Source organism: Xylocopa sonorina, unplaced genomic scaffold, assembly GCF_050948175.1.
Source record: "Xylocopa sonorina isolate GNS202 unplaced genomic scaffold, iyXylSono1_principal scaffold0131, whole genome shotgun sequence".
Taxonomy (NCBI): Eukaryota; Metazoa; Arthropoda; class Insecta; order Hymenoptera; family Apidae; genus Xylocopa; species Xylocopa sonorina.
This window is the reverse complement of record NW_027490202.1, coordinates 500241-572329: the sequence shown is the minus strand read 5'-3', so window position 1 is coordinate 572329 and position 72089 is coordinate 500241. Positions and strand designations below refer to the sequence as shown.

General features: G+C 40.1%; 1 protein-coding gene across 1 annotated transcript; it reads right to left on the bottom strand.

Moving 5' to 3' along the window:
* Positions 1-44879: 44879 nt before the first annotated feature.
* LOC143432392 (histone-lysine N-methyltransferase SETMAR-like) lies at positions 44880-45899 on the bottom strand. Its single transcript, XM_076909083.1, has one exon. The coding sequence runs from the start codon at positions 45897-45899 to the stop codon at positions 44880-44882; it is 1020 nt and encodes a 339-aa protein (XP_076765198.1).
* Positions 45900-72089: the final 26190 nt, after the last annotated feature.

Below are 72089 nucleotides of genomic sequence, written 5' to 3'. Positions count from 1 at the left end.
TGCATCTCATATCTATGTTTCCTGATAAGATATAATATTCATTACTACGTGTTATGCATTCCTCGTCTACGATTCAAATGAATGTAAATGCGACACTTCCTTGCAAGGAAATAGCGCTTGCAGATGTCTACGTCTCGTAGCAATAGAGTTCTTATGATTCTTAAAACGCGATATTGTCACGTCCCGAGGTGCGTTTGCGCTCGATCCGATGGCACGATTCGTAGCCTTTCCCGAAAAACCTACGCGAATTGCGCTGGGGCCGGGTTCGTTGGCGGTCGGAACTCGATCTAACCAAAATTACGCCTAACACTTACCTTTCGACGTCTTCTTAATACTGTTTCGCCTCTCGTTCCAGGTATCTGTGGCGCCGTGGATCCGTGACCGGAATAGCAGCGGCGTACGGCTGGATCGGCGGAGCGTCGACGGGAATGAGTCTCCAGGCAGGCGAGCTACGGCTGGAGGAAACTGGCGCTGGAACCGGGCGATCCTGGATTCGAATTGGACGTACGGCTGCGAAGACCTCCTTCGCAGGAACGGAAACAGCGTTGCAGACGTATGGATGTCCGGAAGTACAACTCGCGTATTCGCGAATGAGACGGCGTAGATATTCTTTCCTACCCGCGCGTCGTGTACGCCTTTTCGGAGGCTCGGGATTCATCAAAGGCGCTTGCACTAGGACGGAATACGGCTCGGCCAAGCGATGGTGCGCTCTGGCTTACCGAGGTCGATCCTTATTCAAGATACCTTGGATACGATAGGAATGCAGCGAGAGCAGTCGAGCGTTGGTGCGCTCAAAGACTGTCCAGCGTACAGAGCTGTCGCAGATGAATCGTGTGAATTGAATATGAATCGCGAGCGTACACGTGGAATAGAATTTAAGGAACTTGTATTCGAATAAAGAGACTTGGATTTGGTAAAACAAGAGTATATTCTATAATATAACTATCCTACTACACTTTACTAAGTCTAAGTTATCAACTAACGATATAATATGAAATGGAAATAGTTATAAGTTATAATAAGGACTCCGCTAAGGGAGATGCGATAGAGTCGGCTGCATGAGAGCTGATAGCTCGTGGCAGGGGAGCGTATTGCTCGGAGGTTGAGATTAGAACCGTCTCGGAGATCGGACTCGAAGGAACTCCTCTCTCGGTCGCGCGTCCGCGACCTCCTCGGGTTGCGTGGCGCGCGAGTCGCTGGGCCCCGTGAGTGGGGCGTACGATCGGAGTGGGGCGGCCACTCGGAGTGGGGTGCGGCTCGCGTTCAGCGTGAGCCGCGAGCGTCGAGTGCGCGCGGGCGCGCATCGCAGCTTATATTCTATACGACTTAGAAATTATGATTGTACAAATATCTGCTTATATTTAGGTGTGTGTTGGGTTGTGTATGTACATGATTCGTGTAGAGTGCTTAATCTAGAATCGCGTGTATGAAAAGTAAGCGTACGGTTGTGTGATCGCAGGTGATCGGGATTCGTACGCGGGGAGGTATTCCTCATCCTCGTAGCGTTGTCTCCTCGTCTCGGGGCGTCGAATCGTCGTGCGGCCCGTGTACGGGGGATGCTGATACAGGTGCTGGCGGGAGAGCGGTGTCCCGGTTGCGGATGCTGCGGATGCTGGTTGGCGCCAGAGGGTGGCAGGCGGTGCGCCTGACGTCACACCACCCCCCTTGGAAAAAGAATCTCGGCAATGCCGAGATCTCTTGTCTGTGGAGCGTGTGTCGGACTGCTGGGCCCGTTTCGTGGTTCCCCTGGTTGACTGTCGCAGGGGTTGGAGGCTCTCTCCTGATTCATCCCGGCGAGGGTGGATGACCGCTGGACCGCGGTTGATGCTTCTCGTTGACTTGTTCATTCCACTTTGTTCACTTTCGCTTTCAGCGTCTTTTACACTATATTCACTGACTACAGTTCCAGTTTTTCTTATTTTTAACTCATTCGCATTCACACTGTGCATACCTTGCATTCGTTTACATAGCTTAATTTTGTTCGTGTGTACGATTTTATGTCGACCCTTTACATTTAACTTTACGTTGCAGTTGCCTAAAATTTCGAGTATTCGGTAGGGTCCTGAATACTGAGCTTGGAATTTATGCTTATTTGGTTCCTTTAAAAGGTACACCCACTGTCCTACCTCGAAATTTTTGACATTGACTTTGCGGTCGTAATAGAATTTCGATCTGCGTTTGGCGTTATCTAAATTATCTTTGGCGAGCTCCTGCGATCTGGAAATTCTTTCGTTGAGTTGAATGAGATAGTCGCTGTATGTCTCATTTTCGGTGTTGTCTTGAAAAGGAGTGGCTGATGGCGTTCTAGCTATTCTACCGAACACTAGTTCGTGAGGGGTGTATAACGTACCCTCGTGTACGCTGGTGTTGTATGCGAACATCGCGTACGGTAACCATTTCTCCCATTCGTTACTCGACTCGATATAGTGTTTCAGATACTCGGCCAAGACGTGGTGAGATCTTTCGACGGACCCGTTCGTTTGCGGATGGAATGCGGTGGACTTGTACTGCTTGATTCTGAATTTGATAGCGATGGCTTTTATCAGGCTATTTATAAAATTGGAGCCCTGATCTGTCAGTATGCCCTTGGGGCATCCGCACTTACAGATAAACTCTCGAATCAATGCATCCGCAATGTCTACGGCCGTGGTGGTTTTAAGGGGAATTGCGACGGAGAATTTTGTTAGTAGGTCTTGGATTGTTAATATGTTTGTGAAACCATCTGGTGTTTCGGGAAGAGGACCCATAACGTCCATCGAGATTTTGTCAAAAGCCCTGCCGGGGGTATCGGTTAGAGTGAGAGGTTGTCTCGTTTTTACTCTGACCAGTTTTTCCGTTTGGCAGCTTTTGCATTTGCCGATGTATTCTTGGATTTGCAACTTCATATTGGGCCAAAAGTATTGTTGCCTAATACGAGTGTATGTTTTATTCACACCCTTGTGGCCTCCCACAGGTGTGTCGTGGTTCTCCTGTATTATTTTCAGTCTATCTTGGACTGGCGGAGTTCGAATCAGCCCCTGACAGACCGTTATTTGAACGTTCGACTCGTAAAATAGGTCCTCGAGGATTTTTCGGATTCGGGACCATGGAATAGAATCAAGGGAGATCTGTGCGATACTGAATGTTGTTAACTGGAGTTCGTTTACGACGTCATATAGTGATCGAAATGCTTCGACCGTGGTTTGGAAATCGACTGATCGGCTTGGATGTTCCACGATCGGAAGCTGGATTTGGTACTCGTTTTCTATTTTCACAACTTTGGATCTGGAAAGGACGATGTTTTCGCTGGGAAGGAATTGTCCGGTTTTTTCGAGTTCTTGGGCACCCGCGTCGTAAGGGTGTCCTGACTGCGTGACGAAAATGACAATATTGTCTCGTCTGGTTGACAGTGAGTCGCGACTGTATTTAAACAAAGGCTCTCGCCTGATGTATTCATTCGGTGCAGGGACATAGATTTCGGGATTATCGGTTGTGTGCGGAGTTGACGAGGTGTCGGTAAGTGAGGGAGCGTCGGGCGTCGGTACGTCGGTTCGCGACGTTACCGGTGTAGGAGGAGGAGCTGGAGTGGTGTATTTCCTTCGAACTTCCGGGGAGACATCGAAGATGTCATCCTCCGAATCAAGTGCGTGGGAAAGCGGGAAAACTCGGGCGGGATTCCGCGATAGTGCGTCCGCATTGAGGTTGGTTTTGCCGCTTTTGTATACCATCTCATAATCAAATTCAGCAAGCTTAAGCCTCCAACGAACGAGTCTACTGGATGGATCTTTGACCGAGTTCATCCACACTAACGGCCGATGGTCGGTAACGAGTTTGAACTGGTTACCGTAGATGTATGGCCGGAAATAGTGGACGGCGTAGACGATCGCCAGACACTCCTTCTCGATCGTAGAATAATTTCGCTCCGCAGTATTGAGTAATCGCGACGTGTACGCGATCGGCAGATCGCGACCTATCGGGCCTTGACTGAGAATAGCGCCGATCGCTTCGGCAGATGCGTCGGTGGTTATAACGAACGGCTGCTTAAAGTTCGGATATTGGAGTATAGGAGCCTCGCACAGGCAATCGCGAAGTTGTACAAATGAGTTTTCTTGATCGTTGCGCCACACGAAAGGCGCGTCCTTTTTTAACAGATTGGTCAGAGGTTTAGCGATACGCGAGAAATTAGCAATGAAACGCCTGTAATATCCCGCAAGACCGAGGAATTGTTTAATTTGTTTGGCGTTCTGTGGACGTGGAAAATTTTTCACCGCGCTTATTTTCGCGGGGTCCGGTTTTACCCCGTGCTCGCTGATAATGTGGCCTAAATAGCTAACCTCTCTTCGCAGGAATTCGCACTTATCAGGTTGCAAAACTAGGTTGGCTTCCTTGAGCCTTTTTGTTAATTTTTCAAATTTTACTCGGTGCTCCTGCAGAGAGCTGGCGTAGACCACGATATCATCGAGGTAGACGAATACCTCGTTCCCCTGGAGGCCGGAGAGGACGTTGTCCATCAGCCTCTGGAACGTCGCGGGCGCGTTTTTCAACCCGAAGGGCATTCTTTTGAACTCATAGTGCCCGTGAGGCGTAGAAAAAGCGGTTTTCGGAGCGTCGGCGGGTTCCATAGGGATCTGATGGAACCCGCTCGCGAGATCGAAAGTACTGAAGTATTTCGCGCTACCGAGCTGATCGAGAATCTCCGTGATGCAAGGGAGGGGGTACGCGTCGGCGACAGACTTCTCGTTCAGAGCTCGGTAGTCGATAACGACGCGCCACTGTTTATTGCCCAAGGAATCAGGCTTCTTGGGCACTACCCACAGTGGTGAATTATAAGGCGATTTGGACGGAGAGATGACATCGTTTTGTAAAAAGTGTTCGACTTGACGGCGAATTTCCTCCTTATGTGCCGGGGGAAAACGATATTGCTTCACGTTGACGGGTCGGTCGTCAACGGTTGGTATTTTATGCGTGGTGGCCGAAGTGTGTCCTAATTTGTCGCCTTGGATATGGAAGAGATGCTGCGAGCTTTCGACGAGGCGGATGACATGTTCTTTTTCCTCTTTATTGAGGTGATCGAGACGAAGGAGACTGAGTATACGGTCCACGCGAGATTGCGGAGAGTCGGCGGTTTGCGGTGATAGCGGAGATTTCGATTTTGCATCTCGCTTTACATTGGCTTTTACCGCTTGCGCGTAGGAAATTCGGTGCTTGTTTATTACTTTGCACCGAGAAGGAGGAAGCTCGCGTGTCGAATACGATGTCCGAATTGAAATAGGAGTAGAAATTTCCCTTTTGTGGGAAGAGCCGATCGGTGCGGCGGATACAGCGTATTTTTTTGAGTTTGAAAAAATTGGAAACAGAGAGGGGCTGCCCTCCTCGTGGAGGGGAGTCATAATTTGAGCCGGTTCGAGTTTTACGTCTGGCAATGCGATTTTGATCGTGCGATCTGATGAATTTATTATTCTTGTAATCGCCTTGCCATGGACCACTCTGACTAGGGCGTTCCCGAAAAATATTCCCGGTGCTAAATTAATTCTCGGAATTATTCCTTCTGGGATATCGGAGTTTATCACGCGAACCTTTATTCCGACATTTGATCGCGGAGGAATCGAGATCTGATCTCTTTGCTTCGAAGAAACGGCCTTCTTATCCGTTCTGGGTTTAGGTTTCGCCGGTGCATCGCGTTTCGGAGGGGGCGATGATTGCGGCGGCGTCGGAGGAGAAATAGATTTAGTGCGCGACGTTTGTTTATTTTTCGCTGGTAAGTGAGGAGCGGTCTCCGGGCGCGACGACGGTTCTTCGGTTGGCTCGACATCCTCTACGAAAGGGATTTTCTGCCCGTTCCATTTAATAAATTTCTTAAGGAAGGAAATTTCCGCGTCCTTACAAAAGCCCGAGCCGAGGATTCCGTTAGGCTTTAAGGGAAAATTGTCCTCGACTACATTGAAGGGGACGACGCGGTCGAAGATTACCAGGTTCACCGTCCCTAAGGTGGCTGTTTTGCCGTCGGTTACACCCGTTATAATCACTATTTCCGAAGAGTCGATTCGCGCGGAGGATTTTAATGCCGATCGTTTGATAATGTTTATCTCTGCCCCGGTGTCTATCATAAATCGGGTTGGACAGATTAAATGATCGGATTTAATTATCACGGTAGGCGTGCTTGCTTTCCCGGTGATATTTATTGCGGCGTTTCTCCTACTTCCTCGTCGGAATTGTTCGCTGCGAGAGTTCGTATTTGCGGTAGGGCCTCGCGACCTGTCTCGCGGCGGGTACGGAGGCCACCGTCGTTTCCCGAGTCCCTGTTCAAATTGTTATTATATCTTCTCTTACGGCATTCGTCTATGCTGTGCCCCGGGTTTTTACAATATTTGCAAAATTTTTGCGCGTCCCTGTCTAAAATTTGTCGCGGCTGTTCGTAGGACGGGCGTTGAGCGGGAAGCGGTGCGTCCCTGGGACGCAGGTATGGGTCTCGATATTCCCGTGATCGGTATTGAGGTACGGTTCTGAGCCGACATTCGGTCGCGTAATGTCCCGTGTTGTTGCATTTACTGCAGATAATGTCTACGAGTTCTTCGCGAGATTCCGCGCGTGGTCGCGTTTTGCCTAGACGTTGTAAGTCGCGTTCGTGAATTTGAAAGAGTTCGCGTGCTCTTGTGAAAATTTGCTGCAGGGTGTTGTACGGATCTATCGGCATCTGAATTCTTATTTCGGGAATAAGTCCGTCCCTGAAGCACTGTGACGCGAGTTTGTTTACGCTTTCTAAGGACTCTTGGGGATCGCGACGCGCGAGTCTGTCGCAGTCAATTATGGCTGTCTTCAGGTCCTTTACCCGTCCAATATAATCTAAAATGTGCTCGTTGGCACGCATGTATATATTGGTGAGTTCGCCCCTGTAGTGATCGGCGGATTTCACGGGTCCGAACGAACATCGAAGAATATCAGTTAATTCCAGAATCGTCTGGCACGGCTCGTCCTCTAACGCGGCATAAGCGCGGCCCTTCAATTTGCCCTTCAGAAGGCGCGTAAACGTGCGCTCGCACCCGTTCGGAATTAGTTCGTAAGCCCGTTTGCAAGCCCGCGTAAATTGGAGTACCGGAATATTTTGTCCGTCGAACGTCGGTACGGCTTCAAGCGCTTGCTTGAGCGAAAGCTCGTCATGTTGCGGGTTGGTTACGGCGGATATTTGACTCGAACCTTGTGCGGAAATCGGGTCTATACGCGGAATTTCCAACGGCACTGTATCGTCGCGTGCTAGATCTGGAGTTCGGCGGATAGCTTTAATTTCGCGACGGAGCATTTCAACTTGTTGAAGCAAGGTCACCGTAGTTGGATCGGTCGATTCTACGTTTTTCGCCGATGTGCCTGCTTGCGCGGTATCTTGAGTAAGCTCGCCGAGAGCGTCTTGAAAATCTAATGCCCTATTTGTGCGTTTATCGCGATCAGTTTCGTGCATCGCGGCGGCCCGTTGCGCTTGCTGGCGCGTTTTGGTCGGTGGAGTTCTCGTTGCCATGGCTTGTTTCGCGGTCTCGGACGGCAGAATTTCCGTGGTGAACGCGTGGCTATCCCACCGCTGTCACCAAAAATATCTTTCGTGTCACGTCCCGAGGTGCGTTTGCGCTCGATCCGATGGCACGATTCGTTGCCTTTCCCGAAAAACCTACGCGAATTGCGCTGGGGCCGGGTTCGTTGGCGGTCGGAACTCGATCTAACCAAAATTACGCCTAACACTTACCTTTCGACGTCTTCTTAATACTGTTTCGCCTCTCGTTCCAGGTATCTGTGGCGCCGTTGATCCGTGACCGGAATAGCAGCGGCGTACGGCTGGATCGGCGGAGCGTCGACGGGAATGAGTCTCCAGGCAGGCGAGCTACGGCTGGAGGAAACTGGCGCTGGAACCGGGCGATCCTGGATTCGAATTGGACGTACGGCTGCGAAGACCTCCTTCGCAGGAACGGAAACAGCGTTGCAGACGTATGGATGTCCGGAAGTACAACTCGCGTATTCGCGAATGAGACGGCGTAGATATTCTTTCCTACCCGCGCGTCGTGTACGCCTTTTCGGAGGCTCGGGATTCATCAAAGGCGCTTGCACTAGGACGGAATACGGCTCGGCCAAGCGATGGTGCGCTCTGGCTTACCGAGGTCGATCCTTGTTCAAGATACCTTGGATACGATAGGAATGCAGCGAGAGCAGTCGAGCGTTGGTGCGCTCAAAGACTGTCCAGCGTACAGAGCTGTCGCAGATGAATCGTGTGAATTGAATAAGAATCGCGAGCGTACACGTGGAATAGAATTTAAGGAACTTGTATTCGAATAAAGAGACTTGGATTTGGTAAAACAAGAGTATATTCTATAATATAACTATCCTACTACACTTTACTAAGTCTAAGTTATCAACTAACGATATAATATGAAATGGAAATAGTAATAAGTTATAATAAGGACTCCGCTAAGGGAGATGCGATAGAGTCGGCTGCATGAGAGCTGATAGCTCGTGGCAGGGGAGCGTATTGCTCGGAGGTTGAGATTAGAACCGTCTCGGAGATCGGACTCGAAGGAACTGGCCTCTCGGTCGCGCGTCCGCGACCTCCTCGGGTTGCGTGGCGCGCGAGTCGCTGGGCCCCGTGAGTGGGGCGTACGATCGGAGTGGGGCGGCCACTCGGAGTGGGGTGCGGCTCGCGTTCAGCGTGAGCCGCGAGCGTCGAGTGCGCGCGGGCGCGCATCGCAGCTTATATTCTATACGACTTAGAAATTATGATTGTACAAATATCTGCTTATATTTAGGTGTGTGTTGGGTTGTGTATGTACATGATTCGTGTAGAGTGCTTAATCTAGAATCGCGTGTATGAAAGGTAAGCGTACGGTTGTGTGATCGCAGGTGATCGGGATTCGTACGCGGGGAGGTATTCCTCATCCTCGTAGCGTTGTCTCCTCGTCTCGGGGCGTCGAATCGTCGTGCGGCCCGTGTACGGGGGATGCTGATACAGGTGCTGGCGGGAGAGCGGTGTCCCGGTTGCGGATGCTGCGGATGCTGGTTGGCGCCAGAGGGTGGCAGGCGGTGCGCCTGACGTCACATTATGTATTCCTCGTCTACACTTCAAATGAATGTAAATGCGACACTTCCTTGCAAAGAAATAGCGTTTTCAGAAGTCTACGTATCGTAGCAATAGATTTCTAATGCTTCTTAAAACGTGATATCGCATCTCATTTCTATGTTTCATGGTAAGATATAATATGATTTGCGAAGTGTCATGTATTCCTCGCCTACACTTCAAATGAATGTAAATGCGACACTTCCTTGCTAGGAAATAGCGTCTGCAGATGTCTAGGTATCGTAGCAATAGAGTTCAAATGCTTCTTAAAACGAGATATTGCACCTCATTTCTATGTTTCATGGTAAGATATAATCTGATTGGCGAAGTGTTATGTATTCCTCGTCTACACTTCATATGAATGTAAATGCGACACTTCCTTGGTAGGAAATAGCGTTTGCAGATGTCTACGTATCGTAGCAATAGTGTTCTTATGATTCTTACAACGCGAAATCGTATCTCATTTCTATGTTTCATGGTAAGATATAATATGATTTGCGAAGTGTTATGTACTCTTCGTCTACACTTCAAATGAATGTAAATGCGACACTTCCTTGCTAGGAAATAGCGTCTGCAGATGTCTAGGTATCGTAGCGATAGAGTTCTAATGCTACTTAAAACGCGATATCGCACCTCATTCCTATGTTTCTTGGTAAGATACAATATGATTCGCGAAGTGTCATGTATTCCTCGTCTACGCTTCAAATGAATGTAAATGCGACACTTCCTAGCAAGGAGATAGCGTTTGCAGATGTCTACGTATCGTAGCAATAGATTTCTAATGCTTCATAAAACGCGATATCGCATCTCATTTCTATGTTTCATGGTAAGATACAATATGATTCGCGAAGTGTCATGTATTCCTCGTCTACACTTCAAATGAATGTAAATGCGACACTTCCTAGCAAGGAGATAGCGTTTGCAGATGTCTACGTATCGTAGCAAAAGATTTCTAATGCTTCTTAAAACGCGATGTCGCATCTCATTCCTATGTTTCATGGTAAGATATAATATGATTTGCGAAGTGTTATGTATTCCTCGTCTACACTTCAAATGAATGTAAATGCGACACTTCCTTGCTAGGAAATAGCGTCTGCAGATGTCTAGGTATCGCAGCGATGGAGTTCTAATGCTACTTAAAACGCGATATCGCATCTCATTTCTATGTTTCATGGTAAGATATAATATGATTTGCGAAGTGTTATGTATTCCTCGCCTACACTTCAAATGAATGTAAATGCGACACTTCCTTGCAAGGAAATAGCGTCTGCAGATGTCTACGTATCGTAGCAATAGAGTTCTAATTCTTCTTAAAACGCGATATCGCATCTCATTTCTATGTTTCATGGTAAGATATAATATGATTTGCGAAGTGTTATGTATTCCTCGTCTACACTTCATATGAATGTAAAAGCGACACTTCCTTGCAAGGAAATAGCGTTTGCAAATGTCTACCTATCGTAGCAATAGAGTTCTTATGATTCTTAAAACGCGATATCGCAACTCATTTCTATGTTTCATGGTAAGATATAATATGATTTGCGAAGTGTTATGTATTCCTCGTCTACACTTCAAATGAATGTTAATGCGACACTTCCTTGCAAGGAAAGAGCGTTTGCAGATGTCTACGTATCGTAGCAATAGAGTTCTTATGATTCTTAAAACAGCGATATCGCATCTCATTTCTATGTTTCATGGTAAGATATAATATGATTTGCGAAGTGTTATGTACTCCTCGTCTACACTTCAAATGAATGTAAATGCGACACTTCCTTGCAAAGAAATAGCGTTTGCAGATGTCTACGTATCGTAGCAATAGAGTTCTAATGCTTCCTAAAACGCGATATCGCGTCTCACTTCCATGTTTCATGGTAAGATATAATATGATTTGCGAAGTGTTATGTATTCCTCGTCTACACTTCATATGAATGTTAATGCGACACTTCCTTGCAAGGAAATAGCGTTTGCAAATGTCTACCTATCGTAGCCATAGGGTTCTAATGCTTCTTAAAACGCGATATCGCATTTCATTTCTATGTTTCATGGTAAGATAGAATATGATTTGCGAAGTGTTATGTATTATTCGTCTACACTTCAAATGAATGTAAATGCGACACTTCCTTGCAAAGAAATAGCGTTTTCAGAAGTCTACGTATCGTAGCAATAGATTTCTAATGCTTCTTAAAACGCGATATCGCATCTCATTTCTATGTTTCATGGTAAGATATAATCTGATTTGCGAAGTGTCATGTATTCCTCGCCTACACTTCAAATGAATGTAAATGCGACACTTCCTTGCTAGGAAATAGCGTCTGCAGATGTCTAGGTATCGTAGCAATAGAGTTTTTATGATTCTTAGAGCGCGATATCGCATCTCATTTCTATGCTTCATGGTAAGATATAATATGATTTGCGAAGTGTTATGTATTCCTCGTCTACACTTCAAATGAATGTGAATGCTACACTTCCTTGCAAGGAAATAGCGTTTGCAGATGTCTACGTATCGTAGCAAAGGGGTTCTTGTGATTCTTAAAACGCGATATCGATTTCAATTCTATGTTTCATGATAAGATATAATATGATTTGCGAAGTGTTATGTATTCCTCGTCTACACTTCAAATGAATGTAAATGCGACACTTCCTTGCAAAGAGATAGCGTTTTCAGAAGTCTACGTATCGTAGCAATAGATTTCTAATGCTTCTTAAAACGCGATATCGCATCTCATTTCCATGTTTCATGGTAAGATACAATATGATTCGCGAAGTGTCATGTATTCCTCGTCTACACTTCAAATGAATGTAAATGCGACACTTCCTAGCAAGGAGATAGCGTTTGCAGATGTCTACGTATCGTAGCAAAAGATTTCTAATGCTTCTTAAAACGCGATGTCGCATCTCATTCCTATGTTTCATGGTAAGATATAATATGATTTGCGAAGTGTTATGTATTCCTCGTCTACACTTCAAATGAATGTAAATGCGACACTTCCTTGCTAGGAAATAGCGTCTGCAGATGTCTAGGTATCGTAGCGATGGAGTTCTAATGCTACTTAAAACGCGATATCGCATCTCATTTCTATGTTTCATGGTAAGATATAATATGATTTGCGAAGTGTTATGTATTCCTCGCCTACACTTCAAATGAATGTAAATGCGACACTTCCTTGCTAGGAAATAGCGTCTGCAGATGTCCAGGTATCGTAGCAATAGAGTTCAAATGCTTCTTAAAACGAGATATTGCATCTCATATCTATGTTTCGTGATAAGATATAATATTCATTGCGAAGTGTTATGCATTCCTCGTCTACGATTCAAATGAAAGTAAATGCGACTCTTCCTTGCAAGGAAATAGCGTTTGCAGATGTCTACGTATCGTAGAAATAGAGTTCTTATGATTCTTAAAACGCGATATAGCATCTCATTTCTATGTTTCATGGTAAGATATAATATGATTTGCGAAGTGTCATGTATTCCTCGCCTACACTTCAAATGAATGTAAATGCGACACTTCCTTGCTAGGAAATAGCGTCTGCAGATGTCTAGGTATCGTAGCAATGGAGTTTTTATGATTCTTAGAGCGCGATATCGCATCTCATTTCTATGTTTCATGGTAAGATATAATATGATTTGCGAAGTGTTATGTATTCCTCGTCTACACTTCAAATGAATGTGAATGCGACACTTCCTTGCAAAGAAATAGCGTTTGCAGATGTCTACGTATCGTAGCAATAAAGTTCTAATGCTTCTTAAAATGCGATATCGCACCTCATTTCTATGTTTCATGGTAAGATATAATATGATTTGCGAAGTGTTATGTACTCCTCGTCTACACTTCAAATGAATGTAAATGCGACACTTCCTTGAAATGAAATAGCGTCTGCAGATGGCTAGGTATCGTAGCGATAGGGTTCTAATGTTTCTCAAAACACAATATCGCATCTCATTTCTATGTTTCATGGTAAGATATATTATGATTTGCGAAGTGTTATGTACTCCTAGTCTACACTTCAAATGAATGTAAATGCGACACTTCCTTGCTAGGAAATAGCGTCTGCAGATGTCCAGGTATCGTAGCAGTAGAGTTCTAATGCTTATTAAAACGCGATATCGCATTTCATTTCTATGTTTCATGGTAAGATATAATATGATTTGCGAAGTGTGTGTATTCCACGTCTACACTTCAAATGAATGTAAATGCGTTACTTCCTAGCAAGGAAATAGCGTTTGCAGATGTCTAAGTATAGTAGCAATAGAGTTCTTATGATTGTTAAAACGCGAAATCGCATCTCATTTCTATGTTTCATGGTAAGATATAATATGATTTGCAAAGTATTATGTACTCCTCGTCTATACTTCAAATGAATGTAAATGCGACACTTCCTAGCAAGGAAATAGCGTTTGCAGATGTCTACCTATCGTAGCAATAGGGTTCTAATGCTTCTTAAAACGCGATATCGCACCTCATTTCTATGTTTCATGGTAAGATATAATATGATTTGCGAAGTGTTATGTATTCCTCTTCACACTTCATATGAATGTAAATGCGGCACTTCCTTGGTAGGAAATAGCGTTTGCAGATGTCTACGTATCGTAGCAATAGTGTTCTTATGATTCTTACAACGCGAAATCGTATCTCATTTCTATGTTTCATGGTAAGATATAATATGATTTGCGAAGTGTTATGTACTCTTCGTCTACACTTCAAATGAATGTAAATGCGACACTTCCTTGCTAGGAAATAGCGTCTGCAGATGTCTAGGTATCGTAGCGATAGAGTTCTAATGCTACTTAAAACGCGATATCGCACCTCATTCCTATGTTTCTTGGTAAGATACAATTTGATTCGCGAAGTGTCATGTATTCCTCGTCTACACTTCAAATGAATGTAAATGCGACACTTCCTAGCAAGGAGATAGCGTTTGCAGATGTCTACGTATCGTAGCAATAGATTTCTAATGCTTCTTAAAACGCGATATCGCATCTCATTTCTATGTTTCATGGTAAGATACAATATGATTCGCGAAGTGTTATGTATTCCTCGTCTACACTTCAAATGAATGTTACTGCGACACTTCCTTGGTAGGAAATAGCGTTTGCAGATGTCTACGTATCGTAGCAATAGTGTTCTTATGATTCTTAAAACGCGATATCGCATCTCATTTCTATGTTTCATGGTAAGATATAATATGATTTGCGAAGTGTTATGTATTCCTCGTCTACACTTCAAATGAATGTAAATGCGACACTTCCATGCTGGGGAATAGCGTCTGCAGATGTCTAGGTATCGTAGCAATAGGGTTCAAATGCTTCTTAAAACGAGATATTGCATTTCATATTTTTGTTTCATGAGAAGATATAATATTCATTGCGAAGTGTTATGCATTCCTCGTCTACGATTCAAATGAACGTAAATGCGACACTTCCTTGCAAGCAAATAGCGTTTGCAGATGTCTACGTATCGTAGCAATGGAGTTCTTATGATACTTAAAAGGCGATATCGCATCTCATTTCTATGTTTCATGGTAAGATATAATATGATTTGCGAGGTATCATGTATTCCTCGTCTACACTTCAAACGAATGTAAATGCGACACTTCCTTGCTGGGAAATAGCGTCTGCAGATGTCTAGGTATCGTAGCAATAGAGTTCACATGCTCCTTAAAACGAGATATTGCATCTCATATCTATCTTTCATGATAAGATATAATATTCATTGCGAAGTGTTATGCATTCCTCGTATACGATTCAAATGAATGTAAATGCGACACTTCCTTGCAAGGAAATAGCGTTTGCAGATGTCAACGTATCGTAGCAATAGAGTTCTTATGTTTCTTAAAACGCGATATCGCATCTCATTTCTATGTTTCATGGTAAGATATAATATGATTTGCGAAGTGTTATGTATTCCTCGTCTACACTTCAAATGAATGCAAATGCGACACTTCCTTGCAAGGAAATAGCGTTTGCAGATGTCTAGGTATCGTAGTGATAGTGTTCTAATGCTTCTTAAAACGCGACATCGCATCTCATTTCAATGTTTCATGGTAGGATATAATTTGATTTGCGAAGTGTTATGTATTCCTCGTCTGCACTTCAAATTAATGTAAATGCGACACCTCCTTACTAGGAAATAGCGTCTGCAGATGTCTAGGTATCGTAGCAATAGAGTTCTTATGATTCTCAAAAAGCAATACCGCATCTCATTTCTATGTTTCATGGTAAGATATAATATGATTTGCGAAGTGTCATGTATTCCTCGTCTACACTTCAAATGAATGTAAATGCGACACTACCTTGCAAGGAAATAGCGTTTGCAGATGTCTACCTATCGCAGCAATTGGGTTCTAATGCTTCTTAAAACGCGATATCGCATCTCATTTCTATGTTTCATAGTAAGATATAATATGATTTGCGAAGTGTTATGTATTCCTCGTCTACACTTCAAATGAATGTAAATGCGACACTTCCTTGCAAGGAAATAGCGTTTGCAGATGTCTACTTATCGTAGCAATAGAGTTCTAATGCTTCTTAAAACGCGATATCGCATCTCATTTCTATGTTTCATGGTAAGATATAATATGATTTGCGAAGTGTTATGCATTCCTCGTATACGATTCAAATGAATGTAAATGCGACACTTCCTTGCATGGAAATAGCGTTTGCAGATGTCTACGCATCGTAGCAATAGAGTTCTTATGATTCTTAAAACGCAATACCGCATCTCATTTCTATGTTTCATGGTAAGATATAATATGATTTGCGAAGTGTCATGTATTCCACGTCTACACTTCAAATGAATGTAAATGCGTCACTTCTTTGCTAGGAAATAGCGTCTGCAGATGTCTAGGTATCGTAGCAATAGAGTTCAAATGCTTCTTAAAACGAGATATTGCACCTCATATCTATGTTTCATGATAAGATATAATATTCATTGCGAAGTGTTATGCATTCCTCGTATACGATTCAAATGAATGTAAATGCGACACTTCCTTGCAAGGAAATAGCGGTTGCAGATGTCTACGTATCGTAGCAATAGGGTTCTTATGTTTCTTAAAACGCGATATCGCATCTCATTTCTATGTTTCATGGTAAGATATAATATGATTTGCGAAGTGTTATGTATTCCTCGTCTACACCTCAAATGATTGTGAATGCGACACTTCCTCGCTAGGAAATAGCGTTTGCAGATGTCTAGGTATCGTAGCAATAGAGTTCTTATGATTCTTAAAACGCAATACCGCATCTCATTTCTATGTTTCATGGTAAGATATAATATGATTTGCGAAGTGTTATGTATTCCTCGTCTACACTTCAAATGAATGTAATTGCGACACTTCGTTGCAAAGAAATAGCGTTTGCAGATGTCTACGTATCGTAGCAATAGATTTCTAATGCTTCTTAAAACGCGATATCGCACCTCATTTCTATGTTTCATGGTAAGATATAATATGATTTGCGAAGTGTCATGTATTCCTCGTCTACTCTTCAAATGAATGTAATTGCGACACTTCCTTGCTAGGAAATAGCGTCTGCAGACGTCTAGGTATCGTAGCAATAGAGTTCAAATGCTTCTTAAAGCGAGATATAGCATCTCATATCTATGTTTCATGATAAGATATAATATTCATTGCGAAGTGTTATGCATTCCTCGTATACGATTCAGATGAATGTAAATGCGACACTTCCTTGCAAGGAAATAAAGTTTGCAGATGTCTACGTATCATAGCAATAGAGTTCTTATGATTCTTAAAACGCGATATCGCATCTCATTTCTATGTTTCATGGTAAGATATAATATGATTTGCGAAGTGTTATGTATTCCTCGTCTACACTTCAAATGAATGTAAATGCGACATTTCCTTGCATAGAAATAGCGTTTGCAGATGTCTAGGTATCGTAGCAATAGAGTTCTTATGATTCTTAAAACGCAATACCGCATCTCATTTCTATGTTTCATGGTAAGATATAATATGATTTGCGAAGTGTCATGTATTCCTCGTCTACACTTCAAATGAATGTAAATGCGACACATCTTTGCTAGGAAATAGCGTCTGCAGATGTCTAGGTATCGTAGCAATAGAGTTCAAATGCTTCTTAAAACGAGATATTGCATCTCATATCTATGTTTCATGATAAGATATAATATTCATTGCGAAGTGTTATGCATTCCTCGTATACGATTCAAATGAATGTAAATGCGACACTTCCTTGCAAGGAAATAGCGTTTGCAGATGTCTACGCATCGTAGCAATAGAGTTCTTATGATTCTTAAAACGCAATACCGCATCTCATTTCTATGTTTCATGGTAAGATATAATATGATTTGCGAAGTGTCATGTATTCCACGTCTACACTTCAAATGAATGTAAATGCGTCACTTCTTTGCTAGGAAATAGCGTCTGCAGATGTCTAGGTATCGTAGAAATAGAGTTCAAATGCTTCTTAAAACGAGATATTGCATCTCATATCTATGTTTCATGATAAGATATAATATTCATTGCGAAGTGTTATGCATTCCTCGTATACGATTCAAATGAATGTAAATGCGACACTTCCTTGCAAGGAAATAGCGTTTGCAGATGTCTAGGTATCGTAGCAATAGAGTTCTTATGATTCTTAAAACGCAATACCGCATCTCATTTCTATGTTTCATGGTAAGATATAATATGATTTGCGAAGTGTCATGTATTCCTCGTCTACACTTCAAATGAATGTAAATGCGACACTTCTTTGCTAGGAAATAGCGTCTGCAGATGTCTAGGTATCGTAGCAATAGAGTTCAAATGCTTCTTAAAGCGAGATATAGCATCTCATATCTATGTTTCATGATAAGATATAATATTCATTGCGAAGTGTTATGCATTCTTCGTATACGATTCAGATGAATGTAAATGCGACACTTCCTTGCAAGGAAATAGCGTTTGCAGATGTCTACGTATCATAGCAATAGAGTTCTTATGATTCTTAAAACGCGATATCGCATCTCATTTCTATGTTTCATGGTAAGATATAATATGATTTGCGAAGTGTTATGTATTCCTCGTCTACACTTCAAATGAATGTAAATGCGACACTTCCTTGCATAGAAATAGCGTTTGCAGATGTCTAGGTATCGTAGCAGTAGAGTTCTTATGATTCGTAAAACGCAATACCGCATCTCATTTCTATGTTTCATGGTAAGATATAATATGATTTGCGAAGTGTCATGTATTCCTCGTCTACACTTCAAATGAATGTAAATGCGACACTTCTTTGCTAGGAAATAGCGTCTGCAGATGTCTAGGTATCGTAGCAATAGAGTTCAGGTGCTTCTTAAAACGAGATATTGCATCTCATATCTATGTTTCATGATAAGATATAATATTCATTGCGAAGTGTTATGCATTCCTTGTATACGATTCAAATGAATGTAAATGCGACACTTCCTTGCAAGGAAATAGCGTTTGCAGATGTCTAGGTATCGTAGCAATAGAGTTCTTATGATTCTTAAAACGCAATACCGCATCTCATTTCTATGTTTCATGGTAAGATATAATTTGATTTGCGAAGTGTTATGTATTCCTCGTCTGCACTTCAAATTAATGTAAATGCGACACCTCCTTACTAGGAAATAGCGTCTGCAGATGTCTAGGTATCGTAGCAATAGAGTTCTTATGATTCTCAAAAAGCAATACCGCATCTCATTTCTATGTTTCATGGTAAGATATAATATGATTTGCGAAGTGTCATGTATTCCTCGTCTACACTTCAAATGAATGTAAATGCGACACTACCTTGCAAGGAAATAGCGTTTGCAGATGTCTACCTATCGCAGCAATTGGGTTCTAATGCTTCTTAAAACGCGATATCGCATCTCATTTCTATGTTTCATGGTAAGATATAATATGATTTGCGAAGTGTTATGTATTCCTCGTCTACACTTCAAATGAATGTAAATGCGACACTTCCTTGCAAGGAAATAGCGTTTGCAGATGTCTACTTATCGTAGCAATAGAGTTCTAATGCTTCTTAAAACGCGATATCGCATCTCATTTCTATGTTTCATGGTAAGATATAATATGATTTGCGAAGTGTTATGCATTCCTCGTATACGATTCAAATGAATGTAAATGCGACACTTCCTTGCAAGGAAATAGCGTTTGCAGATGTCTACGCATCGTAGCAATAGAGTTCTTATGATTCTTAAAACGCAATACCGCATCTCATTTCTATGTTTCATGGTAAGATATAATATGATTTGCGAAGTGTCATGTATTCCACGTCTACACTTCAAATGAATGTAAATGCGTCACTTCTTTGCTAGGAAATAGCGTCTGCAGATGTCTAGGTATCGTAGCAATAGAGTTCAAATGCTTCTTAAAACGAGATATTGCATCTCATATCTATGTTTCATGATAAGATATAATATTCATTGCGAAGTGTTATGCATTCCTCGTATACGATTCAAATGAATGTAAATGCGACACTTCCTTGCAAGGAAATAGCGTTTGCAGATGTCTAGGTATCGTAGCAATAGAGTTCTTATGATTCTTAAAACGCAATACCGCATCTCATTTCTATGTTTCATGGTAAGATATAATATGATTTGCGAAGTGTCATGTATTCCTCGTCTACACTTCAAATGAATGTAAATGCGACACTTCTTTGCTAGGAAATAGCGTCTGCAGATGTCTAGGTATCGTAGCAATAGAGTTCAGATGCTTCTTAAAACGAGATATTGCATCTCATATCTATGTTTCATGATAAGATATAATATTCATTGCGAAGTGTTATGCATTCCTTGTATACGATTCAAATGAATGTAAATGCGACACTTCCTTCCAAGGAAATAGCGTTTGCAGATGTCTAGGTATCGTAGCAATAGAGTTCTTATGATTCTTAAAACGCAATACCGCATCTCATTTCTATGTTTCATGGTAAGATATAATATGATTTGCGAAGTGTCATGTATTCCTCGTCTACATTTCAAATGAATGTAAATGCGACACTTCCTTGCAAGGAAATAGCGTTTGCAGATGTCTACCTATCGTAGCAATAGGGTTCTAATGCTTCTTAAATCGCGACATCGCATCTCATTTCTATGTTTCATGGTAAGATATAATATGATTTTCGAAGTGTTATGTATTCCAAGTCTACACTTCAAATGAATGTAAATGCGACACTTCCTTGCTAGGAAATAGCGTCTGCAGATGTCTAGGTATCGTAGTGATAGTGTTCTAATGCTTCTTAAAACGCGATATCGCATCTCATTTCAATGTTTCATGGTAAGATATAATTTGATTTGCGAAGTGTTATGTATTCCTCGTCTGCACTTCAAATTAATGTAAATGCGACACCTCCTTACTAGGAAATAGCGTCTGCAGATGTCTAGGTATCGTAGCAATAGAGTTCTTATGATTCTCAAAAAGCAATACCGCATCTCATTTCTATGTTTCATGGTAAGATATAATATGATTTGCGAAGTGTCATGTATTCCTCGTCTACACTTCAAATGAATGTAAATGCGACACTACCTTGCAAGGAAATAGCGTTTGCAGATGTCTACCTATTGCAGCAATTGGGTTCTAATGCTTCTTAAAACGCGATATCGCATCTCATTTCTATGTTTCATGGTAAGATATAATATGATTTGCGAAGTGTTATGTATTCCTCGTCTACACCTCAAATGATTGTGAATGCGACACTTCCTCGCTAGGAAATAGCGTTTGCAGATGTCTAGGTATCGTAGCAATAGAGTTCTTATGATTCTTAAAACGCAATACCGCATCTCATTTCTATGTTTCATGGTAAGATATAATATGATTTGCGAAGTGTTATGTATTCCTCGTCTACACTTCAAATGAATGTAAATGCGACACTTCGTTGCAAAGAAATAGCGTTTGCAGATGTCTACGTATCGTAGCAATAGATTTCTAATGCTTCTTAAAACGCGATATCGCACCTCATTTCTATGTTTCATGGTAGGATATAATATGATTTGCGAAGTGTCATGTATTCCTCGTCTACTCTTCAAATGAATGTAATTGCGACACTTCCTTGCTAGGAAATAGCGTCTGCAGATGTCTAGGTATCGTAGCAATAGAGTTCAAATGCTTCTTAAAGCGAGATATAGCATCTCATATCTATGTTTCATGATAAGATATAATATTCATTGCGAAGTGTTATGCATTCCTCGTATACGATTCAGATGAATGTAAATGCGACACTTCCTTGCAAGGAAATAGCGTTTGCAGATGTCTACGTATCATAGCAATAGAGTTCTTATGATTCTTAAAACGCGATATAGCATCTCATTTCTATGTTTCATGGTAAGATATAATATGATTTGCGAAGTGTTATGTATTCCTCGTCTACACTTCAAATGAATGTAAATGCGACACTTCCTTGCAAGGAAATAGCGTTTGCAGATGTCTACGCATCGTAGCAATAGAGTTCTTATGATTCTTAAAACGCAATACCGCATCTCATTTCTATGTTTCATGGTAAGATATAATATGATTTGCGAAGTGTCATGTATTCCACGTCTACACTTCAAGTGAATGTAAATGCGTCACTTCTTTGCTAGGAAATAGCGTCTGCAGATGTCTAGGTATCGTAGCAATAGAGTTCAAATGCTTCTTAAAACGAGATATTGCATCTCATATCTATGTTTCATGATAAGATATAATATTCATTGCAAAGTGTTATGCATTCCTCGTATACGATTCAAATGAATGTAAATGCGACACTTCCTTGCAAGGAAATAGCGGTTGCAGATGTCTACGTATCGTAGCAATAGGGTTCTTATATTTCTTAAAACGCGATATCGCATCTCATTTCTATGTTTCATGGTAAGATATAATATGATTTGCGAAGTGTTATGTATTCCTCGTCTACACCTCAAATGATTGTGAATGCGACACTTCCTCGCTAGGAAATAGCGTTTGCAGATGTCTAGGTATCGTAGCAATAGAGTTCTTATGATTCTTAAAACGCAATACCGCATCTCATTTCTATGTTTCATGGTAAGATATAATATGATTTGCGAAGTGTCATGTATTCCTCGTCTACATTTCAAATGAATGTAAATGCGACACTTCCTTGCAAGGAAATAGCGTTTGCAGATGTCTACCTATCGTAGCAATAGGGTTCTAATGCTTCTTAAATCGCGACATCGCATCTCATTTCTATGTTTCATGGTAAGATATAATATGATTTTCGAAGTGTTATGTATTCCAAGTCTACACTTCAAATGAATGTAAATGCGACACTTCCTTGCTAGGAAATAGCGTCTGCAGATGTCTAGGTATCGTAGTGATAGTGTTCTAATGCTTCTTAAAACGCGATATCGCATCTCATTTCAATGTTTCATGGTAAGATATAATTTGATTTGCGAAGTGTTATGTATTCCTCGTCTGCACTTCAAATTAATGTAAATGCGACACCTCCTTACTAGGAAATAGCGTCTGCAGATGTCTAGGTATCGTAGCAATAGAGTTCTTATGATTCTCAAAAAGCAATACCGCATCTCATTTCTATGTTTCATGGTAATATATAATATGATTTGCGAAGTGTCATGTATTCCTCGTCTACACTTCAAATGAATGTAAATGCGACACTACCTTGCAAGGAAATAGCGTTTGCAGATGTCTACCTATTGCAGCAATTGGGTTCTAATGCTTCTTAAAACGCGATATCGCATCTCATTTCTATGTTTCATGGTAAGATATAATATGATTTGCGAAGTGTTATGTATTCCTCGTCTACACCTCAAATGATTGTGAATGCGACACTTCCTCGCTAGGAAATAGCGTTTGCAGATGTCTAGGTATCGTAGCAATAGAGTTCTTATGATTCTTAAAACGCAATACCGCATCTCATTTCTATGTTTCATGGTAAGATATAATATGATTTGCGAAGTGTTATGTATTCCTCGTCTACACTTCAAATGAATGTAAATGCGACACTTCGTTGCAAAGAAATAGCGTTTGCAGATGCCTACGTATCGTAGCAATAGATTTCTAATGCTTCTTAAAACGCGATATCGCACCTCATTTCTATGTTTCATGGTAAGATATAATATGATTTGCGAAGTGTCATGTATTCCTCGTCTACTCTTCAAATGAATGTAATTGCGACACTTCCTTGCTAGGAAATAGCGTCTGCAGATGTCTAGGTATCGTAGCAATAGAGTTCAAATGCTTCTTAAAGCGAGATATAGCATCTCATATCTATGTTTCATGATAAGATATAATATTCATTGCGAAGTGTTATGCATTCCTCGTATACGATTCAGATGAATGTAAATGCGACACTTCCTTGCAAGGAAATAGCGTTTGCAGATGTCTACGTATCATAGCAATAGAGTTCTTATGATTCTTAAAACGCGATATAGCATCTCATTTCTATGTTTCATGGTAAGATATAATATGATTTGCGAAGTGTTATGTATTCCTCGTCTACACTTCAAATGAATGTAAATGCGACACTTCCTTGCAAAGAAATAGCGTTTGCAGATGTCTAGGTATCGTAGCAATAGAGTTCTTATGATTCTTAAAACGCAATACCGCATCTCATTTCTTTGTTTCATGGTAAGATATAATATGATTTGCGAAGTGTCATGTATTCCTCGTCTACACTTCAAATGAATGTAAATGCGACACATCTTTGCTAGGAAATAGCGTCTGCAGATGTCTAGGTATCGTAGCAATAGAGTTCAAATGCTTCTTAAAACGAGATATTGCATCTCATATCTATGTTTCATGATAAGATATAATATTCATTGCGAAGTGTTATGCATTCCTCGTATACGATTCAAATGAATGTAAATGCGACACTTCGTTGCAAAGAAATAGCATTTGCAGATGTCTACGTATCGTAGCAATAGATTTCTAATGCTTCTTAAAACGCGATATCGCACCTCATTTCTATGTTTCATGGTAAGATATAATATGATTTGCGAAGTGTCATGTATTCCTCGTCTACTCTTCAAATGAATGTAATTGCGACACTTCCTAGCTAGGAAATAGCGTCTGCAGATGTCTAGGTATCGTAGCAATAGAGTTCAAATGCTTCTTAAAGCGAGATATAGCATCTCATATCTATGTTTCATGATAAGATATAATATTCATTGCGAAGTGTTATGCATTCCTCGTACACGATTCAGATGAATGTAAATGCGACACTTCGTTGCAAAGAAATAGCATTTGCAGATGTCTACGTATCGTAGCAATAGATTTCTAATGCTTCTTAAAACGCGATATCGCACCTCATTTCTATGTTTCATGGTAAGATATAATATGATTTGCGAAGTGTCATGTATTCCTCGTCTACTCTTCAAATGAATGTAATTGCGACACTTCCTAGCTAGGAAATAGCGTCTGCAGATGTCTAGGTATCGTAGCAATAGAGTTCAAATGCTTCTTAAAGCGAGATATAGCATCTCATATCTATGTTTCATGATAAGATATAATATTCATTGCGAAGTGTTATGCATTCCTCGTACACGATTCAGATGAATGTAAATGCGACACTTCCTTGCAAGGAAATTGCGTTTGCAGATGTCTACGTATCATAGCAATAGAGTTCTTATGATTCTTAAAACGCGATATCGCATCTCATTTCTATGTTTCATGGTAAGATATAATATGATTTGCGAAGTGTCATGTATTCCTCGTCTACTCTTCAAATGAATGTAATTGCGACACTTCCTTGCTAGGAAATAGCGTCTGCAGATGTCTAGGTATCGTAGCAATAGAGTTCAAATGCTTCTTAAAGCGAGATATAGCATCTCATATCTATGTTTCATGATAAGATATAATATTCATTGCGAAGTGTTATGCATTCCTCGTATACGATTCAGATGAATGTAAATGCGACACTTCCTTGCAAGGAAATAGCGTTTGCAGATGTCTACGTATCATAGCAATAGAGTTCTTATGATTCTTAAAACGCGATATAGCATCTCATTTCTATGTTTCATGGTAAGATATAATATGATTTGCGAAGTGTTATGTATTCCTCGTCTACACTTCAAATGAATGTAAATGCGACACTTCCTTGCAAAGAAATAGCGTTTGCAGATGTCTAGGTATCGTAGCAATAGAGTTCTTATGATTCTTAAAACGCAATACCGCATCTCATTTCTTTGTTTCATGGTAAGATATAATATGATTTGCGAAGTGTCATGTATTCCTCGTCTACACTTCAAATGAATGTAAATGCGACACATCTTTGCTAGGAAATAGCGTCTGCAGATGTCTAGGTATCGTAGCAATAGAGTTCAAATGCTTCTTAAAACGAGATATTGCATCTCATATCTATGTTTCATGATAAGATATAATATTCATTGCGAAGTGTTATGCATTCCTCGTATACGATTCAAATGAATGTAAATGCGACACTTCCTTGCAAGGAAATAGCGTTTGCAGATGTCTACGCATCGTAGCAATAGAGTTCTTATGATTCTTAAAACGCAATACCGCATCTCATTTCTATGTTTCATGGTAAGATATAATATGATTTGCGAAGTGTCATGTATTCCACGTCTACACTTCAAGTGAATGTAAATGCGTCACTTCTTTGCTAGGAAATAGCGTCTGCAGATGTCTAGGTATCGTAGCAATAGAGTTCAAATGCTTCTTAAAACGAGATATTGCATCTCATATCTATGTTTCATGATAAGATATAATATTCATTGCAAAGTGTTATGCATTCCTCGTATACGATTCAAATGAATGTAAATGCGACACTTCCTTGCAAGGAAATAGCGGTTGCAGATGTCTACGTATCGTAGCAATAGGGTTCTTATATTTCTTAAAACGCGATATCGCATCTCATTTCTATGTTTCATGGTAAGATATAATATGATTTGCGAAGTGTTATGTATTCCTCGTCTACACCTCAAATGATTGTGAATGCGACACTTCCTCGCTAGGAAATAGCGTTTGCAGATGTCTAGGTATCGTAGCAATAGAGTTCTTATGATTCTTAAAACGCAATACCGCATCTCATTTCTATGTTTCATGGTAAGATATAATATGATTTGCGAAGTGTTATGTATTCCTCGTCTACACTTCAAATGAATGTAAATGCGACACTTCGTTGCAAAGAAATAGCATTTGCAGATGTCTACGTATCGTAGCAATAGATTTCTAATGCTTCTTAAAACGTGATATCGCACCTCATTTCTATGTTTCATGGTAAGATATAATATGATTTGCGAAGTGTCATGTATTCCTCGTCTACTCTTCAAATGAATGTAATTGCGACACTTCCTAGCTAGGAAATAGCGTCTGCAGATGTCTAGGTATCGTAGCAATAGAGTTCAAATGCTTCTTAAAGCGAGATATAGCATCTCATATCTATGTTTCATGATAAGATATAATATTCATTGCGAAGTGTTATGCATTCCTCGTACACTATTCAGATGAATGTAAATGCGACACTTCCTTGCAAGGAAATTGCGTTTGCAGATGTCTACGTATCATAGCAATAGAGTTCTTATGATTCTTAAAACGCGATATCGCATCTCATTTCTATGTTTCATGGTAAGATATAATATGATTTGCGAAGTGTCATGTATTCCACGTCTACACTTCAAGTGAATGTAAATGCGTCACTTCTTTGCTAGGAAATAGCGTCTGCAGATGTCTAGGTATCGTAGCAATAGAGTTCAAATGCTTCTTAAAACGAGATATTGCATCTCATATCTATGTTTCATGATAAGATATAATATTCATTGCAAAGTGTTATGCATTCCTCGTATACGATTCAAATGAATGTAAATGCGACACTTCCTTGCAAGGAAATAGCGGTTGCAGATGTCTACGTATCGTAGCAATAGGGTTCTTATATTTCTTAAAACGCGATATCGCATCTCATTTCTATGTTTCATGGTAAGATATAATATGATTTGCGAAGTGTTATGTATTCCTCGTCTACACCTCAAATGATTGTGAATGCGACACTTCCTCGCTAGGAAATAGCGTTTGCAGATGTCTAGGTATCGTAGCAATAGAGTTCTTATGATTCTTAAAACGCAATACCGCATCTCATTTCTATGTTTCATGGTAAGATATAATATGATTTGCGAAGTGTTATGTATTCCTCGTCTACACTTCAAATGAATGTAAATGCGACACTTCGTTGCAAAGAAATAGCATTTGCAGATGTCTACGTATCGTAGCAATAGATTTCTAATGCTTCTTAAAACGCGATATCGCACCTCATTTCTATGTTTCATGGTAAGATATAATATGATTTGCGAAGTGTCATGTATTCCTCGTCTACTCTTCAAATGAATGTAATTGCGACACTTCCTAGCTAGGAAATAGCGTCTGCAGATGTCTAGGTATCGTAGCAATAGAGTTCAAATGCTTCTTAAAGCGAGATATAGCATCTCATATCTATGTTTCATGATAAGATATAATATTCATTGCGAAGTGTTATGCATTCCTCGTACACGATTCAGATGAATGTAAATGCGACACTTCCTTGCAAGGAAATTGCGTTTGCAGATGTCTACGTATCATAGCAATAGAGTTCTTATGATTCTTAAAACGCGATATCGCATCTCATTTCTATGTTTCATGGTAAGATGTAATATGATTTGCGAAGTGTTATGTATTCCTCGTCTACACTTCAAATGAATGTAAATGCGACACTTCCTTGCATAGAAATAGCGTTTGCAGATGTCTAGGTATCGAAGCAATAGAGTTCTTATGATTCGTAAAACGCAATACCGCATCTCATTTCTATGTTTCATGGTAAGATATAATGTAACGTCCGCCGAGCCTCACGGCACCTCCCACACCCCCCGGCAGAGCCACACGCACCGCCTGCCGCCATTGCAGAGACGAGAACACGAACGCACGATAACACAAACTGATCGCCGAGCTAAGGCAGCCACCCTCGCACCCAGGAGTTGGACCACATCACCGCGTCACGACGCGTACCCGTCAAACACCTGGAGCACGAGCGAGCCACAGCCTCCGTACGAGGATCATTCCACATATTACGAAGAGTCGTCCGCCGTTACGCACCCATATGCGTACTTCACATATTGTTATAATTAAGATTAAGCAAGTCCTAGTCTCTAAAAACACTACACTCTATGTACATACACGACACAACACACACAAGTTAGCATAAGACATCGCGTGTGTAATTCTAATTTTAAAACGTATTTAATAGAAATAGAGGATAAGCAAAGCGCGCAAGCGAGCGCCCGACGCGCGTGACTCACGCTGAACGCGCGCGCCCCACCTCGACCGTCCATCCCACTCCGCGGTCCGAGCGTCCACCCCACTCTGGCGCCCCGCGACTCGCGCGCCTCGCGATCCGAGGAGGTCGCGTGCTCGCGAGTTGAGAGTCAGTTCGAGCCATCCGCTCCAAGCGAGCGGACCTCTCTCAATTCGAATCACTAATCCAAACTCTAATTCTACTATTCCAACTCAAACTCAAATTCAACTTAAAATCCAAACTCTAACTCTAATTATATTCTAAATCATCGAATTCTAGAACTTAGTTATCTTTAGCATAGGGAAGTAACAGTGTAAGCTTAGTTTTATTTTAGAATATACTTTATTTTTACCAATACTTACAATTCTCGTTATTCGAAGCATTCCTTTCTTTTGTTATCGTTATAAATCCATTTATTCCGAAGTTTTCCACGAGTTCTCGCGTCTTCGTGATCATTCGCTCTGACCTTTAGTCAAACTTGGTAATCGACCAGTTAGAGCGGACCGCCGCTTAGCTGTATCGACCCACGGCGAGACTAAAGCAAGGATCTCTGTCGATTTTCCATATTTCTGGACAGGCAAACTAGAGCGGACCGCCGCTTAGTGGACCCGTATCTGGACATTTGGAATCCGACTCGAATGCCTCGTTCCGGTACACACAAACGAACTCGTCGCGCGGGAAGGAAAAACTTCATACGTTCATTGGTGCGCGAATACATTGGTGCAACAGTCACCTCGTACATACATCTCTGCACCGTCTCTCCTTCCGCTGCACACCGGCCGCACAGCCGTCCAGCATCGCCGCATCCATCGCCGATCCGCACTCGAGAGCAGCCTACCTGGGTACTCGTTCCGCTGACGATTCCGCCTCGCAGTCCGTACGCTGGTTCCATACCCCAGGACGATCCGCGCCGACGACGATACCTGGAAGAAGGGTATTAAGTATTAGCAATAATCAAGAATTGAAAGGTAAGGGAACATTTTCTTATCCGCGTTCGTGGCTTCCTCGATCCGTGTTCCGCGAGTCAAAAAGAACCCGGTCTTCGACGCAATTGTGCGAGCCGAAACCGTTCGAGGCTGCGTGTCGCTCCGGCCAACGGTTAGTTTTCCGCGACCCGAGACGTGACAATATCTTACCATGAAACATAGAAATGAGATGCGATATCGCGTTTTAATAATCATAAGAATCCTATTGCTTCGATACGTAGACATCTGCAATCGCTACTTCCTTGCAAGGAAGTGTCGCATTTACATTCATTTGAAGTGTAGACGAGGAATACATAACACTTCGCAAATCATATTACATCTTACCATGAAACATAGAAATGAGATGCGATATCGCGTTATAAGAAGCATTAGAACTCTATTGCTACGATACCTAGACATCTGCAGACGCTATTTCCTAGCAAGGAAGTGTCGCATTTACATTCATTTGAAGTGTAGACGAGGAATACATGACACTTCGCAAATCATATTATATCTTACCATGAAACATAGAAATGAGATGCGATATCGCGTTTTAAGAAGCATTACATATCTATTGCTACGATACGTAGACATCTGCAAACGCTATTTCTTTGCAAGGAAGTGTCGCATTTACATTCATTTGAAGTGTAGACGAGGAATACATAACACTTCACAAATCATATTATATCTTACCATGAAACATAGAAATGAGATGCGATATCGCGTTTTAAGAAGCATTAGAAATCTATAGCTACGATACGTAGACATCTGCAAACGCTATTTCCTTGCTAGGAAGTGTCGCATTTACACTCATTTGAATAGTAGACGAGGAATACATGACACTTCGCAAATCATATTATATCTTACCATGAAACGTAGAAATGAGATGCGATATCGCGTTTTAAGAAGCATTACATATTTATTGCTACTATACGTAGACATCTGCAAACGCTATTTCTTTGCAAGGAAGTGTCGCATTTACATTCATTTGAAGTGTAGACGAGGAATACATAACACTTCACAAATCATATTATATCTTACCATGAAACATAGAAATGAGATGCGATATCGCGTTATGAGAAGCATTAGAACACCATTGCTACGATACCTAGACATCTGCAGACGCTATTTCCTAGCAAGGAAGTGTCGCATTTACATTCATTTGAAGTGTAGACGAGGAATACATGACACATCGCAAATCATATTATATCTTACCATGAAACATAGAAATGAGATGCGATATCGCGTTTTAAGAAGCACTAGAAATCTATTGCTACGATACGTAGACATCTGCAAACACTATTTCATTGCAAGGAAGTGTCGCATTTACATTCATTTGACGTGTAGACGAGGAATACATAACACTTCGCAAGTCATATTATGTCTTACCAAGAAACATAGAAATGAGGTGCGATATCGCGTTTTAAGAAGAATTAGAACTCTATCGCTACGATACCTAGACATCTGCAGACGCTATTTCCTAGCAAGGAAGTGTCGCATTTACATTCATTTGAAGTGTAGACGAGGAATACATGACACTTCGCAAATCATATTATATCTTACCATGAAACATAGAAATGAGATGCGATATCGCGTTTTAAGAAGCATTAGAACTCTATTGCTACGATAGGTAGACATCTGCAAACGCTATTTCCTTGCAAGGAAGTGTCGCATTTACATTCATTTGAAGTGTAGACGAGGAATACATGACACTTCGTAAATCATATTATATCTTACCATGAAACATAGAAATGAGATGCGATATCGCGTTTTAAGAAGCATTAGAAATCTATAGCTACGATACGTAGACATCTGCAAACGCTATTTCCTTGCTAGGAAGTGTCGCATTTACACTCATTTGAAGTGTTGACGAGGAATAAATAACACTTCGCAAATCATATTATATCTTACCATGAAACATAGAAATGAGATGCGATATCGCGTTTTAAGAAGCATTAGAACTCTATTGCTACGATAGGTAGACATCTGCAAACGCTATTTCCTTGCAAGGAAGTGTCGCATTTACATTCATTTGAAGTGTAGACGAGGAATACATGACACTTCGTAAACCATATTATATCTTACCATGAAACATAGAAATGAGATGCGATATCGCGTTTTAAGAAGCATTAGAAATCTATAGCTACGATACGTAGACATCTGCAAACGCTATTTCCTTGCTAGGAAGTGTCGCATTTACACTCATTTGAATAGTAGACGGGGAATACATGACACTTCGCAAATCATATTATTGTCACGTCTCGGGTCGCGGAAAACTAACCGTTGGCCGGAGCGACACGCAGCCTCGAACGGTTTCGGCTCGCACAATTGCGTCGAAGACCGGGTTCTTTTTGACTCGCGGAACACGGATCGAGGAAGCCACGGACGCGGATAAGAAAATGTTCACTTACCTTTGAATTCTGGATGGTTGCTAATGTTTAATACCCTTCTTCCAGGTATCGTCATCGGCGCGGATCGTCCTGGGGTATGGAACCAGCGTACGGACTGCGAGGCGGAATCGTCAGCGGAACGAGTACCCAGGTAGGCTGCTCTCGAGTGCGGATCGGCGATGGATGCGGCGATGCTGGACGGCTGTGCGGCCGGTGTGCAGCGGAAGGAGAGACGGTGCAGAGATGTATGTACGAGGTGACTGTTGCACCAATGTATTCGCGCACCAATGAACGTATGAAGTTTTTCCTTCCCGCGCGACGAGTTCGTTTGTGTGTACCGGAACGAGGCATTCGAGTCGGATTCCAAATGTCCAGATACGGGTCCACTAAGCGGCGGTCCGCTCTAGTTTGCCTGTCCAGAAATATGGAAAATCGACAGAGATCCTTGCTTTAGTCTCGCCGTGGGTCGATACAGCTAAGCGGCGGTCCGCTCTAACTGGTCGATTACCAAGTTTGACTAAAGGTCAGAGCGAATGATCACGAAGACGCGAGAACTCGTGGAAAACTTCGGAATAAATGGATTTATAACGATAACAAAAGAAAGGAATGCTTCGAATAACGAGAATTGTAAGTATTGGTAAAAATAAAGTATATTCTAAAATAAAACTAAGCTTACACTGTTACTTCCCTATGCTAAAGATAACTAAGTTCTAGAATTCGATGATTTAGAATATAATTAGAGTTAGAGTTTGGATTTTAAGTTGAATTTGAGTTTGAGTTGGAATAGTAGAATTAGAGTTTGGATTAGTGATTCGAATTGAGAGAGGTCCGCTCGCTTGGAGCGGATGGCTCGAACTGACTCTCAACTCGCGAGCACGCGACCTCCTCGGATCGCGAGGCGCGCGAGTCGCGGGGCGCCAGAGTGGGGTGGACGCTCGGCCCGCGGAGTGGGATGGACGGTCGAGGTGGGGCGCGCGCGTTCAGCGTGAGTCACGCGCGTCGGGCGCTCGCTTGCGCGCTTTGCTTATCCTCTATTTCTATTAAATACGTTTTAAAATTAGAATTACACACGCGATGTCTTATGCTAACTTGTGTGTGTTGTGTCGTGTATGTACATAGAGTGTAGTGTTTTTAGAGACTAGGACTTGCTTAATCTTAATTATAACAATATGTGAAGTACGCATATGGGTGCGTAACGGCGGACGACTCTTCGTAATATGTGGAACGGTCCTCGTACGGAGGCTGTGGCTCGCTCGTGCTCCAGGTGTTTGACGGGTACGCGTGGTGACGCGTTGATGTGGTCCAACTCCTGGGTGCGAGGGTGGCTGCCTTAGCTCGGCGATCATTCTGTGTTACCGTGCGTTCGTGTTCTCGTCTCTGCAATGGCGGCAGGCGGTGCGTGTGGCTCTGCCGGGGGGTGTGGGAGGTGCCGTGAGGCTCGGCGGACGTTACACCTCCCCCCTTGGAAAAGGAATCTTGGCGATGCCAAGATCTCCTGTCTGAGAGTTGCGTGGATGATGACGAGTCGAACGTGGTGATTCTGCCGGTTGGCGGCTTGCCTTCGGAGATGTCCTCGCCGGATGAACTGCGGCGGGCACGTTTCGTGGTTACGGAGTGACCTGGGTTGATTGACCTGGCACTTGAGGCACTAATTCCACTATTATTATCGTCTTTAGGATTCGTCGCACTCACTTTTGATTCTATCGTACTTTTCACTGTCTTTTCAGTCTTTGATTCTCTCGTTTCAACCATACTCATTCTTTTACATAGCTTTAGTTTATTCGCGTGTACAATTTTGTAGCGGCCCTTAATTGATATTTTTACATTGTTATCGTTCAGGACTTCGACGATTCGGTATGGGCCTACGTATTGGGAGTGAAATTTATGTTTACTTGGTTCTCTAAGCAAAAAGACCCATTGACCTTTTTCGAATTTCTGAACGTTTAGTTTCTTATCGTAGTAAAATTTCGCTTTTCGCTTCGCGTTGTCGAGATTTTCCCTAGCTATCTTTTGTGACGTTGTTATTTTCTCGTTTAAGTGTATCAGGTAATCAGAATATGTTTCATTTTCTGTATTATCTGGGAACGGAGTATCGGACGGTGCTCTGGCTATTCGCCCGAAGACTAGCTCATGCGGAGTGTACAATGTTCCTTCGTGGACGCTAGTGTTGTAGGAAAACATGGCGTACGGGAGCCATTTTTCCCAGTCGTCAATGTCGCTGATAAAATGTTTAAGATATTCGGCTAAAACGTGGTGCGAACGTTCGACCGATCCATTCGTCTGTGGATGAAAGGCTGTTGATTTGTACTGCTTGATTCTAAACTTTATTGCGATTGTTTTAATTAGACTATTAATAAAATTAGCACCTTGGTCTGTCAGAATACCCTTGGGGCATCCAAATTTGCAAATAAAACCTGTTATCAATGCTTCGGCGATATCTACGGCTGTTGTGTGTTTTAATGGAATGGCTACGGAATATTTAGTGAGAAGGTCTTGTATGGTCAGGATGTTGGTGAAACCGTCAGGAGTCGTTGGGAGAGGACCCATGACGTCCATAGAAATTTTATCGAACGCGCATCCCGGTGTGTCGGTTAATGTCAATGGTTGTCTAGTTTTTACGCGTACTAATTTTTCTGATTGGCAACTTCTGCATTTTCCGATATAGTCCTGGATTTGATGTTTCATGTTTGGCCAATAATATCTCTCCCTAATTCGCGAGTATGTTTTGTTCACGCCCTTGTGTCCTCCTGTCGGAGTGTCGTGACATTCTTGTATGATTTTTAGTCTCTTATCTTCCGGAGGAATATGAATTAACCCTTGACATACGGTTATTTGCACCGGGGTTTCGTACAATAAATCCTGCAATGCGCGTTGGATTTGTGCCCATCGTATAGTGTCTAAGGTAACTTGCGCGATACTGAGTGTTTTCAATTGTAGTTCGTTGACTACGTCGTATAAAGATCTTAAGGATTCGATGACCATGTTGTAATCAATGGCTCTAGATTCGTGTTCGATAATGGGTAATTGAATTTGGTGATATTGATCTATTTTAGTGACTCGAGCCCTGGTTAAGGTTATATCGTTTTTATTGAAGAAAAATTTTCCCGCTTTTTGAATTTCGCATGCTCCCGCGTCGTACGGTTGTCCCGATTGTGTTATAAATATAACAATGTTATCGCGCCTAGTCGCGATCGTGTCCCTTGTAAATTTGAAGAGGGGCTCGTATCTAACGTGTTCCCCTGGCCTCGGTTCGTATATTTCTGCGTTACCGGCTGTCGTTCGTGGCGTCGGTATGGCAGGAAGATTTCGAGGGAGTGTATCGGGTGCTGGTTGGTTATCATCGGAAACTGGCGACGGTGGAGCCGGAGGTGGAGCTTTGGTCCTTTTTACTTTAGGTGGAAGAGGCGATGGATCGAAAATATCTTCGTCGGAGGATGAAGGTTGCGTAATAGGTAGAACTTTCACAGGATTCCTTGATAGAGCATCCGCATTGGAGTTTGATTTGCCTGCTTTGTATACCATATCGTAGTCGTATTCAGCAAGTTTTAACCTCCATCGCACGAGGCGACTGGACGGATCTTTAACCGAATTCATCCAGACGAGTGGACGATGGTCGGTGACGAGCGTGAATCGGTTTCCGTAAATGTACGGTCGAAAATGATGCACGGCGTAAACGATGGCTAGGCACTCTTTCTCTATGGTGGAATAATTCCTTTCGGCGGAATTTAATAATCTCGACGTGTAGGCTATTGGCAAATCGCGACCTATACGCCCCTGACTAATTACAGCGCCTATTGCATCCGCTGATGCGTCTGTGGTTATGATGAATGGCTCTTTAAAATTCGGAAACTGAAGTATCGGCGCCTCGCATAGCGCGTCGCGTAATTTTACGAAGGCGTTTTCTTGTTCGTTTCGCCAAACGAACTGCGCGTCCTTCTTCAACAAATTAGTGAGTGGCTTTGTTATATTCGAGAAATTTGAAATAAATCTTCTATAATAACCAGCGAGACCTAGAAACTGTTTAATTTGTTTTTGATTGCTAGGCCTGGGAAAGTCTCGTACTGCGCTTACTTTCGAGGGATCGGGTTTCACTCCGTCCTCACCGATAATGTGCCCGAGGTAACTGACTTCCCGTCGGAGAAATTCACACTTATCTGGTTGGAGGACCAGATTAGCCTCTCTTAAGCGTTGCGTCAATTTCTCGTATTTATTTTCGTGCTCTTGGAGCGAACTAGCGTAAACGACTATGTCGTCCAAATATACGAAGAGCTCATTTCCTTGGAGTCCCGCAAGCACATTATCCATTAATCTTTGGAAGGTAGCCGGCGCGTTCTTCAACCCGAAAGGCATGCGTGTAAATTCAAAGTGGCCGTGAGGAGTTGAGAAAGCTGTCTTATGCGCGTCAGCGGGTTCCATCGGGATCTGATGGAATCCGCTGGCGAGGTCGAAAGTGCTGAAATATTTGGCACTTCCTAATTGATCCAATATTTCAGTTATTGATGGAAGCGGATATGCATCTGCGATCGATTTTTCATTTAATGCGCGGTAATCGATGACCACGCGCCATCGTTTCTTTCCCGAGGAGTCGGGTTTTTTAGGGACAACCCAAAGAGGCGAATTGTACGGCGACTTAGAATTTCGGATAACGTCGTTTTTTAATAGTTTCTCTACCTGATCGCGGATCTCCTCTTTGTGCACCGGAGGAAACCTGTACTGTTTGACGTTTATCGGTCTATCGTCGACGGTGGGTATCTTATGAGTGGCCGCAGTCGTACAACCTAATTTGTCTCCGTCTACGTAAAATAGATCTTGCGTCTTTTCGATCAGACGGATTACGTGTGCCCTCTCTTCTTCGTTGAGGTGGCTTAATCGTAGTAAATCTACAACCTGCTCTAAGCGAGGTTTCGATGGTCGCTTGTTTTCGGGCGACGTTACTTTCGCAGAGGATTTCGTGATTTCCGCGTATGTTAAGCTTCGCACACTGGCGCGAGTCGTGGAAAGAGGAGTTCCGGATTTCGGAGACGATGCAGTACGCGGAGATTGATTTGAAAAGTCCCTTTTTCGGGCTGAGCCATTCGGTGTGGCTGAGATTGAAATTGAATTCGTTGAACTTCGTTTTGGTTTAGAGTTAGAGTGTGAACTTGTAAATACCGGGAAAAGCGCGGAGTTATTTTCCCGTGATATAACTGGCACTGGCTCCAGTTGCAAGGGTGGCAGGGCCAACGTGACTACCTCATCCGTCGAGTTAATTACTCGCGTGATGGCCGTGCCCTCCCGTACCTTCACCAGCGCATTCCCGAAGAATACGCCCGGTGCAATATCTATCCGAGGGATTAGTCCTTCCCGGATACCTGAATTGAGTACGCGAATTTTTATTCCCACGTTCATTCGCGGGGGTATGGAGATTCTGTCGAGTGTCTCCGGCTTTATTTTCAGCGGTACCGAAGAAAGTTCGTTCTCGATGCTACCAATTTCGCATTTGAATGGAATCGTTTTCCCGTTCCATCTAACGTGGCTCTTAGGAAAAGAAATTTCCGCATCGGCGCAGAAACCGGATCCGAGGATGCCGTCTGGGCCGAGGGGGAAATCGTCGTTCACTACATTGAACGGTACTACGCGATCAAATAAAACAATATTTACCGTCCCTACGGTCTTTGTTTTTCCGTTTGTGACCCCGGTGATAATGACCGTCTCTGAGCTATCTATGCGGGCGGTGGACGATAAAGCGGAGCGCTTAATAACGTTTATCTCGGCGCCCGTGTCAATCATAAATTCGGTCGGTTTATTCAGCGCGTCCGCGGTCAAGACAACGCTTGGCGTATTCGTCTTGCCGGTATAATTTACTGCTGCGTAACGATGTTTTCCTCGGATACCTGGTCGTTCATAGCGAGAGTTCCGACTTTCGAAGGGGCCTCGCGTCCGGTCTCGCGGCGCGGCGGGAGGCCGTTCCCGTTTCCCGAGTACCTGAGGTTATTATTGAATTGACGTTTCCTGCACTCGGTGATTTCGTGCCCAGGGATCTTACAGTAATTGCAAAATTTGGCTTCCCGCGGCGAAGGTTGTCGCCCTGAATCTAACAAAGGCCTCATTGTCGAAAGGTAATTATCTCTAGGATTAGCTGCGCTATTGTAATATTCCTGGCGGGCGGCCGGTGATTGTCGCGGCGGATAAGCTTTAGAGCGACAATCCCTTGCAAAATGTCCCGGATTATTACAAAGGGAACACATTGTTTCCGGGCGTCTTTCCCGGGTTTCGACGCGGGGACGCGGATTCCGCAACCTTTCGCAGTCTAACTCGTGTCTTTTAAATAATTCGCGGGCACGCGAGAATGCTTCTTGCGGGCTTCTGAATGCGTTCGCGGAAATTTGAACGCGAATTTCCGGTATCAGGCCGTCCGTGAAGCAACGGAGAGTGAGATCGTCGACGTTGGATGAGAAACCTTGCGTCGTGTACGGACTCAAACGTTCGCAATCTATAATAGCGGTGCGTAGATCCTTCACGCGGCTTATATAATCTAAAATATACTCGTTCTGCTTCATGTAAATATTTGTCATTTCACCGCGATAATGGTCGGCGGAGCGTACGGCGCCGAAAGAGTTACGAAGTATGTCGGTGAGCTCTAGAATAGTCTGGCATGACTCATCTTCTAGCGCGAGGTATGCCCGGCCTTTTAGCTTGCTTTTTATGAGTCGTGTGAATGTGCGTTCGCAGCCGTTGGGAATTAATTCATACGCGCGCTTGCATGCTCGCGTGAATTGAAGGACGGGTATGTTTTGTCCGTCGTAATTTGGAATGGCCTCTAATGCTTGTTTCAAGGAGAGTTCATCGTACTGCGGAACCGACGTTTCCGTGCGTGAATTCGACGGAATAGGCGATGCGTCTAAACGCGGTAAATCTAGCGGCATAGTGTCCGATCGAGTTATGTCTTGTGAACGGCGTTCCGTCGCTAATTCGCGGCGCAATTCTTCGATTTGTTGCATCAGGAGAATTGTATTATCGGCGGTTCTAACTGATTCAACAGGTTTATCTGTATCGGACGTATCGATTTCCCGTGTGGTTGGATCGGCGAGCGCGTCTTGAAATTCAATACGGCGCGCAGCGCGTTTATCGCGATCTGATTCTAAGTTCGCGGCGGCGTTACGGGGTGGCTGTTGCCGTGGCTTTGTCGGTGTTCGCGTAGCCATGGCTGGCGTATCCCTTTTCAAAGGCAGAATTTCCGAAAAGGAACAACGAGCAATCCCACCGCTGTCACCAAAAATATCGTGTCACGTCTCGGGTCGCGGAAAACTAACCGTTGGCCGGAGCGACACGCAGCCTCGAACGGTTTCGGCTCGCACAATTGCGTCGAAGACCGGGTTCTTTTTGACTCGCGGAACACGGATCGAGGAAGCCACGAACGCGGATAAGAAAATGTTCCCTTACCTTTCAATTCTTGATTATTGCTAATACTTAATACCCTTCTTCCAGGTATCGTCGTCGGCGCGGATCGTCCTGGGGTATGGAACCAGCGTACGGACTGCGAGGCGGAATCGTCAGCGGAACGAGTACCCAGGTAGGCTGCTCTCGAGTGCGGATCGGCGATGGATGCGGCGATGCTGGACGGCTGTGCGGCCGGTGTGCAGCGGAAGGAGAGACGGTGCAGAGATGTATGTACGAGGTGACTGTTGCACCAATGTATTCGCGCACCAATGAACGTATGAAGTTTTTCCTTCCCGCGCGACGAGTTCGTTTGTGTGTACCGGAACGAGGCATTCGAGTCGGATTCCAAATGTCCAGATACGGGTCCACTAAGCGGCGGTCCGCTCTAGTTTGCCTGTCCAGAAATATGGAAAATCGACAGAGATCCTTGCTTTAGTCTCGCCGTGGGTCGATACAGCTAAGCGGCGGTCCGCTCTAACTGGTCGATTACCAAGTTTGACTAAAGGTCAGAGCGAATGATCACGAAGACGCGAGAACTCGTGGAAAACTTCGGAATAAATGGATTTATAACGATAACAAAAGAAAGGAATGCTTCGAATAACGAGAATTGTAAGTATTGGTAAAAATAAAGTATATTCTAAAATAAAACTAAGCTTACACTGTTACTTCCCTATGCTAAAGATAACTAAGTTCTAGAATTCGATGATTTAGAATATAATTAGAGTTAGAGTTTGGATTTTAAGTTGAATTTGAGTTTGAGTTGGAATAGTAGAATTAGAGTTTGGATTAGTGATTCGAATTGAGAGAGGTCCGCTCGCTTGGAGCGGATGGCTCGAACTGACTCTCAACTCGCGAGCACGCGACCTCCTCGGATCGCGAGGCGCGCGAGTCGCGGGGCGCCAGAGTGGGGTGGACGCTCGGCCCGCGGAGTGGGATGGACGGTCGAGGTGGGGCGCGCGCGTTCAGCGTGAGTCACGCGCGTCGGGCGCTCGCTTGCGCGCTTTGCTTATCCTCTATTTCTATTAAATACGTTTTAAAATTAGAATTACACACGCGATGTCTTATGCTAACTTGTGTGTGTTGTGTCGTGTATGTACATAGAGTGTAGTGTTTTTAGAGACTAGGACTTGCTTAATCTTAATTATAACAATATGTGAAGTACGCATATGGGTGCGTAACGGCGGACGACTCTTCGTAATATGTGGAACGGTCCTCGTACGGAGGCTGTGGCTCGCTCGTGCTCCAGGTGTTTGACGGGTACGCGTGGTGACGCGTTGATGTGGTCCAACTCCTGGGTGCGAGGGTGGCTGCCTTAGCTCGGCGATCATTCTGTGTTACTGTGCGTTCGTGTTCTCGTCTCTGCAATGGCGGCAGGCGGTGCGTGTTGCTCTGCCGGGGGGTGTGGGAGGTGCCGTGAGGCTCGGCGGACGTTACAATTATATCTTACCATGAAACGTAGAAATGAGATGCGATATCGCGTTTTAAGAAGCATTACATATCTATTGCTACTATACGTAGACATCTGCAAACGCTATTTCTTTGCAAGGAAGTGTCGCATTTACATTCATTTGAAGTGTAGTCGAGGAATACATAACACTTCGCAAATCATATTATGTCTTACCAAGAAACATAGAAATGAGGTGCGATATCGCGTTTTAAGAAGCATTAGAACTCTATCGCTACGATACCTAGACATCTGCAGACGCTATTTCCTAGCAAGGAAGTGTCGCATTTACATTCATTTGAAGTGTAGACAAGGAATACATGACACTTCTCAAATCATATTGTATCTTACCATGAAACATAGAAATGAGATGCGATATCGCGTTTTAAGAAGCATTACATATCTATTGCTACGATACGTAGACATCTGCAAACGCTATTTCTTTGCAAGGAAGTGTCGCATTTACATTCATTTGAAGTGTTGACGAGGAATACATAACACTTCGCAAATCATATTATATCTTACCATGAAACATAGAAATGAGATGCGATATCGCGTTTTAAGAAGCATTAGAAATCTATAGCTACGATACGTAGACATCTGCAAACGCTATTTCCTTGCTAGGAAGTGTCGCATTTACACTCATTTGAATAGTAGACGAGGAATACATGACACTTCGCAAATCATATTATATCTTACCATGAAACGTAGAAATGAGATGCGATATCGCGTTTTAAGAAGCATTACATATCTATTGCTACTATACGTAGACATCTGCATACGCTATTTCTTTGCAAGGAAGTTTCGCATTTACATTCATTTGAAGTGTAGGCGAGGAATACATAACACTTCGCAAATCATATTATATCTTACCATGAAACATAGAAATGAGATGCGATATCGCGTTTTAAGAAGCATTAGAAAGCTATTGCTACGATACGTAGACATCTGCAAACGCTATTTCCTAGCGAGGAAGTATCGCATTCACATTCATTTGAAGAGTAGACGAGGAATACATAACACTACGCAAATCAAGTCATATCTTATCATGAAACATAGATATGAGATGCAATATCTCGTTTTAAGAAGCATTTGAACTCTATTGCTTCGATACGTAGACATCTGCAAACGCTATTTCCTTGCAAGGATGTGTCGCATTTACATTCACTTGAAGTTTAGACGAGGAATACATAACACTTCGCAAATCATATTATATCTTACCATGAAACATAGAATTGAGATGCGATATCGCGTTTTAAGAAGCATTAGAAAGCTATTGCTACGATACGTAGACATCTGCAAACGCTATTTCCTAGCGAGGAAGAATCGGATTCACATTTATTTGAAGTGTAGACAAGGAATACATGACACTTCTCAAATCATATTATATCTTACCATGAAACATAGAAATGAGATGCGATATCGCGTTTTAAGAAGCATTACATATCTATTGCTACGATACGTAGACATCTGCAAACGCTATTTCTTTGCAAGGAAGTGTCGCATTTACATTCATTTGAAGTGTTGACGAGGAATACATAACACTTCGCAAATCATATTATATCTTACCATGAAACATAGAAATGAGATGCGATATCGCGTTTTAAGAAGCATTAGAAATCTATAGCTACGATACGTAGACATCTGCAAACGCTATTTCCTTGCTAGGAAGTGTCGCATTTGCACTCATTTGAATAGTAGACGAGGAATACATGGCACTTCGCAAATCATATTATATCTTACCATGAAACGTAGAAATGAGATGCGATATCGCGTTTTAAGAAGCATTACATATCTATTGCTACTATACGTAGACATCTGCATACGCTATTTCTTTGCAAGGAAGTTTCGCATTTACATTCATTTGAAGTGTAGGCGAGGAATACATAACACTTCGCAAATCATATTATATCTTACCATGAAACATAGAAATGAGATGCGATATCGCGTTTTAAGAAGCATTTGAAATCTATGGCTACGATACGTAGACATCTGCAAACGCTATCTCCTTGCTAGGAAGTGTCGCATTTACACTCATTTGAATAGTAGACGAGGAATACATGACACTTCGCAAATCATATTATATCTTACCATGAAACGTAGAAATGAGATGCGATATCGCGTTTTAAGAAGCATTACATACCTATTGCTACGATACGTAGATATCTGCAAACGCTATTTCTTTGCAAGGAAGTGTCGCATTTACATTCATTTGAAGTGTAGACGAGGAATACGTAGCACTTCGCAAATCATATTATATCTTACCATGAAACATAGAAATGAGATGCGATATCGCGTTTTAAGCAGCATTAGAAAGCTATTGCTACGATACGTAGACATCTGCATACGCTATTTCCTAGCGAGGAAGTATCGCATTCACATTCATTTGAAGTGTAGACGAGGAATACATAACACTTCGCAAATCATGTTATATCTTACCATGAAACATAGAAATGAGATGCGATATCGCGTTTTAAGAATCATATGAACTCTATTGCTACGATACGTAGACATCTGCAAACGCTATTTCCTAGCGAGGAAGTGTCGCATTCACATTCATTTGAAGTGTAGACGAGGAATACATGACACTTCGCAAATCATATTATATCTTACCATGAAACATAGAAATGAGATGCGATATCGCGTTTTAATAATCATAAGAATCCTATTGCTTCGATACGTAGACATCTGCAATCGCTACTTCCTTGCAAGGAAGTGTCGCATTTACATTCATTTGAAGTGTAGACGAGGAATACATAACACTTCGCAAATCATATTACATCTTACCATGAAACATAGAAATGAGATGCGATATCGCGTCATAAGAAGCATTAGAACTCTATTGCTACGATACCTAGACATCTGCAGACGCTATTTCCTAGCAAGGAAGTGTCGCATTTACATTCATTTGAAGTGTAGACGAGGAATACATGACACTTCGCAAATCATATTATATCTTACCATGAAACATAGAAATGAGATGCGTTATCGCGTTTTAAGAAGCATTACATATCTATTGCTACGATACGTAGACATCTGCAAACGCTATTTCTTTGCAAGGAAGTGTCGCATTTACTTTCATTTGAAGTGTAGACGAGGAATACATAACACTTCGCAAATCATATTATATCTTACCATGAAACATAGAAATGAGATGCGATATCGCGTTTTAAGAAGCATTACATATCTATTGCTACGTTACGTAGACATCTGCAAACGCTATTTCCTTGCAAGGAAGTGTCGCATTTACATTCATTTGAAGTGTAGACGAGGAATACATAACACTTCACAAATCATATTATATCTTACCATGAAACATAGAAATGAGATGCGATATCGCGTTTTAAGAAGCATTTGAAATCTATGGCTACGATACGTAGACATCTGCAAACGCTATCTCCTTGCTAGGAAGTGTCGCATTTACACTCATTTGAATAGTAGACGAGGAATACATGACACTTCGCAAATCATATTATATCTTACCATGAAACATAGAAATGAGATGCGATATCGCGTTTTAAGAAGCATTACATATCTATTGCTACGATACGTAGACATCTGCAAACGCTATTTCTTTGCAAGGAAGTGTCGCATTTACATTCATTTGAAGTGTAGGCGAGGAATACATAACACTTCGCAAATCATATTATATCTTACCATGAAACATAGAAATGAGATGCGATATCGCGTTTTAAGAAGCATTTGAAATCTATGTCTACGATACGTAGACATCTGCAAACGCTATCTCCTTGCTAGGAAGTGTCGCATTTACACTCATTTGAATAGTAGACGAGGAATACATGACACTTCGCAAATCATATTATATCTTACCATGAAACGTAGAAATGAGATGCGATATCGCGTTTTAAGAAGCATTACATATCTATTGCTACTATACGTAGACATCTGCAAACGCTATTTCTTTGCAAGGAAGTGTCGCATTTACATTCATTTGAAGTGTAGACGAGGAATACATAACACTTCGCAAATCATACTATATCTTACCATGAAACATAGAAATGTGATGCGATATCGCTTTTTAAGAAGCATTAGAAAGCTATTGCTACGATACGTAGACATCTGCATACGCTATTTCCTAGCGAGGTAGAATCGGATTCACATTTATTTGAAGTGTAGACGAGGAATACATAACACTTGGCAAATCATGTTATATCTTACCATGAAACATAGAAATGAGATGCGATATCGCGTTTTAAGAATCATAAGAACTCTATTGCTACGATACCTAGACATCTGCAGACGCTATTTCCTAGCAAGGAAGTGTCGCATTTATTAGGTTGGTGCGTATGAAATGTCGGATTCTTAAGTGATTGTATAAAACTGTATATCTTTCTTCAAAAGCTGTTTATTCAATCAAAGTATGCTCCATTCGCTTCAATACACTTCTCCCAACGAGATTTTAAAGCGTAGATGCCTTTTTTAAAAAAATTTTGGTCTTTAGAATTAATAAACTCTGATATCGAGTTTTTTAGACTGTCTTCATTTTCATAGTGTTTGCCCCTTAAAAACAGCTCTAAATGCTTGAAAAAATGAAAATCGGTCGGCGAGAGATCCGGTGAATATGCTGGATGCTGCAAAACTTCATATTCCAGTTCGTTCAGTTTCGCAATTGTTTTGTGCGATGTATGCGGCCGAGCGTTGTCATGGAGCAGTAGCGGGCCATGCCGATTCACAAGCGATGGGAGTACAATTTTTAACTTATCGTGCATCTCATCAATGTACTGGCAGTACTTTTCGGCCTTAATTGTCTCCCCAGGTCGAAGGAACGAATAATGGATTACCCCAGCCGCGTTCCACCAAACTGTGAACAAAATCTTCCGTGGATGAAGCGATGGCCTTGGAGTATGGGCACAAACCTCATCCTTGTCAAGCCACCGAGCACACCTCTTTCTATTGTCATAAAGAACCCATTTTTCGTCACACGTAATGATCCGATCAAAAAATGGCTCTCGGTGAAATCGGGTTAGCAATGATGAGCACACGTTTAACCGATCCAGCTTATTTCGCTCTGTCAGTGAGTGCGGTACCCACTTGTCCATCTTCTTAACCTTGCCAATCTCAGAAAGGTGTCTCAATATCGTTGTATGGTCAACTTTCATCCTGATAGCAAGTTCCCTCGTGGATACGGCTGGATCCGCTTCTACTAGAGCCTTCAGGTCATCATTCTTCACAGACGTTTTGGGTCTTCCGCGCAGCTCATTTCGCAGTGAAAAATCGCCAGTCCGAAATTTTTCGAACCAACGCTGCACTTTCCGATCGTTAACCGTATTCTCCCCAAACGCTTGGTTTATGTTGCGTGCAGCTTTTGCAGCACTATTACCAAGTTTGTACTCATATAAGAAAATGACGCGAATGTTGGCAGAATTCATATCGGTAATAAACTCAAAAGAAATAAAAAAGGGAAGACCTTCGAGAAAACCTATTTTGTTGAAATGAGACTCTGGCAATGGACAATACGAGTATGAATGAGGTTATGCCAAATACAAAAATATAACGAAAACGGGGAGGAAAACGTCCGCATGTAAAGAGAATCCGACATTTCATACGCACCAACCTAATACATTCATTTGAAGTGTAGACGAGGAATACATGACACTTCGCAAATCATATTATACCTTACCATGAAACATAGAAATGAGATGCGATATCGCGTTTTAAGAATCATATGAACTCTATTGCTACGATACGTAGACATCTGCAAACGCTATTTCCTTGCAAGGAAGTGTCGCATTTACATTCATTTGAATCGTATACGAGGAATGCATAACACTTCGCAATGAATATTATATCTTATCATGAAACATAGATATGAGATGCAATAAGTCGTTTTAAGAAGCATTTGAACTCTATTGCTACGATACCTAGATATCTGCAGACGCTATTTCCTAGCATGGAAGTGTCGCATTTACATTCATTTGAAGTGTAGACGAGGAATACATGACATTTCTCAAATCATATTATACCTTACCATGAAACATAGAAATGAGATGCGATATCGCGTTTTAAGAATCATTAGAACTCAATTGCTACGATAGGTAGACATCTGCAAACGCTATTTCCTTGCAAAGAAGTGTCGCATTTACATTCATTTGAAGCGTAGACGAGGAATACATAACACTTCGCAAATCATATTATATCTTACCATGAAACATAGAAATGAGATGCGATTTCGCGTTTTAAGAATCATAAGAACTCTTTTGCTACGATACCTAGACATCTGCAAACGCTATTTCCTTGGAAGGAAGTGTCGCATTTACATTCATTTGAATCGTATACGAGGAATGCATAACACTTCGCAATGAATATTATATCTTACCATGAAACATGGAAATGAGATGCGATATCGCGTTTAAAGAAGCATTAGAACTCTATCGCTACGATACCTAGACATCTGCAGACGCTATTTCCTACCACGGAAGTGTCGCATTTACATTCATTTGAAGTGTAGACGAGGAATACATAACACTACGCAAATCATATTATATCTTGCCATGAAACATAGAAATGAGACGCGATATCTCGTTTTAAGAAGCATTTGAACTCTATTGCTTCGATACGTAGACATCTGCAAACGCTATTTCCTTGCAAGGAAGTGTCGCATTTACATTCATTTGAATCGTATACGAGGAATGCATAACACTTCGCAATGAATATTATATCTTATCATGAAACATAGATATGAGATGCAATATCTCGTTTTCAGAAGCATCTGAACTCTATTGCTACGATACCTAGACATCTGCAGACGCTATTTCCTTGCAAGGAAGTGTCGCATTTACATTCATTTGAATCGTATACGAGGAATGCATAACACTTCGCAATGAATATTATATCTTATCATGAAACATAGATATGAGATGCAATAACTCGTTTTAAGAAGCATTTGAACTCTATTGCTACGATACCTAGATATCTGCAGACGCTATTTCCTAGCATGGAAGTGTCGCATTTACATTCATTTGAAGTGTAGACCAGGAATACATGACATTTCTCAAATCATATTATACCTTACCATGAAACATAGAAATGAGATGCAATATCGCGTTTTAAGAATCATTAGAACTCAATTGCTACGATAGGTAGACATCTGCAAACGCTATTTCCTTGCAAAGAAGTGTCGCATTTACATTCATTTGAAGTGTAGACGAGGAATACATAACACTTCGCAAATCATATTATATCATACCATGAAACATAGAAATGAGATGCGATTTCGCGTTTTAAGAATCATAAGAACTCTATTGCTACGATACGTAGACAACTGCAAACGCTATTTCCTTGCAAGGAAGTGTCGCATTTACATTCATTTGAATCGTATACGAGGAATGCATAACACTTCGCAATGAATATTATATCTTACCATGAAACATGGAAATGAGATGCGATATCGCGTTTAAAGAAGCATTAGAACTCTATCGCTACGATACCTAGACATCTGCAGACGCTATTTCCTAGCAAGGAAGTGTCGCATTTACATTCATTTGATGTGTAGACGAGGAATGCATAACACTTCGCAAATCATGTTATATCTTACCATGAAACATAGAAATGAGATGCGATATCGCGTTTTAAGAATCATTACATATCTATTGCTACGATACGTAGACGTCTGCAAACGCCATTTCTTTGCAAGGAAGTGTCGCATTTACATTCATTTGAAGTGTAGACGAGGAATACATAACACTTCGCAAATCATATTATATCTTACCATGAAACATAGAAATGAGATGCGATATCGCGTTTTAAGAAGCATTAGAAATCTATTGCTACGATACGTAGACATCTGCAAACGCTATTTCCTAGCGGGGAAGTGTCGCATTCACATTCATTTGAAGTGTAGACGAGGAATACACAACACTTAGCAAATCATATTATATCTTACCATGAAACATAGAAATGAGATGCGATATCGCGTTTTAAGAAGCATTAGAACACTATCGCTACGACACCTAGACATCTGCAGACGCTATTTCCTACCACGGAAGTGTCGCATTTACATTCATTTGAAGTGTAGACGAGGAATACATAACACTTCGCAAATCATATTATATCTTGCCATGAAACATAGAAATGAGATGCGATTTCGCGTTTTAAGAATCATAAGAACTCTATTGCTACGATACGTAGACATCTGCAAACGCTATTTCCTTGCAAGGAAGTGTCGCATTTACATTCATTTGAATCGTAGACGCGGAATGCATAACACTTCGCAATGAATATTATATCTTATCATGAAACATAGATATGAGATGCAATAACTCGTTTTAAGAAGCATTTGAACTCTATTGCTACGATACCTAGATATCTGCAGACGCTATTTCCTAGCATGGAAGTGTCGCATTTACATTCATTTGAAGTGTAGACGAGGTATACATGACATTTCTCAAATCATATTATACCTTACCATGAAACATAGAAATGAGATGCGATATCGCGTTTTAAGAATCATTAGAACTCAATTGCTACGATAGGTAGACATCTGCAAACGCTATTTCCTTGCAAAGAAGTGTCGCATTTACATTCATTTGAAGTGTAGACGAGGAATACACAACACTTAGCAAATCATATTATATCTTACCATGAAACATAGAAATGAGATGCGATATCGCGTTTTAAGAAGCATTAGAACACTATCGCTACGATACCTAGATATCTGCAGACGCTATTTCCTACCACGGAAGTGTCGCATTTACATTCATTTGAAGTGTAGACGAGGAATACATAACACTACGCAAATCATATTATATCTTGCCATGAAACATAGAAATGAGACGCGATATCTCGTTTTAAGAAGCATTTGAACTCTATTGCTTCGATACGTAGACATCTGCAAACGCTATTTCCTTGCAAGGAAGTGTCGCATTTACATTCATTTGAATCGTATACGAGGAATGCATAACACTTCGCAATGAATATTATATCTTATCATGAAACATAGATATGAGATGCAATATCTCGTTTTCAGAAGCATTTGAACTCTATTGCTACGATACCTAGACATCTGCAGACGCTATTTCCTTGCAAGGAAGTGTCGCATTTACATTCATTTGAATCGTATACGAGGAATGCATAACACTTCGCAATGAATATTATATCTTATCATGAAACATAGATATGAGATGCAATAACTCGTTTTAAGAAGCATTTGAACTCTATTGCTACGATACCTAGATATCTGCAGACGCTATTTCCTAGCATGGAAGTGTCGCATTTACATTCATTTGAAGTGTAGACGAGGAATACATGACATTTCTCAAATCATATTATACCTTACCATGAAACATAGAAATGAGATGCAATATCGCGTTTTAAGAATCATTAGAACTCAATTGCTACGATAGGTAGACATCTGCAAACGCTATTTCCTTGCAAAGAAGTGTCGCATTTACATTCATTTGAAGTGTAGACGAGGAATACATAACACTTCGCAAATCATATTATATCATACCATGAAACATAGAAATGAGATGCGATTTCGCGTTTTAAGAATCATAAGAACTCTATTGCTACGATACGTAGACAACTGCAAACGCTATTTCCTTGCAAGGAAGTGTCGCATTTACATTCATTTGAATCGTATACGAGGAATGCATAACACTTCGCAATGAATATTATATCTTACCATGAAACATGGAAATGAGATGCGATATCGCGTTTAAAGAAGCATTAGAACTCTATCGCTACGATACCTAGACATCTGCAGACGCTATTTCCTAGCAAGGAAGTGTCGCATTTACATTCATTTGATGTGTAGACGAGGAATGCATAACACTTCGCAAATCATGTTATATCTTACCATGAAACATAGAAATGAGATGCGATATCGCGTTTTAAGAATCATTACATATCTATTGCTACGATACGTAGACGTCTGCAAACGCCATTTCTTTGCAAGGAAGTGTCGCATTTACATTCATTTGAAGTGTAGACGAGGAATACATAACACTTCGCAAATCATATTATATCTTACCATGAAACATAGAAATGAGATGCGATATCGCGTTTTAAGAAGCATTAGAAATCTATTGCTACGATACGTAGACATCTGCAAACGCTATTTCCTAGCGGGGAAGTGTCGCATTCACATTCATTTGAAGTGTAGACGAGGAATACACAACACTTAGCAAATCATATTATATCTTACCATGAAACATAGAAATGAGATGCGATATCGCGTTTTAAGAAGCATTAGAACACTATCGCTACGACACCTAGACATCTGCAGACGCTATTTCCTACCACGGAAGTGTCGCATTTACAATCATTTGAAGTGTAGACGAGGAATACATAACACTTCGCAAATCATATTATATCTTGCCATGAAACATAGAAATGAGATGCGATTTCGCGTTTTAAGAATCATAAGAACTCTATTGCTACGATACGTAGACATCTGCAAACGCTATTTCCTTGCAAGGAAGTGTCGCATTTACATTCATTTGAATCGTAGACGCGGAATGCATAACACTTCGCAATGAATATTATATCTTATCATGAAACATAGATATGAGATGCAATAACTCGTTTTAAGAAGCATTTGAACTCTATTGCTACGATACCTAGATATCTGCAGACGCTATTTCCTAGCATGGAAGTGTCGCATTTACATTCATTTGAAGTGTAGACGAGGAATACATGACATTTCTCAAATCATATTATACCTTACCATGAAACATAGAAATGAGATGCGATATCGCGTTTTAAGAATCATTAGAACTCAATTGCTACGATAGGTAGACATCTGCAAACGCTATTTCCTTGCAAAGAAGTGTCGCATTTACATTCATTTGAAGTGTAGACGAGGAATACATAACACTTCGCAAATCATATTATATCATACCATGAAACATAGAAATGAGATGCGATTTCGCGTTTTAAGAATCATAAGAACTCTATTGCTACGATACGTAGACAACTGCAAACGCTATTTCCTTGCAAGGAAGTGTCGCATTTACATTCATTTGAATCGTATACGAGGAATGCATAACACTTCGCAATTAATATTATATCTTACCATGAAACATGGAAATGAGATGCGATATCGCGTTTAAAGAAGCATTAGAACTCTATCGCTACGATACCTAGACATCTGCAGACGCTATTTCCTAGCAAGGAAGTGTCGCATTTACATTCATTTGATGTGTAGACGAGGAATGCATAACACTTCGCAAATCATGTTATATCTTACCATGAAACATAGAAATGAGATGCGATATCGCGTTTTAAGAATCATTACATATCTATTGCTACGATACGTAGACGTCTGCAAACGCCATTTCTTTGCAAGGAAGTGTCGCATTTACATTCATTTGAAGTGTAGACGAGGAATACATAACACTTCGCAAATCATATTATATCTTACCATGAAACATAGAAATGAGATGCGATATCGCGTTTTAAGAAGCATTAGAAATCTGTTGCTACGATACGTAGACATCTGCAAACGCTATTTCCTAGCGGGGAAGTGTCGCATTCACATTCATTTGAAGTGTAGACGAGGAATACACAACACTTAGCAAATCATATTATATCTTACCATGAAACATAGAAATGAGATGCGATATCGCGTTTTAAGAAGCATTAGAACACTATCGCTACGATACCTAGACATCTGCAGACGCTATTTCCTACCACGGAAGTGTCGCATTAACATTCATTTGAAGTGTAGACGAGGAATACATAACACTACGCAAATCATATTATATCTTGCCATGAAACATAGAAATGAGACGCGATATCTCGTTTTAAGAAGCATTTGAACTCTATTGCTTCGATACGTAGACATCTGCAAACGCTATTTCCTTGCAAGGAAGTGTCGCATTTACATTCATTTGAATCGTATACGAGGAATGCATAACACTTCGCAATGAGTATTATATCTTACCATGAAACATGGAAATGAGATGCGATATCGCGTTTAAAGAAGCATTAGAACTCTATCGCTACGATACGTAGACATCTGCAAACGCTATTTCCTTGCAAGGAAGTGTCGCATTTACATTCATTTGAATCGTATACGAGGAATGCATAACACTTCGCAATGAATATTATATCTTATCATGAAATACAGATATGAGATGCAATATCTCGTTTTAAGAAGCATTTGAACTCTATTGCTTCGATACTTAGACATCTGCAGACGCTATTTCCAAGCACGGAAGTGTCGCGTTTACATTCACTTGAAGTTTAGACGAGGAATACATAACACTTCGCAAATCATATTATATCTTACCATGAAACATAGAAATGAGATGCGATATCGCGTTTTAAGAAGCATTTGAAAGCTATTGCTATGATACGTAGACATCTGCAAACGCTATTTCCTAGCGAGGTAGAATCGGATTCACATTTATTTGAAGTGTAGACGAGGAATACATAACACTTGGCAAATCATGTTATATCTTACCATGAAACATAGAAATGAGATGCGATATCGCGTTTTAAGAATCATAAGAACTCTATTGCTACGATACGTAGACATCTGCAAACGCTATTTCCTTGCAAAGAAGTGTCGCATTTACATTCATTTGAAGTGTAGACGAGGAATACATAACACTTCGCAAATCATATTATATCTTACCATGAAACATAGAAATGAGATGCGATTTCGCGTTTTAAGAATCATATGAACTCTATTGCTACGATACGTAGACATCTGCAAACGCTATTTCCTTGCAAGGAAGTGTCGCATTTACATTCATTTGAATCGTATACGAGGAATGCATAACACTTCGCAATGAATATTATATCTTATCATGAAACATAGATATGAGATGCAATAACTCGTTTTAAGAAGCATTTGAACTCTATTGCTACGATACCTAGATATCTGCAGACGCTATTTCCTAGCATGGAAGTGTCGCATTTACATTCATTTGAAGTGTAGACGAGGAATACATGACATTTCTCAAATCATATTATACCTTACCATGAAACATAGAAATGAGATGCGTTATCGCGTTTTAAGAAGCATTAGTAATCTATTGCTACGCTACCTAGACATCTGCAAACGCTATTTCCTTGCTAGGAAGTGACGCATTTATACTCATTTGAATAGTAGACGAGGAATACATGACACTTCGCAAATCATATTATATCTTACCATGAAACGTAGAAATGAGATGCGATATCGCGTTTTAAGAAGCATTACATATCTATTGCTACGATACGTAGACATCTGCAAACGCTATTTCCTTGCAAGGAAGTGTCGCATTTATATTCATTTGAAGTGTAGACGAGGAATACATAACACTTCGCAAATCATATTATATCTTACCATGAAACATAGAAATGAGATGCGATATCGCGTTTAAAGAAGCATTAGAACTCTATCTCTACGATACCTAGACATCTGCAGACGCTATTTCCTAGCAAGGAAGTGTCGCATTTACATTTATTTGAAGTGTAGACGAGGAATACATAACACTTCGCAAATCATATTATATCTTACCATGAAACATAGAAATGAGAAAATGAAACGTAGAAATGAGATGCGATATCGCGTTTTAAGAAGCATTAGAAATCTATTGCTACGATACGCAGACATCTGCAAACGCTATTTCCTTGCAAAGAAGTGTCGCATTTACATTCATTTGAAGTGTAGACGAGGAATACATAACACTTCGCAAATCATATTATATCTTACCATGAAACATGGAAATGACATGCGATATCGCGTTTAAAGAAGCATTAGAACTCTATTGCTTCAATACGTAGACATCAGCAAACGCTATTTCCTTGCAAGGAAGTGTCGCATTCACATTCATTTGAAGTGTAGACGAGGAATACTCAACACTTAGCAAATCATATTATATCTTACCATGAAACATAGAAATGAGATGCGATATCGCGTTTTAAGAAGCATTAGAACACTATCGCTACGATACCTAGACATCTGCAGACGCTATTTCCTACCACGGAAGTGTCGCATTTACATTCATTTGAAGTGTAGACGAGGAATACATAACACTACGCAAATCATATTATATCTTGCCATGAAACATAGAAATGAGACGCGATATCTCGTTTTAAGAAGCATTTGAACTCTATTGCTTCGATACGTAGACATCTGCAAACGCTATTTCCTTGCAAGGAAGTGTCGCATTTACATTCATTTGAATCGTATACGAGGAATGCATAACACTTCGCAATGAGTATTATATCTTACCATGAAACATAGAAATGAGATGCGATATCGCGTTTTAAGAAGCATTAGAACACTATCGCTACGATACCTAGACATCTGCAGTCGCTATTTTCTAGCAAGGAAGTGTCGCATTTACATTCATTTGAAGTGTAGACGAGGAATACATAACACTACGCAAATCATATTATATCTTACCATGAAACATAGGGATGAGATGCGATATCTCGGTTTAAGAAGCATTAGAACACTATTGCTACGATAGGTAAACAACTGCAAACGCTATTTCCTTGCATGGAAGTGTCGCATTTACATTCATTTGAAGTGTAGAGGAGGAATACATAACACTTCGCAAATCATATTATATCTTACCATGAAACATAGAAATGAGATGCGATATCGCGTTTTAAGAAGCATTAGAACACTATCGCTACGATACCTAGACATCTGCAGTCGCTATTTCCTAGCAAGGAAGTGTCGCACTTACATTCATTTGAAGTGTAGACGAGGAATACATAACACTTCGCAAATCATATTATATCTTACCATGAAACATAGAAATGAGATGCGATATCCCGTATTAAGAAGCATTAGAAAGCTATTGCTACGATACGTAGATATCTGCAAACGCTATTTCCTAGCGAGGAAGTGTCGCATTCACATTCATCTGAAGTGTAGACGAGGAATACATAACACTTCGCAAATCATGTTATATCTTACAATGAAACATAGAAATGAGATGCGATGTCGCGTTTTAAGGATCATATGAACTCTATTGCTACGATACGTAGACGTCTGCAATTGTTATTTCCTTGCAGGGAAGTGTCGCATTTACTTTCATTTGAATCGCAGACGAGGAATGCATAACACGTCGCAATGAATATTATATCTTTTCATGAAACATAGATATGAGATGCAATATCTCGTTTTAAGAAGTATTTGAACTCTATTGCTTCGATACGTAGACATCTGCAAACGCTATTACCTAGCGAGGAAGTATCGCATTCACATTCATTTGAAGTGTAGACGAGGAATACACAACACTTCGCAAATCATGTTATATCTTACCATGAAACATAGAAATGAGATGCGATATCCCGTATTAAGAATCATAAGAACTCTATTGCTACGATACGTAGACATCTGCAAACGCTATTTCCTTGCAAGGAAGTGTCGCATTTACATTCATTTGAATCGTAGACGCGGAATGCATAACACTTCTCAATGAGTATTATTTCTTATCATGAAACATAGATATGAGATGCAATATCTCGTTTTAAGATGCATTTGAACTCTATTGCTTCGATACGTAGACATCTGCAAACGCTATTTCCTTGCAAGGAAGTGTCGCATTTACATTCATTTGAATCGTATACGAGGAATGCATAACACTTCGCAATGAATATTATATCTTATCATGAAACATAGATATGAGATGCAATATCTCGTTTTAAGAAGCATTTGAACTCTATTGCTACGATACCTAGACATCTGCAGACGCTATTTCCTAGCAAGGAAGTGTCGCACTTACATTCATTTGAAGTGTGGACGAGGAATACATAACACTTCGCAAATCATATTATATCTTACCATGAAGCATAGAAATGAGGTGCGATATCGCGTTTTAAGAAGCATTAGAACACTATTGCTACGATAGGTAGACATTGGCAAACGCTATTTCCTGGCAAGGAAGTGTCGCATTTACAATCATTTGAAGTGTAGGGGAGGAATACATAACACTTCGCAAATCATATTACATCTTACCATGTAACATAGAAATGAGATGCGATATCGCGTTTTAAGAAGCATTAGAACTCTATTGCTACGATACCTAGACATCTGCAGACGCTATTTCCTAGCTAGGAAGTGTCGCATTTACATTCATTTGAAGCGTAGAGGAGGAATACATAACACTTCGCAAATCATATTACATCTCACCATGAAACATAGAAATGAGATGCGATATCGCGTTTTAAGAAGCATTCGAACTCTATCGCTACGATACCTAGCCATCTGCAGACGCTATTTCCTAGCAAGGAAGTGTCGCATTTACATTCATTTGAAGTGTAGACGAGGAATACATAACACTTCGCAAATCATATTATATCTTACCATGAAACATAGAAATGAGATGCGATATCGCGTTTTAAGAAGCATTAGAAATCTATAGCTACGAAACGTAGACATCTGAAAACGCTATTTCCTTGCTAGGAAGTGTCGCATTTACACTCATTTGAATAGTGGACGAGGAATACATGACACTTCGCAAATCATATTATATCTTACCATGAAACATAGAAATGAGATGTGATATCTCGTTTTAAGAAGCATTAGAACACTATTGCTACGATAGGTAGACAACTGCAAACGCTATTTCCTTGCAAGGAAGTGTCGCATTTACATTCATTTGAAGTGAAGAGGAGGAATACATAACACTTCGCAAATCATATTATATCTTACCACGAAACATAGAAATGAGATGCGATATCGCGTTTTGAGAAGCATTAGAAAGCTATTGCTACGATACGTACACATCTGCAAACGCTATTACCTAGCGAGGAAGTATCGCATTCACATTCATTTGAAGTGTAGACGAGGAATACACAACACTTCGCAAATCATGTTATATCTTACCATGAAACATAGAAATGAGATGCGATATCCCGTATTAAGAAGCATTAGAAAGCTATTGCTACGATACGTAGACATCTGCAAACGCTATTTCCTAGCGAGGAAGTGTCGCAATCACATTCATCTGAAGTGTAGACGCGGAATGCATAACACTTCTCAATGAGTATTATTTCTTATCATGAAACATAGATATGAGATGCAATATCTCGTTTTAAGATGCATTTGAACTCTATTGCTTCGATACGTAGACATCTGCAAACGCTATTTCCTTGCAAGTAAGTGTCGCATTTACATTCATTTGAATCGTATACGAGGAATGCATAACACTTCGCAATGAATATTATATCTTATCATGAAACATAGATATGAGATGCAATATCTCGTTTTAAGAAGCATTTGAACTCTATTGCTACGATACCTAGACATCTGCAGACGCTATTTCCTAGCAAGGAAGTGTCGCACTTACATTCATTTGAAGTGTAGACGAGGAATACATAACACTTCGCAAATCATATTATATCTTACCATGAAGCATAGAAATGAGGTGCGATATCGCGTTTTAAGAAGCATTAGAACACTATTGCTACGATAGGTAGACATTGGCAAACGCTATTTCCTGGCAAGGAAGTGTCGCATTTACAATCATTTGAAGTGTAGGGGAGGAATACATAACACTTCGCAAATCATATTACATCTTACCATGTAACATAGAAATGAGATGCGATATCGCGTTTTAAGAAGCATTAGAACTCTATTGCTACGATACCTAGACATCTGCAGACGCTATTTCCTAGCTAGGAAGTGTCGCATTTACATTCATTTGAAGCGTAGAGGAGGAATACATAACACTTCGCAAATCATATTACATCTTACCATGAAACATAGAAATGAGATGCGATATCGCGTTTTAAGAAGCATTCGAACTCTATCGCTACGATACCTAGCCATCTGCAGACGCTATTTCCTAGCAAGGAAGTGTCGCATTTACATTCATTTGAAGTGTAGACGAGGAATACATAACACTTCGCAAATCATATTATATCTTACCATGAAACATAGAAATGAGATGCGATATCGCGTTTTAAGAAGCATTAGAAATCTATAGCTACGAAACGTAGACATCTGAAAACGCTATTTCCTTGCTAGGAAGTGTCGCATTTACACTCATTTGAATAGTGGACGAGGAATACATGACACTTCGCAAATCATATTATATCTTACCATGAAACATAGAAATGAGATGTGATATCTCGTTTTAAGAAGCATTAGAACACTATTGCTACGATAGGTAGACAACTGCAAACGCTATTTCCTTGCAAGGAATTTTCGCATTTACATTCATTTGAAGTGAAGAGGAGGAATACATAACACTTCGCAAATCATATTATATCTTACCACGAAACATAGAAATGAGATGCGATATCGCGTTTTGAGAAGCATTAGAAAGCTATTGCTACGATACGTACACATCTGCAAACGCTATTACCTAGCGAGGAAGTATCGCATTCACATTCATTTGAAGTGTAGACGAGGAATACACAACACTTCGCAAATCATGTTATATCTTACCATGAAACATAGAAATGAGATGCGATATCCCGTATTAAGAAGCATTAGAAAGCTATTGCTACGATACGTAGACATCTGCAAACGCTATTTCCTAGCGAGGAAGTGTCGCAATCACATTCATCTGAAGTGTAGACGCGGAATGCATAACACTTCTCAATGAGTATTATTTCTTATCATGAAACATAGATATGAGATGCAATATCTCGTTTTAAGATGCATTTGAACTCTATTGCTTCGATACGTAGACATCTGCAAACGCTATTTCCTTGCAAGTAAGTGTCGCATTTACATTCATTTGAATCGTATACGAGGAATGCATAACACTTCGCAATGAATATTATATCTTATCATGAAACATAGATATGAGATGCAATATCTCGTTTTAAGAAGCATTTGAACTCTATTGCTACGATACCTAGACATCTGCAGACGCTATTTCCTAGCAAGGAAGTGTCGCACTTACATTCATTTGAAGTGTAGACGAGGAATACATAACACTTCGCAAATCATATTATATCTTACCATGAAGCATAGAAATGAGGTGCGATATCGCGTTTTAAGAAGCATTAGAACACTATTGCTACGATAGGTAGACATTGGCAAACGCTATTTCCTGGCAAGGAAGTGTCGCATTTACAATCATTTGAAGTGTAGGGGAGGAATACATAACACTTCGCAAATCATATTATATCTTACCATGAAACATAGAAATGAGATGCGATATCGCGTTTTAAGAAGCATTAGAAATCTATAGCTACGAAACGTAGACATCTGAAAACGCTATTTCCTTGCTAGGAAGTGTCGCATTTACACTCATTTGAATAGTGGACGAGGAATACATGACACTTCGCAAATCATATTATATCTTACCATGAAACATAGAAATGAGATGTGATATCTCGTTTTAAGAAGCATTAGAACACTATTGCTACGATAGGTAGACAACTGCAAACGCTATTTCCTTGCAAGGAAGTGTCGCATTTACATTCATTTGAAGTGAAGAGGAGGAATACATAACACTTCGCAAATCATATTATATCTTACCACGAAACATAGAAATGAGATGCGATATCGCGTTTTGAGAAGCATTAGAAAGCTATTGCTACGATACGTAGACATCTGCAAACGCTATTACCTAGCGAGGAAGTATCGCATTCACATTCATTTGAAGTGTAGACGAGGAATACACAACACTTCGCAAATCATGTTATATCTTACCATGAAACATAGAAATGAGATGCGATATCCCGTATTAAGAAGCATTAGAAAGCTATTGCTACGATACGTAGACATCTGCAAACGCTATTTCCTAGCGAGGAAGTGTCGCAATCACATTCATCTGAAGTGTAGACGAGGAATACATAACACTTCGCAAATCATGTTATATCTTACAATGAAACATAGAAATGAGATGCGATGTCGCGTTTTAAGGATCATATGAACTCTATTGCTACGATACGTAGACGTCTGCAATTGTTATTTCCTTGCAGGGAAGTGTCGCATTTACTTTCATTTGAATCGCAGACGAGGAATGCATAACACTTCGCAATGAATATTATATCTTATCATGAAACATAGATATGAAATGCAATATCTCGTTTTAAGAAGTATTTGAACTCTATTGCTTCGATACGTAGACATCTGCAAACGCTATTACCTAGCGAGGAAGTATCGCATTCACATTCATTTGAAGTGTAGACGAGGAATACACAACACTACGCAAATCATGTTATATCTTACCATGAAACATAGAAATGAGATGCGATATCCCGTATTAAGAATCATAAGAACTCTATTGCTACGATACGTAGACATCTGCAAGCGCTATTTCCTTGCAAGGAAGTGTCGCATTTACATTCATTTGAATCGTAGACGCGGAATGCATAACACTTCTCAATGAGTATTATTTCTTATCATGAAACATAGATATGAGATGCAATATCTCGTTTTAAGATGCATTTGAACTCTATTGCTTCGATACGTAGACATCTGCAAACGCTATTTCCTTGCAAGGAAGTGTCGCATTTACATTCATTTGAATCGTATACGAGGAATGCATAACACTTCGCAATGAATATTATATCTTATCATGAAACATAGATATGAGATGCAATATCTCGTTTTAAGAAGCATTTGAACTCTATTGCTACGATACCTAGACATCTGCAGACGCTATTTCCTAGCAAGGAAGTGTCGCACTTACATTCATTTGAAGTGTAGACGAGGAATACATAACACTTCGCAAATCATATTATATCTTACCATGAAGCATAGAAATGAGGTGCGATATCGCGTTTTAAGAAGCATTAGAACACTATTGCTACGATAGGTAGACATTGGCAAACGCTATTTCCTGGCAAGGAAGTGTCGCATTTACAATCATTTGAAGTGTAGGGGAGGAATACATAACACTTCGCAAATCATATTACATCTTACCATGTAACATAGAAATGAGATGCGATATCGCGTTTTAAGAAGCATTAGAACTCTATTGCTACGATACCTAGACATCTGCAGACGCTATTTCCTAGCTAGGAAGTGTCGCATTTACATTCATTTGAAGTGTAGAGGAGGAATACATAACACGTCGCAAATCATATTACATCTTACCATGAAACATAGAAATGAGATGCGATATCGCGTTTTAAGAAGCATTCGAACTCTATCGCTACGATACCGAGCCATCTGCAGAAGCTATTTCCTAGCAAGGAAGTGTCGCATTTACATTCACTTGAAGTGTAGACGAGGAATACATAACACTTCGCAAATCATATTATATCTTTCCATGAAACATAGAAATGAGATGCGATATCGCGTTTTAAGAATCATAAGAACTCTATTGCTACGATACGTAGACATCTGCAAACGCTATTTCCTTGCAAGGAAGTGTCGCACTTACATTCATTTGAAGTGCAGACGAGGAATACATAACACTTCGCAAATCATGTTATATCTTACCATGAAACATAGAAATGAGATGCGATATCGCGTTTTGAGAAGCATTAGAAAGCTATTGCTACGATACGTAGACATCTGCAAACGCTATTACCTAGCGAGGAAGTATCGCATTCACATTCATTTGAAGTGTAGACGAGGAATACACAACACTTCGCAAATCATGTTATATCTTACCATGAAACATAGAAATGAGATGCGATATCCCGTATTAAGAAGCATTAGAAAGCTATTGCTACGATACGTAGACATCTGCAAACGCTATTTCCTAGCGAGGAAGTATCGCATTCACATTCATCTGAAGTGTAGACGAGGAATACATAACACTTCGCAAATCATGTTATATCTTACAATGAAACATAGAAATGAGATGCGATGTCGCGTTTTAAGGATCATATGAACTCTATTGCTACGATACGTAGACGTCTGCAATTGTTATTTCCTTGCAGGGAAGTGTCGCATTTACTTTCATTTGAATCGCAGACGAGGAATGCATAACACTTCGCAATGAATATTATATCTTATCATGAAACATATATATGAGATGCAATAACTCGTTTTAAGAAGCATTTGAACTCTATTGCTACGATACCTAGATATCTGCAGACGCTATTTCCTAGCATGGAAGTGTCGCATTTACATTCATTTGAAGTGTAGACGAGGAATACATGACATTTCTCAAATCATATTATACCTTACCATGAAACATAGAAATGAGATGCGATATCGCGTTTAAAGAAGCATTAGAACTCTATCGCTACGATACCTAGACATCTGCAGACGCTATTTCCTAGCAAGGAAGTGTCGCATTTACATTCATTTGAAGTGTAGACGAGGAATACATAACACTTCGCAAATCATATTATATCTTACCATGAAACATAGAAATGAGATGCGATATCGCGTTTTAAGAAGCATTAGAAATCTATTGCTACGATACGTAGACATCTGCAAACGCTATTTCCTAGCGGGGAAGTGTCGCATTCACATTCATTTGAAGTGTAGACGAGGAATACACAACACTTAGCAAATCATATTATATCTTACCATGAAACATAGAAATGAGATGCGATATCGCGTTTTAAGAAGCATTAGAACACTATCGCTACGACACCTAGACATCTGCAGACGCTATTTCCTACCACGGAAGTGTCGCATTTACATTCATTTGAAGTGTAGACGAGGAATACATAACACTTCGCAAATCATATTATATCTTGCCATGAAACATAGAAATGAGATGCGATTTCGCGTTTTAAGAATCATAAGAACTCTATTGCTACGATACGTAGACATCTGCAAACGCTATTTCCTTGCAAGGAAGTGTCGCATTTACATTCATTTGAATCGTAGACGCGGAATGCATAACACTTCGCAATGAATATTATATCTTATCATGAAACATAGATATGAGATGCAATAACTCGTTTTAAGAAGCATTTGAACTCTATTGCTACGATACCTAGATATCTGCAGACGCTATTTCCTAGCATGGAAGTGTCGCATTTACATTCATTTGAAGTGTAGACGAGGAATACATGACATTTCTCAAATCATATTATACCTTACCATGAAACATAGAAATGAGATGCGATATCGCATTTTAAGAAGCATTAGAAAACAATCGCTACGATACCTAGACATCTGCAGACGCTATTTTCTAGCAAGGAAGTGTCGCATTTACATTCATTTGAAGTGTAGACGAGGAATACATAACACTACGCAAATCATATTATATCTTGCCATGAAACATAGAAATGAGACGCGATATCGCGTTTTAAGAAGCATTAGAAATCTATTGCTACGATACGCAGACATCTGCAAACCTTATTTCCTTGCAAAGAAGTTTCGCATTTACATTCATTTGAAGTGTAGACGAGGAATACATAACACTTCGCAAATCATATTATATCTTACCATGAAACATGGAAATGAGATGCGATATCGCGTTTAAAGAAGCATTAGAACTCTATTGCTTCAATACGTAGACATCAGCAAACGCTATTTCCTTGCAAGGAAGTGTCGCATTTACATTCATTTGAAGTGTAGACGAGGAATACAAAACACTTCGCAAATCATATTATATCTTAACATGAAACATGGGTATGAGATGCGATATCGCGTTTAAGGAAGCATTAGAACTCTATCCCTACGATACCTAGACATCTGCAGACGCTATTTCCTAGCAAGGAAGTGTCGCATTTACATTCATTTGAAGTGTAGACGAGGAATACATAACACTTCGCAAATCATATTATATCTTACCATGAAACATAGAAATGAGATGCGATATCGCGTTTTAAGAAGCATTAGAAATCTATAGCTACGAAACGTAGACATCTGCAAACGCTATTTCCTTGCTAGGAAGTGTCGCATTTACACTCATTTGAATAGTAGACGAGGAATACATGACAATTCGCAAATCATATTATATCTTACCATGAAAGATAGAAATGAGATGCGATATCGCGTTCAAGAATCATAAGAACTCTATTGCTACGATACGTAGACAACTGCAATCGCTATTTCCTTGCAAGAAAGTGTCGCATTTACATTCATTTGAATCGCATACGAGGAATGCATAACACTTCGCAATGAAAATTATATCTTGTCATGAAACATAGATATGAGATGCAATATCTCGTTTTAAGAAGCATTTGAACTCTATTGCTTCGATACGTAGACATCAGCAAACGCTATTTCCTTGCAAGGAAGTGTCGCATTTACATTCATTTGAAGTGTAGACGAGGAATACATAACACTTCGCAAATCATATTTTATCTTACCATGAAACATAGAAATGAGATGTGATATCTCGTTTTAAGAAGCATTAGAACACTATTGCTACGATAGGTAGACAACTGCAAACGCTATTTCCTTGCAAGGAAGTGTCGCATTTACATTCATTTGAAGTAAAGAGGAGGAATACATAACACTTCGCAAATCATATTATATCTTACCACGAAACATAGAAATGAGATGCGATATCGCGTTTTGAGAAGCATTAGAAAGCTATTGCTACGATACGTAGACATCTGCAAACGCTATTACCTAGCGAGGAAGTATCGCATTCACATTCATTTGAAGTGTAGACGAGGAATACACAACACTTCGCAAATCATGTTATATCTTACCATGAAACATAGAAATGAGATGCGATATCCCGTATGAAGAAGCATTAGAAAGCTATTGCTACGATACGTAGACATCTGCAAACGCTATTTCCTAGCGAGGAAGTATCGCATTCACATTCATCTGAAGTGTAGACGAGGAATACATAACACTTCGCAAATCATGTTATATCTTACAATGAAACATAGAAATGAGATGCGATGTCGCGTTTTAAGGATCATACGAACTCTATTGCTACGATACGTAGACGTCTGCAATTGTTATTTCCTTGCAGGGAAGTGTCGCATTTTCTTTCATTTGAATCGCAGACGAGGAATGCATAACACTTCGCAATGAATATTATATCTTATCATGAAACATAGATATGAGATGCAATATCTCGTTTTAAGAAGCATTTGAACACTATTGCTTCGATACGAAGACATCTGCAAACGCTATTTCCTTGCAAGGATGTGTCGCATTTACATTCACATGAAGTGTAGACGAGGAATACATAACACTTCGCAAATCATATTATATCTTACCATGAAACATAGAAATGAGATGCGATATCGCGTTTTAAGAATCATAAGAACTCTGTTGCTACGATACGTAGACATCTGCAAACGCCATTTCCTTGCAAGGAAGTGTCGCATTTACATTCATTGGAATCGTAGACGCGGAATGCGTAACACTTCTCAATGAATATTATTTCTTATCATGAAACATAGATATGAGATGCAATATCTCGTTTTAAGATGCACTTGAACTCTATTGCTTCGATACGTAGACATCTGCAAACGCTATTTCCTTGCAAGGAAGTGTCGCATTTACATTCATTTGAAGTGTAGACGAGGAATACATAACACTTCGCAAATCATATTATATCTTACCATGAAACATGGAAATGAGATGCGATATCGCGTTTAAAGAAGCATTAGAACTCTATTGCTTCAATACGTAGACATCAGCAAACGCTATTTCCTTGCAAGGAAGTGTCGCATTTACATTCATTTGAAGTGTAGACGAGGAATACAAAACACTTCGCAAATCATATTATATCTTACCATGAAACATGGAAATGAGATGCGATATCGCGTTTAAGGAAGCATTAGAACTCTCTCGCTACGATACCTAGACATCTGCAGACGCTATTTCCTAGCAAGGAAGTGTCGCATTTACATTCATTTGAAGTGTAGAGGAGGAATACATAACACTTCGCAAATCATATTACATCTTACCATGAAACATAGAAATGAGATGCGATATCGCGTTTTAAGAATCATAAGAACTCTATTGCTACGATACGTAGACAACTGCAAACGCTATTTCCTTGCAAGGAAGTGTCGCATTTACATTCATTTGAATCGCATACGAGGAATGCATAACACTTCGCAATGAATATTATATCTTATCATGAAACATAGATATGTGATGCAATATCTCGTTTTAAGAAGCATTTGAACCCTATTGCTTCAATACGTAGACATCAGCAAACGCTATTTCCTTGCAAGGAAGTGTCGCATTTACATTCATTTGAAGTGTAGACGAAGAATACATAACACTTCGCAAATCATATTATATCTTACCATGAAACATAGGGATGAGATGCGATATCTCGGTTTAAGAAGCATTAGAACACTATTGCTACGATAGGTAAACAACTGCAAACGCTATTTCCTTGCATGGAAGTGTCGCATTTACATTCATTTGAAGTGTAGAGGAGGAATACATAACACTTCGCAAATCATATTATATCTTTCCATGAAACATAGAAATGAGATGCGATATCGCGTTTTAAGAATCATAAGAACTCTATTGCTACGATACGTAGACATCTGCAAACGCTATTTCCTTGCAAGGAAGTGTCGCACTTACATTCATTTGAAGTGCAGACGAGGAATACATAACACTTCGCAAATCATATTATATCTTACCATGAAACATAGAAATGAGATGCGATATCGCGTTTTAAGAAGTATTAGAAAGCTATTGCTACGATACGTAGATATCTGCAAACGCTATTTCCTAGCGAGGAAGTAACGCATTCACATTCATTTGAAGTGTAGACGAGGAATGCATAACACTTCGCAATAAATATTATATCTTATCATGAAACATAGATATGAGATGCAATATCTCGTTTTAAGATGCATTTGAACTCTATTGCTTCGATACGTAGACATCAGCAAACGCTATTTCCTTGCAAGGAAGTGTCGCATTTACATTCATTTGAAGTGTAGACGAGGAATACATAACACTTCGCAAATCATATTATATCTTACCATGAAACATAGAAATGAGATGTGATATCTCGTTTTAAGAAGCATTAGAACACTATTGCTACGATAGGTAGACAGCTGCAAACGCTATTTCCTTGCAAGGAAGTGTCGCATTTACATTCATTTGAAGTGAAGAGGAGGAATACATAACACTTCGCAAATCATATTATATCTTACCACGAAACATAGAAATGAGATGCGATATCGCGTTTTGAGAAGCATTAGAAAGCTATTGCTACGATACGTAGACATCTGCAAACGCTATTACCTAGCGAGGAAGTATCGCATTCACATTCATTTGAAGTGTAGACGAGGAATACACAACACTTCGCAAATCATGCTATATCTTACCATGAAACATAGAAATGAGATGCGATATCCCGTATTAAGAAGCATTAGAAAGCTATTGCTACGATACGTAGACATCTGCAAACGCTATTTCCTAGCGAGGAAGTATCGCATTCACATTCATCTGAAGTGTAGACTAGGAATACATAACACTTCGCAAATCATGTTATATCTTACAATGAAACATAGAAATGAGATGCGATGTCGCGTTTTAAGGATCATATGAACTCTATTGCTACGATACGTAGACATCTGCAAACGCTATTTCCTAGCGAGGAAGTGTCGCATTTACATTCATTTGAAGTGTAGACGAGGAATACATAACACTACGCAAATCATATTATATCTTGCCATGAAACATAGAAATGAGACGCGATATCGCGTTTTAAGAAGCATTAGAAATCTATTGCTACGATACGCAGACATCTGCAAACCTTATTTCCTTGCAAAGAAGTTTCGCATTTACATTCATTTGAAGTGTAGACGAGGAATACATAACACTACGCAAATCATATTATATCTTGCCATGAAACATAGAAATGAGACGCGATATCGCGTTTTAAGAAGCATTAGAAATCTATTGCTACGATACGCAGACATCTGCAAACCTTATTTCCTTGCAAAGAAGTTTCGCATTTACATTCATTTGAAGTGTAGACGAGGAATACATAACACTTCGCAAATCATATTATATCTTACCATGAAACATGGAAATGAGATGCGATATCGCGTTTAAAGAAGCATTAGAACTCTATTGCTTCAATACGTAGACATCAGCAAACGCTATTTCCTTGCAAGGAAGTGTCGCATTTACATTCATTTGAAGTGTAGACGAGGAATACAAAACACTTCGCAAATCATATTATATCTTAACATGAAACATGGGTATGAGATGCGATATCGCGTTTAAGGAAGCATTAGAACTCTATCCCTACGATACCTAGACATCTGCAGACGCTATTTCCTAGCAAGGAAGTGTCGCATTTACATTCATTTGAAGTGTAGACGAGGAATACATAACACTTCGCAAATCATATTATATCTTACCATGAAACATAGAAATGAGATGCGATATCGCGTTTTAAGAAGCATTAGAAATCTATAGCTACGAAACGTAGACATCTGCAAACGCTATTTCCTTGCTAGGAAGTGTCGCATTTACACTCATTTGAATAGTAGACGAGGAATACATGACAATTCGCAAATCATATTATATCTTACCATGAAAGATAGAAATGAGATGCGATATCGCGTTCAAGAATCATAAGAACTCTATTGCTACGATACGTAGACAACTGCAATCGCTATTTCCTTGCAAGAAAGTGTCGCATTTACATTCATTTGAATCGCATACGAGGAATGCATAACACTTCGCAATGAAAATTATATCTTGTCATGAAACATAGATATGAGATGCAATATCTCGTTTTAAGAAGCATTTGAACTCTATTGCTTCGATACGTAGACATCAGCAAACGCTATTTCCTTGCAAGGAAGTGTCGCATTTACATTCATTTGAAGTGTAGACGAGGAATACATAACACTTCGCAAATCATATTTTATCTTACCATGAAACATAGAAATGAGATGTGATATCTCGTTTTAAGAAGCATTAGAACACTATTGCTACGATAGGTAGACAACTGCAAACGCTATTTCCTTGCAAGGAAGTGTCGCATTTACATTCATTTGAAGTAAAGAGGAGGAATACATAACACTTCGCAAATCATATTATATCTTACCACGAAACATAGAAATGAGATGCGATATCGCGTTTTGAGAAGCATTAGAAAGCTATTGCTACGATACGTAGACATCTGCAAACGCTATTACCTAGCGAGGAAGTATCGCATTCACATTCATTTGAAGTGTAGACGAGGAATACACAACACTTCGCAAATCATGTTATATCTTACCATGAAACATAGAAATGAGATGCGATATCCCGTATGAAGAAGCATTAGAAAGCTATTGCTACGATACGTAGACATCTGCAAACGCTATTTCCTAGCGAGGAAGTATCGCATTCACATTCATCTGAAGTGTAGACGAGGAATACATAACACTTCGCAAATCATGTTATATCTTACAATGAAACATAGAAATGAGATGCGATGTCGCGTTTTAAGGATCATACGAACTCTATTGCTACGATACGTAGACGTCTGCAATTGTTATTTCCTTGCAGGGAAGTGTCGCATTTTCTTTCATTTGAATCGCAGACGAGGAATGCATAACACTTCGCAATGAATATTATATCTTATCATGAAACATAGATATGAGATGCAATATCTCGTTTTAAGAAGCATTTGAACACTATTGCTTCGATACGAAGACATCTGCAAACGCTATTTCCTTGCAAGGATGTGTCGCATTTACATTCACATGAAGTGTAGACGAGGAATACATAACACTTCGCAAATCATATTATATCTTACCATGAAACATAGAAATGAGATGCGATATCGCGTTTTAAGAATCATAAGAACTCTGTTGCTACGATACGTAGACATCTGCAAACGCCATTTCCTTGCAAGGAAGTGTCGCATTTACATTCATTGGAATCGTAGACGCGGAATGCGTAACACTTCTCAATGAATATTATTTCTTATCATGAAACATAGATATGAGATGCAATATCTCGTTTTAAGATGCACTTGAACTCTATTGCTTCGATACGTAGACATCTGCAAACGCTATTTCCTTGCAAGGAAGTGTCGCATTTACATTCATTTGAAGTGTAGACGAGGAATACATAACACTTCGCAAATCATATTATATCTTACCATGAAACATGGAAATGAGATGCGATATCGCGTTTAAAGAAGCATTAGAACTCTATTGCTTCAATACGTAGACATCAGCAAACGCTATTTCCTTGCAAGGAAGTGTCGCATTTACATTCATTTGAAGTGTAGACGAGGAATACAAAACACTTCGCAAATCATATTATATCTTACCATGAAACATGGAAATGAGATGCGATATCGCGTTTAAGGAAGCATTAGAACTCTCTCGCTACGATACCTAGACATCTGCAGACGCTATTTCCTAGCAAGGAAGTGTCGCATTTACATTCATTTGAAGTGTAGAGGAGGAATACATAACACTTCGCAAATCATATTACATCTTACCATGAAACATAGAAATGAGATGCGATATCGCGTTTTAAGAATCATAAGAACTCTATTGCTACGATACGTAGACAACTGCAAACGCTATTTCCTTGCAAGGAAGTGTCGCATTTACATTCATTTGAATCGCATACGAGGAATGCATAACACTTCGCAATGAATATTATATCTTATCATGAAACATAGATATGTGATGCAATATCTCGTTTTAAGAAGCATTTGAACCCTATTGCTTCAATACGTAGACATCAGCAAACGCTATTTCCTTGCAAGGAAGTGTCGCATTTACATTCATTTGAAGTGTAGACGAAGAATACATAACACTTCGCAAATCATATTATATCTTACCATGAAACATAGGGATGAGATGCGATATCTCGGTTTAAGAAGCATTAGAACACTATTGCTACGATAGGTAAACAACTGCAAACGCTATTTCCTTGCATGGAAGTGTCGCATTTACATTCATTTGAAGTGTAGAGGAGGAATACATAACACTTCGCAAATCATATTATATCTTTCCATGAAACATAGAAATGAGATGCGATATCGCGTTTTAAGAATCATAAGAACTCTATTGCTACGATACGTAGACATCTGCAAACGCTATTTCCTTGCAAGGAAGTGTCGCACTTACATTCATTTGAAGTGCAGACGAGGAATACATAACACTTCGCAAATCATATTATATCTTACCATGAAACATAGAAATGAGATGCGATATCGCGTTTTAAGAAGTATTAGAAAGCTATTGCTACGATACGTAGATATCTGCAAACGCTATTTCCTAGCGAGGAAGTAACGCATTCACATTCATTTGAAGTGTAGACGAGGAATGCATAACACTTCGCAATAAATATTATATCTTATCATGAAACATAGATATGAGATGCAATATCTCGTTTTAAGATGCATTTGAACTCTATTGCTTCGATACGTAGACATCAGCAAACGCTATTTCCTTGCAAGGAAGTGTCGCATTTACATTCATTTGAAGTGTAGACGAGGAATACATAACACTTCGCAAATCATATTATATCTTACCATGAAACATAGAAATGAGATGTGATATCTCGTTTTAAGAAGCATTAGAACACTATTGCTACGATAGGTAGACAGCTGCAAACGCTATTTCCTTGCAAGGAAGTGTCGCATTTACATTCATTTGAAGTGAAGAGGAGGAATACATAACACTTCGCAAATCATATTATATCTTACCACGAAACATAGAAATGAGATGCGATATCGCGTTTTGAGAAGCATTAGAAAGCTATTGCTACGATACGTAGACATCTGCAAACGCTATTACCTAGCGAGGAAGTATCGCATTCACATTCATTTGAAGTGTAGACGAGGAATACACAACACTTCGCAAATCATGCTATA

Bases quoted from the DNA above. Each gene is read 5' to 3' on its own strand.
- LOC143432392 (XM_076909083.1), bottom strand. From the start codon at position 45,899: ATGAATTCTGCCAACATTCGCGTCATTTTCTTATATGAGTACAAACTT.